Source organism: Oncorhynchus kisutch, linkage group LG10 (assembly GCF_002021735.2).
Source record: "Oncorhynchus kisutch isolate 150728-3 linkage group LG10, Okis_V2, whole genome shotgun sequence".
In the NCBI taxonomy this organism is placed as follows: Eukaryota; Metazoa; Chordata; class Actinopteri; order Salmoniformes; family Salmonidae; genus Oncorhynchus; species Oncorhynchus kisutch.
The window spans coordinates 36,346,509-36,418,597 of NC_034183.2; the positions used below are offsets into that span (position 1 = coordinate 36,346,509).

The following is a 72,089-nucleotide window of genomic DNA, read 5'->3' on the forward strand; positions in this document are numbered from 1 at the left end:
CTCACATACACTACATGCATTACTGACACTCTCACATACAGACAATAGATAAGTTGCACATAAACTAGCTGTGCTAGTGAATTGGCTATTATGCAAAGAACCATCCTATATATGAAGGTATTTGTCTAAAGAGACACTTTTTCAATGATACTCTTGTTTGACTGATGAATTGTATCCTGACCTTTGAAACATGCTCACACACGCACAGAGATCCAGACAATAACAGGTAGTTCCAGTTGAGCAGTGGAACAATGCTAAGCCGTAGGAGCAGTGTCACACATGCTTCCTGTCTTAGGGGTCAGGGATCAGAGGTTAAATGCTCCTCATTCTCTCTTCTTTCCTTAAAACCTCTCATATCCTGCCTGCCTTCACCTGGAGTGACTCAGTAGAGAGAGAGAGAGAGAGAGAGAGAGAGAGAGAGAGAGAGAGAGAGAGAGAGAGAATTAACAAAAAAACAGAGCAAACTAGAATGCTATTTGGCCCTACACAGAGAGTACACAGCGGCAGAATACCTGACCACTGTGACTGACCCAAAATTAAGGAAAGCTTTGACTATGTACAGACTCAGTGAGCATAGCCTTGCTATTGAGAAAGGCCGCCGTAGGCAGACATGGCTCTCAAGAGAAGACAGGCTATGTGCTCACTGCCCACAAAATGAGGTGGAAACTGAGCTGCACTTCCTAACCTCCTGCCCAATGTATGACCATATTAGAGAGACATATTTCCCTACATATATTACACAGATCCTCAAAGAAATCGAAAACAAATCCAATTTTGAAAAACTCCCATATCTACTGGGTGAAATTCCACAGTGTGCCATCACAGCAGCAAGATTTGTGACCTGTTGCCACGAGAAAAGGGCAACCAGTGAAGAACAAACACCATTGTAAATACAACCCATATTTATGCTTATTTATTTTATCTTGTGTCCTTTAACCATTTGTACATTGCTAAAACACTGTATATATATAATATGACATTTGTAATGTCTTTACTGTTTTGAAACTTCTGTATGTGTAACGTTTACTGTTAATTTTTGTTGTTTTTCACTTTATATATTCACTTTGTATGTTGTCTACCTCACTTGCTTTGGCAATGTTAACACATGTTTCCCATGCCAATAAAGCCCTTGAATTGAATTGAATTGAATTGAATTGAGAGAGAGAGAGAGAGAGAGAGAGAGAGAGAGAGAGAGAGAGAGAGAGAGAGAGAGAGAGAGAACTTTCTCTACCCAGTTCAACCAGTCTGTTTTACAACCATACATGTATATCTGACAAAAGGTCCTGCTCCTATTTATATCTCAGGCCTTAAGAGGGAGGACAGTGCTTCTCTCAGGTTTCTACTTTCTCTTCCCAGCCTATAAAACAGATTGCCCCGTCCTCAGGTGTGTGTGGAGGTCCATCCCATCCATCAGTCTGCAGAGATTCCTCTATAATCCTGCAGCATCACTCAGCTGTGTCTTAGTCATAATCCTCTAGGGCCTTCTCACAGATCAGAGGGTCCTGGAGTTAAAACACTACCCTAATCCTGTCCCAAACACCCTTGGGTAACCCGACACCCCATCAGGGGAAGCCCCGGTCCCCCTGGACTTTACCCCTGTGTCAGATTGCTGACAGAGGGACCCCCCCCAAACCTTACTCTGTTCTTAAACAATACACCTCACACCTGGAAAGAGAGATTATCCACTACTTTGATACATGCGGACTGTAAATTACTCTGTCCTTTTTTGTCTCTGCCTGCCTGCTTCCCTCCCTCCCTCAACACAGTTCATGTGACAGACTCTTCACTCAACACAGAAAGACCTGCAGCAAACTGACCAATAAAAGTGATAGCAAATCTAACTCACAGTATACGCTCAAACACTGAAACCATACAATGTTGCATGCCTACATTTGAGTTTAGATTCGCCAGGCTTCCCTGCCTCAGCCTGCTTGTCAGTTTCCCGCGCCCAAGCCAGGCAACAGGTTCACGCGCATCAGCAGGGGTGACCGGTTCGCTCCTGATCCCCAGGATTACCTGCCCTATTTAAGTCACTCCCTTTGGTTCCTTCCCCAGGCGTCATTGTTTCAGTTTCATGTCTGGGTGCTGTTAGTGTTTCTTGCTTTGTATTATGTTCCATTTTATTTTATTAAAACACTCGCTCCCTGAACTTGCTTCCCGACTCTCAACCCAATTGTTACAGTGTGAGTAACCTTACGTGCACAATGCAGAGAGAGGTGTGTGTTTGTGAGCCTGACAGCGCCAGTGTCTATGTTGACGCATCACAGTGCGGCTGACATAATTCCAAGTTCACGTGTCACTGTGGGGCAAAAATTGTGTTGTGATTGACAGCTCCTCTCTGTGGTTTGTCTCAGTGCCCCTCGGGCAGAGAGGTGAGGAGGGGTGGGCTCAGTGATACATTGAAATTCGTCTCTTCCGTCTCTGTTTGTTTGTTTTTCTTTATCTAATTTGTCTTCTATACCTGCAGGTCTTTCTCTCTGTGTGTCTTTATTTCCTCCCCTCTTTCTTGTAGCAATTTTTTATCGCTATCTGATTATTTCTCACTTCTCCTCCTTTCTGTATCTTTTTGTCTCTGTCTCATTTTTTTTTACCTCCACTTCTGTCTGTCTTGCTCGCCCCTCTCTGCTGGTGTCTCTATGTCTGTCGGAGTGATATGACGCAACAGTCAGGTTAGACAGGGAGACTGTGGTTAGTTGAGCATGGAGGAATTCCCTTCCAGGCGGGATTATATTTGTGGTTGAGTTGCATAGAAGCAACCCTCCTCAACCTCTCTACCCACCAACTGGGGAAGGTGAGGTTGGGAGTAAACATGAGGTAAAACAGGTGAAGCCCTTATACCTTCTATTCAGCCCCTGATCAGCCTCTGTAAGGTCATCAGCGTGTGTGTTTGTGTGTGTGTGTGTGTGTGTGTGTGTGTGTGTGTGTGTGTGTGTGTGTGTGTGTGTGTGTGTGTGTGTGTGTGTGTGTGTGTGTGTGTGTGTGTGTGTGTGTGTGTGTGCGAGCGTGCGAGCGAGCGAGCGAGCGTGCGAGAGAGAGAGAGAGAGAGAGAGAGAGAGAGAGAGAGAGAGAGAGAGAGAGAGAGAAAAAGGAAGAAAAAGACAACAGTAACATACAGTATAATTAGTGTTTAACTGTGGATGACATTCTTTCATGGAAACATAATTCGTCTCTATTTCTCATGCCCTTTCAAAAGGATGGGTTTGACGCCGGCCACGAAAGCCAAAGTGATAAACTGCATATCTATCTATATCTGTGTCTAAGAGCATCGCCTTCTGTGTCACTGGATTTGATCAACGACACAGTGACTAGTGAGATAATTGAAGTGCAGTTCCCCCAACCCTGGAGCTCCCTGCCTGTCCATGTTAGAACCTCACAATCCCATACACATATTCACGTCCACACTAAAGACACACCCCTTCACGCAGGCTCACCCAGATGATCTGTTGTCTTAGCATATCCTCTGTGTAGTTATTTTCCTTGGTTAGTCTGTCATCATGTTTAGTGGTCTCCATGGTTAGCCTGTTTAGTGGACTTTTGTGTAGTTACTTATTTGAATGTGTGGTTGTATTGCTTTTTATCCTGCTTATTTTCTTCTGCGTGTAAAGTGACTTTGGGTGTTGTGAAAAGCACGTAGATTAAAATGGATTATTAAATTATTAAACGACATTAAATAGCAAGAGGAGTTCCAAGTTCTAATGAAGAAGCCAAAAGCTTATTCCTCAGAATGTTGGGGGTTGAAACCTGTTTTGTGATTTCACTGATTTGATGCCGTCCTCAGGGTTGACACAGGTACAAACAGGAGATTATTCTTCTCTGTTGTCATTTGATTGACAGGTCTGGATTGGGCCCACAGCAGAGCCAGATACTAACGTTTTCCCAACATGAGTAATATGGAAGTGAAGGGTACAGTTCATCCAAGTCACGTACACACATTCCCTCCAACACAACACACCCACACATCATAGGACACACAGACTTAGAATAATTAGAATCATTCTACAGAAATAATGACCCAACCTATTTGAAAGAGGTCATGTAATAACACACCACAGTGGAGTGACCAATTAGGAACACAAAAGTTTATTATAAACTGGGTGGTTCGAACCCTGAATGCTGATTGGCTGACAGCCATGGTATATTAGACCGTATACCACTGGTATGACAAAACATGTATGTTAACCGCTCTAATTAGGTTGGTAACCAGTTTATAATAACAATAAATAATCTTGGGGGTTTGTGATATTTGGCCAATATACAACGGCTAAGGGCTGTATCCAGGCACTCCGCATTGCGTCGTGCTTTAGAACAGCCATTAGCCATGGTATGTTGGCCATATACCACACCCCCTCAGGCCTTATTGCTTAATTATAAAACACTACTACACATTATAAGTAACACCAGTGTTTCCCCTATAATAATTTAGCAGTGACGCACTGACACTGCTAAACCGTTGCTGCCAAGTCCCCAAGTATTCATTAATAATAATAATAATAATAATTTTAAACAAAAAATTCTCCCGGGACGCACTTTTCAGATCAGCGTGACAAGTTACCACAAGTCACATATCTTGCCCAGATTCTCATCAGATCGACCGAGAAACCTCTAGGGTAACTAGCTAGATAGCTTGTAATCCTGGAAGTGTAGCCAACCCTAGTAATAGATGTATGCGATAATTATTAGCTAAAATAGGCTGGTGATGTAACATAATTCACTTTTCATGCATAGTGGAGTAGACAACAAAAAAAGTGACCTCTGCACACTGACCCATTATAACCTACTGTAGACACAACAGCATGACAATGCAATGAGACAGGAGTGATAAAAGAGCAGGGTTTAGAATAGATCTGTGTCTCTCCTCGCTTTTGCATGGGCAGAGAGATAAAACTGCAAGGAAGGATAAACTACGCACAGATAGACAGATAGAGAGAGAGAGAGAGAGAGAGAGAGAGAGAGAGAGAGAGAGAGAGGGAGGGTGATAGAGAGAGAGAGAGAGAGAGAGAGAGAGAGAGAGAGAGAGAGAGAGAGGGAGGGAGAGAAAGAGAGAGAGAGAGAGCTAAAAAAATAAAAAATAAACACAGGTGTGTTTTGCACGATGTGAGAACATGACCATGGCATAACTGGAATAGTTGGGTTCACAAACATACCTGTGAGGCAGTTTGAAATAAAGCATACCTGTGGATGCAGACTGTTGATAAGAGTACAGATGTCTTAAGTTGGAATCCTCCCCTTTAACTAATGCGCGTCATTAAAAATAACTCCATCAACATGCCACACCTCAACAAACTTCTGTCTGAGCAGTGTGTGTGTGTGTGTGTGTGTGTGTGTGTGTGTGTGTGTGTGTGTGTGTGTGTGTGTGTGTGTGTGTGTGTGTGTGTGTGTGTGTGTGTGTGTGTGTGTGTGTGTGTGTGTGAGTCAGGAATATGACACGGAGGAGGGGGGGGGGGGGATCTACAAGTGTTAACGTCTTCCTGCTTCCTTGATGTCTGTCATTCCGGCGGTGAGTCGTGCGTAAGACGCTCATCAGAAACACACACGTCACTCCATCGTTTATTAAAGCTTCCTGATTTAGAAGAGAGGAGGACAGTGACACAAACACAATAGCTGTAGTGAGGGGAGTCAAATAAACAGTGGTGGTGTTTTGGTAACCTTTCTGAGCGCTAGCTGGTAAACCCCAACCACCCCATGTGGTTAATGCTGACTGACTGGCTGCAGTTCATATCTACTATGACAGAGTGATAAAGACACTTCTGACAGATCACCTACTGTAGCTCAGTCAACCAGCTGTATCTCTGCCTACAAAGATACTTTGCAGCACCTGGGTTAGGTGGGTTTAATGAGCGTGACCAGGGATAACTATGGGCCCTATAATTTAGGTGGTCTAATGTAAGGACTAATCTGTGTTAGTACAACTCAACCCTGATGAGCCAACCCATCGTTGGATGATGATTGTTTTTGGGGGGGGATATGTGGTCTCTTGGACCAGCGCACCATGTTACCAGAGAGACAGAACTCGTTTTCTTGCCAGAGCCTTATATTGAGAATATTGAGTGTACAAAAAAATAGGAACACCTGCTCTTTCCGTGACGTAGACTGACCGGGTGAAAGCTATGATCCCTTGTTGATGTCACTTATTAAATCCACTTCAATCCTTGTAGATGAAGGGGAGGAGCTTCGAGACGATTGAGACTGTGTATGTGTACCGTTCAGACAAGATATTTAAGTGCCTTTGAAGTTTCAAGTTCTAATGTCACATGCACAAGTACAGTGAAATGCCTTTCTTGCGAACTTAAAACCCAACAATGCAATAATCAATAACAACGTAATGCTAGAAGGAAACGCACGTGAGTGATAAGAAGACATTTTGAAGAACAGAATAAGTAGGTGAATAAGTAAGTAAGCATACTATATACAGGGTCAGCTCCAACACCGTAGTTACATGTGAAGGGATACTGGAGTGATGGAGGTAGATATATATAGGGGTGACTAGGCAACATAAATCAGGTAAACAGAGTAGCAGCAGCTTGTATTTGAGTGGATGTGCGTGTTTGTAGAGTCAGTATCGACACCTTGTAGACCCCACGTCCCTGCGAATTGAGGCTGTTCTGAGGGCAAAGGGGTGTGCAACAAAATATTTGGAAGGTGTTCTCATTGTTTTGGTTTTCATATGCCTCCACTCTGGCGGTCAGGACCTCATAAACCAGGTCCCAGAGTCCTCGTAGTCCTGTCTGTTCCTGCCTCTAAGAACCTTGTTGGATTTGTGTCCTCATTGGGTGAGGAAGAAGGATGAGTTGTGCTCTAATCGGGGGTGAGGGAGAAGGATGAGTTGTGCTCTAATCGGGGGTGAGGGAGAAGGATGAGTTGTGCTCTAATCGGGGGTGAGGGAGAAGGATGAGTTGTGCTCTAATCGGGTGTGAGGGAGAAGGATGAGTTGTGCTCTAATCGGGTGTGAGGGAGAAGGATGAGTTGTGCTCTAATCGGGGGTGAGGGAGAAGGATGAGTTGTGCTCTAATCGGGGGTGAGGGAGAAGGATGAGTTGTGCTCTAATCGGGGGTGAGGGAGAAGGATGAGTTGTGCTCTAATCGGGGGTGAGGGAGAAGGATGAGTTGTGCTCTAATCGGGGGTGAGGGAGAAGGATGAGTTGTGCTCTAATCGGGGGTGAGGGAGAAGGATGAGTTGTGCTCTAATCGGGGGTGAGGGAGAAGGATGAGTTGTGCTCTAATCGGGGGTGAGGGAGAAGGATGAGTTGTGCTCTAATCGGGGGTGAGGGAGAAGGATGAGTTGTGCTCTAATCGGGGGTGAGGGAGAAGGATGCGTTGTGCTCTAATCGGGGGTGAGGGAGAAGGATGAGTTGTGCTCTAATCGGGGGTGAGGGAGAAGGATGAGTTGTGCTCTAATCGGGGGTGAGGGAGAAGGATGAGTTGTGCTCTAATCGGGGGTGAGGGAGAAGGATGAGTTGTGCTCTAATCGGGGGTGAGGGAGAAGGATGAGTTGTGCTCTAATCGGGGGTGAGGGAGAAGGATGAGTTGTGCTCTAATCGGGGGTGAGGGAGAAGGATGAGTTGTGCTCTAATCGGGGGTGAGGGAGAAGGATGAGTTGTGCTCTAATCGGGGGTGAGGGAGAAGGATGCGTTGTGCTCTAATCGGGGGTGAGGGAGAAGGATGAGTTGTGCTCTAATCGGGGGTGAGGGAGAAGGATGAGTTGTGCTCTAATCGGGGGTGAGGGAGAAGGATGAGTTGTGCTCTAATCGGGGGTGAGGGAGAAGGATGAGTTGTGCTCTAATCGGGGGTGAGGGTCAGGACTCACTCTTTGTTTTTTGTTTGTTGTGGAACTGCTTCTTCATTGGTTTCAGCATCACAACTGGGACCCTGCAAAAGCCACCATAACCCAAGGCATGACCCCACCTCTCTCTGTCTACTACACCGAAACCCTTATGTACAGCCTTAATCCCTTAGCGCTCAGGGTCCGTGTTGAACCTGTCCTGCTATACTCTACATACCAACCGACCCCCCTTCCCAGAAAAATATACATTTTAGATTTCCAGCCCGAAATTGTTCCAAGAGAAACGGCGTCATATTAAGTTTCCAGCAGATTCGACAAGAAAAGCAGGTAAACCACTCAGCCTCAGTGTGAGCATGAGTGTGTGGGTTTGAATATGTGCACACACATTTATGGTGGGTAGTAATCATTCCTTGTGCTCCGGAGAACCCTGAGAAAAGAAAACCTCCACAGTGGGCCTGTTTGTTGCGTAATATCTGGTGCTTGACGAAGCTTGAATTATGGTCGTTATTTCAAAGTTTCCGAGTATTAGGATGGAATTCCGTTTCCTCTCCAGACATTTTACAGAGAGACCATTCAGCTGATCTGCACTCCAAATGGCACCCTATTCCGTGCTATAGTGAACTACTTTTGACCAGGGCCCACAGCGCTCTGGTCAAAACTATTGCACTATACATGGAATAGGATGCCATTTGGCTTGCAGCTAACACTCCTCTGGAGCAGGAAAGGACAGTCGGTCTGAATAACAACTACTCTTACCACAACTCCACCTCTGATTTAAAACTGTTTCATTTGATGGCCTATGGTTTTCATAACTTGTTAATGTGCTGCTCCAAAAGAAGAGTGATCTACAGTATATATATTTTTTTAAATGTAATTCGACTTTTGAAGACCTGAGTTTTATGTGCCGATTCATGTATTGAGTTACGCTAAGAACTCTCACTCTCAATGCATTACAAAGGTTTTGAGATGACAATCGCTGACATACATGGTTATTATGTAGACTTAGAATATAATAGAATAGTTTAGCGCACTTGACAGCTGGCTGGTCTTGACAGGTAGAGGTTTAGAGAGCCAGTCATTGTTGGAGCCTGAGTCTGGTTCAGGCAGTGCTGTGGTGAGAGTCCCAGGTAGCCGTGGGGAAGCCAGGGGGTTGAGTAGGACGTGAGGCCAGGTGGGGTGCGCCGCCTGTGGGTTGAGCCAGTGCAGCGGAGACCAGAGACCTCCACCTGAACCATGGAAGTCTGGAGTGAAAAGTGCTGAGGCTGCACTCTGTATGCCCCTTTAACAGGGTGCTATTTTATTTCCATCTTACCTAGCTGTTAAAAAGAGGATAGGTTATGGCAGCCTGTTAGTCAGTTTATTGTGTTAGCTCTATGGTTTAAAAAAAAACTACCTTTCAGCTAATAAAAGTGAAAGGAAAATGGAACACCCAGTCAGTTGCACAACATAATACATTAAACCGAAATGTGTCTTCCTCATTTAACCCATCCCATTAAAATATGACCCCATAAGGATGTCGTACCTGGCCTTAATAGGTCCAAATTAATTATTTTCATTATGGCAGGTCATTTATTCTCAAAAATCGGTTTATAGTCCATTGTGCCATTATTTACTTTGACGAAAACTGGTCCTTTGAAAAATACTCATGTTATTGGTGTTATTGGTTGCTATGCAGTACAAGGTAGAGGTTATGGATTCCTCACTATGACTCCTCAGATGATTTGTAATTGGATAAAGTGTAATAGGATAAAGTGTAATAGGATAAAGTGTAATAGGATAAAGTGTAATAGGATAAAGTGTAATAGGATAAAGTGTAATTGGATAAAGTGTAATTGGATAAAGTGTAATAGGATAAAGTGTAATAGGATAAAGTGTAATAGGATAAAGTGTAATAGGATAAAGTGTAATAGGATAAAGTGTAATAGGATAAAGTGTAATTGGATAAAGTGTAATAGGATAAAGTGTAATAGGATAAAGTGTAATTGGATAAAGTGTAATAGGATAAAGTGTAATTGGATAAAGTGTAATAGGATAAAGTGTAATAGGATAAAGTGTAATAGGATAAAGTGTAATAGGATAAAGTGTAATAGGATAAAGTGTAATAGGATAAAGTGTAATAGGATAAAGTGATAAGAAGGGAAGCGAGAGGTTTCCACATGGACCAATAATAAATAAATAAAACATGTATTTTTGTACTATTTTTATTATTGCGAACTCAGTCTGGGTCTCAACTTACAGTTAAGAGTTAGAATAATAGAGATGTACTCAAGGTGCAATTTCGGCGTTTGCATCAGCAGTTACTCAATTAGCCCATGTCAGTAAAAATACATCTGATTGGTAACTTAGTCTAGCGGTCAGCTAAACTTGTATAGTAAGCATGGTCGAATTACCAACCAGGGTGGGGCCTATTGATCATCAGTTATCATTTTAAAAACTGCAAACATTTGCCTCCACCCTATGGCAAAATGTGTCGAATTGATGGAAACTAGCTGTAAAACTGCACATTCTTCTCTCCACCCCGTGTTAAAATGTGTAGAATTGCACTAAATTAACTTTGAAACGAGCCACTGCAGCCCCTCATGATGAGTTCAGTGTTTTTGTTGCCCCTAACCCCATCAAAGTTGCCCATCCCTGATATAAGGAATAGGATGCCATTTTGGACACAGTCAGCCAGTTTGGAGACGTTGATAGATTGAGGTGAACGTCTGAACACCAGACAGACATAAAGAAACTATTTCTTATTTTATGAGTGGCGTGATTTATCCACAGAACAAGCTTTGTCGAGCAGCGCCCTGTTCCACTCCGCTTGGCCCTTAAATTTACAATGTTTGACACCAAACTGGCGATCAGCACTCGAGGCTATGGATGTCTGGCAGCAAACCACACTTCTTTCACACAAAGGAAGCATGAAATATTCGCAATATTTTAAAAGGTTTCCTTATATTAGGGAGGAATTGGATGTCCTTTCCAAGACTCGAGGGTCACCCTAGAGCCAATCACGTTCCTTCACCTGGAAGTTTGCTTTCTGGAAGAATCCTTGTTATGTGACCAGGGTTGCATCCCAAATGGCATCCTATTTCCTATATAGTGCACTACTTTTGACCAGAGCCCTATGGGTACAAAGGTAGTGTGCTATTATAGGGAATAGGGTACCATTTGGGATACGGTCCAGGCTTCTCAGAGTGGATGTAATTACAGGATGTCTGCAATTCAATATGCGATTTGAAGTTTTGTCATAATTCAGTCCAGTTCTGTTTGTTCGGCACTTTTAATTTACATAGACGTCAACTTCCCAAAAGTACTAAAAATCTAACACCATACCAAGGAGTCAGTTTCAGACCCAAGGAAAACTGTCCCCTCCTTTAGGGGAAAGCCACCATTTTCTAATCAGCCTATAGGCAGGATCTCAGTTTGAGCCCACCACTTCCCAGTGACACCCCCCTTAGCGCTCACATCCATAGCCATGAAGTGCTTTGAAAGGCTGTTCATGGCTCACATTAACATCATTATCCCAGAAACCCTAGACACGCTCAAACAGATCCACAGATGATGCAATCTCTATTGCACTCCACACTGCCCTTTCCCACCTGGACAAAAGGAACACCTACATGAGAATGCTATTCATTGACTACAGCTCAGTGTTCAACACCATATTGCCCTCAAAGCTCATCACTAAGCTAGGGATCCTGGGACTAAACACCTCCCTCTACAACTGGATCCTGGACAACACATTTTCCATGCTGATCCTCAACACCAGAGCCCCTCAGGGGTGTGTGCTCAGTCCCCTCCTGTACTCCCTTTTCACCCACGACTGCACAGCCAGGCACGACTCCAACACCATCATTAAGTTTGCAGATGACACAACAGTTGTAGGCCTGATCACTGACAATGACGAGACAGCCTATAGGGAGGAGGTCAGAGACCTGGCCAAGTGGTGCCAGAATAACAACCTGTCCCTCAACGTAATCAAGACAAAGGAGATGATTGTGGACTACAGGAAAAGGCGGACCGAGCACTCCCCCATTTTCATCAACAGGGCTGTAGTGGAGCATTTTGAGAGCTTCAAGTTCCTTGGTGTCCACATCACCTACAAACTAGAACCATCCAAACACACGAAGACAGTCGTGAAGAGGGCACGACAAAACCTCTTCCCCCTCAGGAACTAAAAAGATTTGGAATGGGTCCTCAGATCCTCAAAAGGTTCTACAGCTGCAACATCATCATTGCATCACTGCCTGGTACAGCAACTGCTCAGCCTCTGACTGCAAGGCACTACAGAGGGTAGTGCATAAGCTCAGTACATCACTGGGGCTAAGCTGCCTTTCATCCAGGACCTCTACACCAGGCGGTGTCAGAGGAAGGCCCTAAAAATTGCCAAAGACTCCAGCCACACCAGTCATGGACTGTTCTCTCTGCTACCGCATGGCAAGCAGTACCAGAGCTCCAAGTCTAGGAACAAAAGGCATCTTAATAGCTTTTACCCCCAAGCCATAAGACTCCTGAACAGCTAAACAAATGGCTACCCGGACTGTGCATTTTTTACTTATTTTTTTAATTTTACATTTTTTCTTTACTTATCTATTGTTTACCTAATACTTTTTTTTTAACTGCACTGTTGGTTAAGGGCTTGTAAGTAAGCATTTCATTGTAAGGTACCTGTTGTATTCGCCGCACGTGACAAATAAACTTTGATTTGATTTAATGTAGTCTCTCTCCTGTCCTAATGTATCTCTGTGCACTCCCATCCCGGTCGCCAAGGCAATGAGAAGCTGTGTGTGTCGGAGCGTCGCCGTGGTGATGACAGCTCCCCTCCGCAGCTCAGCTCTGTGTTCGTCATCGCTGGAGTCCCATTTCCATACAGCTGCTTATCTGATGCTGCCCAGTCAGCGCCACACTTCCTCCCAGCTAGTTTACACGATCACTCCCTACCTCCCTCTCTCCCTTTGTCCCTCACTTTCTCTCCCCCCCCCTTCTCACTATCCCTCTTCCTCATTCCTTACCCCTCTCCCTCCCTCTCCCTTCGCCTCTGCCTACCTACTTTCCTTTCTCTCTGTCCTTCTCCCTGTGTTTTTCTTTCCTCCCTCATCTGTGGTAACAGCTCATCCCTCTCTCTTTCCCTCCCTCTCATGAAGTATTTTACAGCCCAGATTAGCCACAGTAATGAAGGGCCTGTTAGTATGAAAGAGTTGTAAATATTTAGTGTGGTTTTACACCCCGCAAGGTGTGTTTTCTGTGTGTGTGGATGTGTTTAACTATTCTTGTGGGGATTCCAGAGGTCCCCACAAGAATAGCAAACAAACAATAATTTGACCAACTTGGGACATTTTGTTAGTCCTCACGAGGTCAAATGCTATTTCTAGGGGGTTTATGGTTAAGGTTAAAATCAGTGTTAGGGCTAGAATTACATAAAGAGTTAGGGTTAGGCGCTAGGGTTAGTTTTAGGGTTAAGTTTAGGTTTTTGGGTTAAGGTTAGCATTAAGGTTAGGGTAAGAGTACGGGTTAGGGTTAGGTTTAGGGTTAGGGGTTAGGGAAAATAGGATTTTGAATTGGACTGAATTGTGTATCCCCGCAAGGTTAGCTGTGCAAGACTGTGTGTGTGTGTTTCAGTGTGTGTGTTTCAGTGTGTGTGTGTGTGTGTGTGTTTCAGTGTGTGTGTGTGTTTCAGTGTGTGTGTGTGTGTGTGTGTGTGTGTGTGTGTGTGTGTGTGTGTGTGTGTGTGTGTGTGTGTGTGTGTGTGTGTGTGTGTGTGTGTGTGTGTGTGTGTGTGTGTGTGTGTGTGTGTTTCAGTGTGTGTGTTTCAGTGTGTGTGTTTCAGTGTGTGTGTGTGTGTGTGTGTTTCAGTGTGTGTGTGTGTGTGTGTGTGTGTTTCAGTGTGTGCGCGTGTGATTGCCAGTCTCTGTCAATTAACCTGGCATTAATCTGTTGTTTCTGTGCTAGAACTGTAATTAACATGGATTAAATAAGAACCACAGTGAGATTAAAAAAGGATTAGTGTTCAGAGTGAAAACACACACACCTGATATACCTGGCTGCCGTAGCTTCAGGTAATATTAAGTTGTCTGCCTGTCAGATGGTTTACTGTTGAGGTCAGATACTAATAGTTTGGTGTTTTGTTTTGGCTTTGCTAAGTGGCTTGTTTTGCGTTTAACTCTCATATTGTTGGTTTTTGTAGTAATGTCCCCTGTGGGCATCCATACTTATAGAGGTGTATTCTAAGAGTAGATCATCTTTAACGCCAGGATGGCCACAGTGCTCATGTGATAAAGCTTTGGTAGCACTTGTTACTGGAGTCACTCCTACGGATCGACATTCCCCTTTATATATGGTGAAAAGCATGAACTTGGGCACACCCACAGAAAAGTTAGTAGAGGAGTAGGGAGGGCAACTCAGTTGGGCTTCAACCCCTGACATCACAGAAACACACATAAGACATGGAAAATGTTTCAGGAAATTAGCTTTAAAACAGCTAAAGAAATCTCAGCCCCCATGCCAAATGTTTAGAATGAGAGGAAATTAGCTTTAAAACAGCAAAAGAAATCTCAGCCCCCATGCCAAATGTTTAGAATGAGAGGAAATTAGCTTTAAAACAGCAAAAGAAATCTCAGCCCCCATGCCAAATGTTTAGAATTGGAGGAAATTAGCTTTAGAACTGCAATATATATTTTGTTACTACTCCGATAAATGACAACATTCATCTCAATATTAGGATGGTGTTCATAATGTTTTGTACACTCAGAGTATATTTCATTGTTTCCATTTAATTTCATGTTTGTTATTTTTGGTTATGTTTTGGTTCAGTAAGCATCATCGATTACGGGAACGTGCATGTAAGTGCATGCTGATAAACTGTGAAAATAATATGTTTATTTATCAGACTTGTTCATAAAAAAGACATGTTCATAAAAATATTAATGGAACACAGGTAGCGTGTGCGAGCACAAACAACAGGGTTGGACTGTAAAGTTGGACGTTATCTCATTGTCTTTCAATGGCAGGAGGCCATTGGCTCTCAGGGCCACGCCATACAGGTCAACGGTCATAGAGACTTCCATCCGAGAGAGGGGGGGGGGGAGAGGGAAAGAGAGAGGGGGGGGGAGAGAGAGAGGGGGGGGGGAGAGAGAGAAAGAGAGAGAGAGAGGGGGGAGAGAGAGAGAGAGAGAGAGAGAGAGAGAGAGAGAGAGAGATAGGGTTTCCGACTTAGGGATACCACTCCTCGGTCGTTCACCACATGTGAGGTGAAGTGAATCTGGGTGACAGGGGCTCTTACCATATAGAGGATTTAAGAAGAAAACCAGGATGTGTTTGTGAGGATTTAGAGACGGAAAAAAGAGGGAGAGGGCTGAGAAATACAGTTGACCTTTAACCTCTAGAGGTGGCCGTAATATGACCCAATGTGTCTATTGTGGCAAGAGGGCAGGGAGGTAAGGGTATGGGTATGGAGAGAGGGGTGAGGAGGGAAAGGGATTATGGGGAGAGGGAAGGAGTGTGGGGTAGGTGATAGAAACTTCCTGTGGTCAGTGTCGATGCAAATCACACACACACGCACAAGCCCAGTCTATAGATAGCAGTTAGTTTATCCAGAGTCTCTCCGGTGAGGCATTCAGCCCTGGGTGTATGCGTGTGGGCATACACACACGCGCGCACACGGGTACACACACCGTTATGAGAAACAAACACACAGGTACCTCAACTAACCCAGCTACTACTGCCGCAGAGACGTACATTAAGCAAAAGCAGAAGTTATTTTCTAGCCAAATCATTTAACTCACTGACTGATTATTTAAATCACGGATCCTTTGTTCTGTAATCCCTCAACACTCAACTGGTTTAATCTCGATCCAACATACCACTGTTTATTTTCTTTAGGACCCTTTGATTGTCCATGACAATTCAATTTCAAGTATATATGAAAATGAGAGTGAGTTTATCGCTGCTGAACAAATATTCTACAGAAAAGGCCAACGTCATAGCGCTCAACGGCCCAGCGCCATGCAAAATAGAAACACGGGTGTAGCGTCACCGCTAACCTATTCATATTTGAATTGTTTTTAGAAGCACAGTGAGAGGGGGATATGCCAATAAAGCCCCTTAAATGTAAATTGAAATGGGAGGGGGAGGAGTAAAGAGAGAGAGAGAGTAGAGAAAGAGAGATTATAGGGTGAGGAAGCAGAGGGGAAAGGAGAGAAAAGACAACGAGTCAGATAATAGAGGTCATGGCATATTTGACTAATTTGCCTCAGTACCCCAGCATATCTCTTTTCTTCCTCAATGTATCTGACATGTTGAGAAGATAACTGTAGATGTATTAAGGCTCTCACTGCAACCTTATTAAAACTCTAATCTCAGATGTGGTTCTGACTACAGCCTTATTTAATCGTACAGGCACGATGCTGTTCGCAAAGCTGTTTCAATTTGTCAGTTTCCCGGCCTGTGTTTAAACCTATAGGCCTATCACAGCTTGTCACAGTCTATGTATGAGGGAGAGACTCCATTTGTTTTTATAGGCTCTGAGCAGGGAACTTGAAAGATAGAGAGGGGGTAGAGAGAGATCAGCGATGGAGAGAGGGAGGAAGGGAGGGAGGGAGGGAGGGAGGGAGGGAGGGGAGGGAGGGAGGGAGGGGGGGAGAGGGAGAGAGGGGGGGAGAGGGAGAGAGGGAGGGAGAGAGGGAGGGAGAGAGAGAGAGAGAGAGAGAGAGAGAGAGAGAGGGAGGGAGGGAGGGAGGGAGGGAGGGAGGGAGGGAGGGAGAGAGAGAGAGAGAGAGAGAGAGAGAGAGAGAGAGAGAGAGGGAGGGAGGGAGGGAGGGAGGGAGGGAGGGAGGGAGGGAGGGAGGGAGGGAGAGAGAGAGGGAGGGAGAGAGAGAGAGAGAGAGAGAGAGAGAGAGAGAGAGAGAGAGAGAGGGAGTGAGGGAGGGAGGGGGAGAGAGGCACTTGGCTTTACAATGATTTAATGGTTAATTGGTCAGACTCGTTAAAGCTGCCTGTAAGTGAAGCAGTAAAAGGCCTGGCTGTTGGCCAATCGCTGCTGGCTTGTGTAACAAGGCTTTGCAGGCACCAGCTCAGTTCTCGTCTCTCAGTTCACAGCCCAGGGCTGAAGGCCTCACCTGAGAGACTCTGGATAAACTAACGGCTAACTATAGACTGTGGTTGTTTGACTGGGCTTTTCTGACTATGTAATCCTGGGAGTTTAAGTAATAGTCACAGACAGTTCTGCTTCGTGTCCCTAGGTTTTTGTGTAAGAGAGGTTTGCGTGTGCTTGTGTGTTTGTGAGCGTGAGCGTGTCTGTACTGTGTGTCGTCTCTGTATCTAGTGTGTGTGTGTGTCCAGTGTGTATCCAGCGTGTGAGTGTGTCTGTCTGAGCATTGTAAGTGTGTATCCAGTGTGTGTCTGTCTGTGCAGTGTAAGTGTGTATTTACTATTGTGCGTTTCTAGTGTGTGTCTGGCAGTCTGGTATTTCCTGAAGGAGTTTCCTCCTACCGTCGGAGCGGAACCACCCTGGGCCCCTCAGCAGTCCAACACACAGCCTGACTGACCCGGTACTACTCCCTGAGAGGGAGAGAGAAGGGGGAGGCAGAGAGGAAGGGAGGGGAGGCGAGGGAAGAGGGAAGGAAGCAAAGAAAGAGGGGTGAGTGAGTGTGAGGGGGGAGAGAGAGAGAGAGAGAGGGGTACAGAGAAGGGGTGTATGATAAGGGGACAGGCCAGGGTGTTAAAGTATAGCGTATGAGGGAAGAGAATGAGTGTGAGAGAGGTTGTTCACAGAGGTAGAATTCTGTCAGCTATAGGCAGTTATCCAGAAATCTGTGTGCTTGTCAAAATGTGTGTATGCCTGAGTCTGTGTGTCTGTGTACACCTTCCCTGTGTGTGTTTGTTGACTGGTGTGCAGTATTCGGATGGGTAGACATGTCTTCAGCACCTTGCAGTAATTCCTTGGCAATGCTCTGCGAGATAGAGGGAGGGAGTTTGTGTGCGTCTGCCTAAGTGTGTGTCCTCAGCACCTTGCAGTAATTCCTTGGCAGCACTGCAGGGAGATAGAGAGGCAGAGGGAGAGCATCCAGGAGAGGAGCGTGGGCCAGAATTCCAACACTATCAGACAGCCTTAATCAGCCCTCAACCTGATGAGAGAAACCTGCTCCAAATCTCTCTCTCTCTCTCAAATTCAGATTCAGATTGCTTTGTTGGCATGAAACACAATTTGTAGATGTTGCCAAAGAAGTATAGTGGTACAGCATTTCAGTGTATATACAGTACAATGCAATGATAATGAAATACTGCTCATTTCGGGTAGTAATAATAATAGTAATACAAATAATAATGTATACAGGTACAACGCTACTGCAGTATTATTGTATAATCTTCGGTCGATACATTTAATTAAATACAAATATGATTATAAAAGAAGAAAAAGAAAGAAAATGTAAAATGTAAAAATAAACAACAGAATGTACAAGTACATGTCTCTTTCTGTCTTCTCCGTCTCACTCTTACTTTCTCTCTTTTTATTTCTCTTTATCTCTCTCTATCTCTCTCTCCCTTACTCTGTCCCTCCTTCTGTCTCTCTCTGTCTCTCTTTCTCTCTGTGTTTTACTCTGTCTCTCTCTTTATCACTCTCTTACTCTGTCCCTCTCTCTCGCTTTCTCTCTCTCTCTACCCCATCTCTTCTTCCAGGCTCCCTGTTGACAAGGAGCCAGACCAGAGGGTTGGAATGGGGTGTACTGTATGTCAGTCCTGTGTCTCTGCCCCCCAGTCACAGCTGGGACTGATTATCTAGGCAAGCTGTTGTCTGTCTGTTGAGCTCTGTGCCACTGGGCTGTCAGATTCTCAGAGCTACCCCATGAAAGGTGCAGAGGATTTGGGTACACTCCAAACTCCAGCCCCAGGCTACCACCTTGGCCGACTTCCCCCTTTGGGGTTGGGTTTCATATTCTAGACAAGTTTATAGTTAAAGAAAGATTTGCTGACTCATCAATATGTTAGAAGTTTGACAGGTGGCTTATAGCTGAAGATTTATACGGTTTTAGTGTTTTTTCACATAGAAATATATTCCTATGGTGTTCTAGAGCCTTAGTCTGACTTTCAGCCAGTCCTGTCTTCCTGACCTGTCATGTTCAGGATGCTGTGGGTCCACTTTTAATGGTGTCACACAAATTATGCTCCTCTCCTGTCTTTGTCCTCATGCTTTTTCTAGAGAGAGGGGTGGAGTGGAAAAAGAGAGTGAGAGTCAGACTCAGAGAAAGACAGGAAAAGGAGGAAGGAAGGAAGGACGGAAGGATAGGAAAGCAGGGAAGCGAGAGAGGTGTAGCATTGGCACTGTGTTAGTCAGATTTATAGTGCCATTTGTGTGTAGTGCTGTGCCAGTAATTGGTGCCTGTTTAAATGTAGACACACAACACACACAGTAACCCACCATGTTATATTATGTCTATCTTTGTAGTGTAAATCTCATTCTGTAGCAAACCGACACTTGCGAATGGGTGTGTTTGTGTTTGCGCACGCTCACGTGTCTGTGTGTGTTTTTGTACAGTATGTGAGAAGAGCAGGCCCTCTGTCTGTCTGTTGATGAGGCTCATGCTTCCTGCTGTGTAATCTGAGTGTCTGGAGGAATGTATTATACAGTAAACAGCTGTTACTTTACCATACACTATTAGATGACACACACGCACATACACTCTCTTCAACTCTGTTAGTGTGTTACTTATGACTGGGTGTTGGTCAGTCATCTTGTATTGTGATTTCCTCTAACGAGTCTGTGTAGCTTACTGGGTTTTCTCCCACCCACCCACCCACCCACCCACCCCCCCACCCTCTCTCTCTCTCTCTCTCTCTCTCTCTCTCTCTCTCTCTCTCTCTCTCTCTCTCTTTCTCTCTCTTTCTCTCTCTCTCTCTCTCTCTCTCTCTCTCTCTCTCTCTCTCTCTCTCTCTCTCTCTCTCTCTCTCTTTCTCTCTCTCTCTCTCACTCTCTCTCTCTCTCTCTCTCTCTGTGTGTGTGTGTGTGTGCGTGTGTGTGTGTGTGTGTGTGTGTGTGTGTGTGTGTGTGTGTGTGTGTGTGTGTGTGTGTGTGTGTGTGTGTGTGTGTTCAGAGTGTATGGGCAGGGGTTAATTGTGGTGTGACCTCTCTAATGTCTTTCCCTGGCTCGTTATCTTGATTGGGTAATTAATTCTGGGGCGCCTCTCCTAACTCCTGAACACACACACACCATCAAACCCTCTTGAACTTAGGAACCCCCACATTCCTCCAGCCCTAAGGCTGCCCCATCACACTGCTTTTCCTCTTATTCAATCCCTCACTGCCTGCCACACTCTCCCCTATCCTCCCTCTCTCTCTTGCTCCATTTATTTATTTTTCTCACTCAATCTTTCTCCCAACTTGTCTGTCATGCTAGCCTCCCCCTCACTCTTCCCCTCCCTCTTTCTCCTACCACAACGACTCCCTCGCTCTCCACTCACCCTCTCTTTCTCTCCATAGACATTTTTTTTTGTTCTGAGCATGCCCAGTAGGTTCTTCTCTCTGATTGGGCATTTCCTCTGCAGACCAGACAGTTCACTGTCTCCGCCACGCCATTTCTTATCACCACCCGAGAGACAATGACAGAAGTAGGTAGCGGAGTCCCCTCTGGGCCTTTTCTCTCTGTCTTTGTTCTCTCGCTTTCTCTTGCTCGCTACCTTTCTCTATCACGCACACACACCCTGGTTGTGGCTCTCCCTGTTTGGGCATGATGAGCGCTAGGCTGGCTGATGGGGCTGATAAGATAAGGAATGTTGCTGTGGTGGAGCGGGTCGAGAGCTTCATGTTCCTCGTATCCACACCATTGAGGAACTACCGTGGTCCGCACACACCAACAAAGTTGTGAAGAAGGCACGGCAACGCCTCTTCCCCCTCAGGAGGCTTAAAAGATTTGGCATGGGTCCTCAGACCCTAAAAACAACGGTATGCGTCATCGCTTGGCGTGACAAATGCTTGGCATCCGACCGCAAGGTGCTACTTCCAGATCACCCGTGATACAAGTTCGACGTCTGTCCATGTCTGAGGACGCCGGGAGATGATGTTGAAACCGGCCACTAGGGGCAACAGTGAGCGCTGTTACATGTTGTTTATTGAGGTTTTTGTTTAAAGCCTATATCAAGCCTTAACCTTATCTTAACCATTCGGAGTTCATGCCTAAGCTTAACCTTAAACACTTTGAAATGTAACGTTTTCAACAACTTCGAAATTTGACAGTTACCTCGTACCCCTGCACGTCGACTCAGTACTGGTACCCCATGTATATAGCCAAGTTATCGTTACTCATTGTGTATTTATTCCTCATGTTAATATTTTTCTATTATTTATGTTCTTCTCTCTGCAATGTTGGGAAGGGTTCGTGAGTAAGCATTTCACTGTTAGTCTACACCTGTTGTTTACGAAGCATGTGACAAAAATAAATGGATTTTGATTTGATTTGGAAGAGGAGAGGAATCACCTCTCAATCAAACATGATCTGCTCTCCGGAGCAGTTTGGAAAACTGGAAAACCCTTTTCCCTTTTCCCAGTGCAGTCCCCTTCTCTTATCCCACTCCCTGTCTCCTTTCCCCTCCTACCCCAACATCCTTTCCCCCTCCCGCACCCCTCCTTTCCCCACTCCTCCCATAGGCCCAGGACTACGGGTGGGTGGGGGGGGGGGGGCTAAGGCAGTAGAAGAGGAGGGGGGTGAGGGAGGAGGGGGGTGAGGCAGGAGGGAAGGGGAGACAGCTCAAGATGCAATGACCCAGGAGGAACGGGCATGCCCGCTCAAGCCAGCTGCTTCTCAAACACACACACACCTTCACATTCTACACCACATCACACCACACTACACTACACTACACTCTCTTACATACACCTCTTGTGCAGGGTTGATCCACATGGTGTGTGTAAAATCGATTGATTACAGAGCTCCTCAACTCTTCCACTGAAGAAAGAAGAAGATAGTGTGAGTTTGTGTGTGTGATAGTGTTTAAGTGAGAGCTACAAGGGGATTAAAAAGACTAAACGCTGCAGTAAATGCTGTGTGCTGTACCTGAGAGCCAAGAACACAGCAGCAAAGTAATTGACCACAGGCACATTTGAGCAGTCTGTTCCACAAGGCAACCGAAAATAAGGCACTGGCTGTCTTTTGCAACCCCTCCCAGGCATTCCTCTGACCAGTGCTTCAGAATGCCCATGGCCAAGAAGCACGTGTTCAAACATCCATTATTTCCTTGTGATGTTGGACTACTAAATACAAAGCAAATTGCATGAGTATATGTACTTATCTATCCAGTGCAGTTGGGAAAGCGGTCAGTTGTGAGTGAACATGTCAATGTCCTCTATGTTTTTAGTGGATGCAGTAGGATGGACTGACTGGTTTAAATGTGTACGATGTGAGTGTGTGTATGATCCTTTCAATGGAAGGTGATGCCAAAGAACAATGTCCATCCTGAATGGACAATGAAGTTTTATTCTACTGTATTCTATTCTTTACAGCAGAAGTCTTTGTTTTGATGACCTCACCTAACCATCAACTCAGCCCTGCTAGCAGGAAAAAACACTACCCCCAGTATCCCAATGGCCTGTACTCCATCAAAGTAAGTAAGCATTTCAAGGTAAGGTCTACAGTACACTTGTTGTATTCAGCGCATGTGACAAATCAAGTTTGATTTGATTTGTTGGTGTGTGTGCGTGCGTGCGTGTGTCTGCCCACGTGTGAAGACCTATACCTTCCTCTTTGTGACACACACACACACTCACACACACACACACAGAGATGGGTGTAAGGGCACTTGCCTCTCAGCTGCCCTATCCCTCATTCCTCTGTGACAACTTTGGCAAAGCAGGTCTGTGAATAGTGGTTGGTATGTAGCCTGTCTTGTATGTATTATTGTATTAGTGATAGCATGGGCCAAGACAGGGCATTTTCACACTACACACATACACAAATAAATTAACTTAGCTCAGAAAGCATGATGTATGCTTTAGAAATGAGGGGGGGGAATAGAACAATATATTCAGAAACTTTAGAGCATTAATGTCACTCTAAACTTAATGTAAATAATGCATCTGTTCTATTTGTTTCTGGGCACAAATGCAATGTTCATTAGCACTAGTGTTCTAAGAACACTATCTAAATACATTTGAACGATGGCGCCGGAGTGGAGGGCTGCCGTCATTTCGGCTCTGAACCAACCATGCTGGGTTTTTTTTTCGTGTTGTTTGTAACTTGTTTTGTACATAATGTTGCTACTATAGTCTCTTTTGACCGAAAAGAGCTTCTGGACATCAGAATTGCGATTGCTCACCTCAAACTGGACAAAGAGTTCTTCTTCAATAAGTCGGACGGGAGGGATATACTGCTACAGACACCCGATCAAGCCCAGATCCCGTGATTCGCTGGAGAAGAAACTGAGATTTTGTGGAAAAAGATCAGGGTGCCTTGCGAGGATCAGGCGACGAGTGGCTAATCTGCCCTTGCCTTCCATTCTGCTAGCTAACATTTAATCTCTGGAAAATAAATGGGACGATCTGAAAGCACGTATATCCTAGCAACGGGACATTAAAAACTGTAATACAGAGTTGTGGCTGAACGACGACATTAAGAACATGCAGCTGGCAGGTTATCCACTCCATCGGCAGGACAGAACAGCAGCTTCTGGTAAGACACGGGGCGGGGGCCTATGCTGGGGCACAATATTTAAGGAAGTCTTAAGGTTTTGCTCGCCTGAGGTAGAGTATCTCATAATAAGCTGTAGACCACACTGACTACCAAGAGAGTTTTCATCTGTATTTTTCGTAGCGGTCTGCATACCACCACAGACTGATGCTGATACTAAATCTGTGGTCAATGAAATGTATACAGCCATGAGCAAACAGGAAAACGCTCATCCAGAGGTGGTGCTATGGGTGGACGGGGACTTAAATGCAGGGAAACTTAAATCAGTTTTACCTCATTTATATCAGCATGTTAAATGTGCAACCAGAGGGGGAAAAATTCTAGACCACCTTTACTCCACACATGGAGACGCATACAAAGCTCTCCCTCGCCCTCCATTTGGCCAATCTGACCATAATTCTATCCTCCTGATTCTTGCTTACAAGCTCAAATTTAAACAGGAAGCATCAGTGACTCAGTCTAAGATCAAATCGTACTACACCGGCTCTGACGCTTGTTCGGATGTGGCAGGCCTTGCAAACTATTACAGACTACAAAGGGAAGCACAGCCGATAGCTGCCCAGTGACTCGAGCCTACCAGACCAGCTAAATAACTTATATGCTCGCTTTGAGGCAAGTAACACTGAAACATGCGTGAGAGTATCAGCTGTGATCACGCTCTCCGAGGCCGATGTGAGTAAGACCTTCAAACAGGTCAACATTCACAAGGCCGGAGGGTCAGATGGATTACCAGGACGTGTATTCCAAGCATGCGCTGACCAACTGGCAATTGTCTTCACTAACATTTTCAACTTCTCCCTGTTTGAGTCTGTAATACCAACATGTTTCAAGCAGACCACCGTAGTCCATGTGCCCAAGAACACTAAGGTTACCTGCCTACATGACTACAGACCCGTAGCACTCACATCAGAAGCCCTGAAACGCTTTGAAAGGCTGGTTATGGCTCACATCATAACCATTATCCCAGAAACTCTATACCCACTCCAATTCGCATACCGCACCAACAGATCCACAGATGACGCGATCTCTATTGCACTCCACACTGCCCTATCACACTTAGACAAAAGGAACAACTGTGTGAGAATGCTCTTCATTGACTACAGCTCAGCGTTCAGCACCGTAGTGCCCTCAAAGCTCATCACTAAGCTAAGGACCCTGGGACTAAACACCTCCCTCTGCAACTGGATCCTAGACTTCCTGATTACCTACCCTTACCCGGTGGTAAGGGTAGGTTCTTCACTGTAAGGTCTACCTACACCTGGTCTACCTACCTACACCTGTTGTATTCAGCGCTTGTGACAAATACAATTTGATTTGATTTGATTGTAAATGCTATCAGAATCCAATCAGAGCACCGTAAAAATACCATTAGAAGAACCGTATCAGAATTCAATCTGAACATAGAGGTCCAAGTGTCAAAAGCAGACCCAGGCTATGGTTCCTCAATGCAGGAGCTTTACCGAAATGAAACATCAACTAAGAAAAGAGCTAAATGAATCTTTCTCCCTCTCTCTCATCGTTTATTTCTCTCTCTTCCTCTCTTTTACTCCCTCCTTTTGATCTTTCAAGTTTGCTGTAGTGTGGTTGAGAAGAATGTTGTTTAAATTGGGGAAATCATGTCTTCTTTGATGTCACAATGAAAATACGAAATGCCCTGAGGCTGATAGACATATTACGCATGCACTCGCGTGCGCGCGCGCGCACACACACACACACACACACACACACACACATACAGTTTTTTATAACTACCCTTGTGGGGAAGCGCAATTCAGTCTCATTCAAAATCCTATTTTCCCTATCCCTAACCCTTCACATAACCTTAACCCTAACCCTAACTTTAACCTGACAACCTAGCCTTAACCTTAATCCTGAACCTAACCCTAAAACTAACCCTTGCTCCTAAACCAAACACAAATTTGAACCTTTACCCGAAACCCCCTACAAATAGCATTTGACCTTGTGGAGACTAACAAAATGTTCCTCGTTGGTCCAATTTTTGTTTGTTTACTATTCCTGTGGGGACTTCTGAGGACTTTGTCCACACACACACACACACACACACACACACACACACACACACACACACACACACACACACACACACACACACACACACACACACACACACACACACACACACACACACACACACACATACACACACACACACACACACACCTAGGCAAGACAACATAGTATCAGACAAACATGCATGTTGTAATAGAAACGTAATAGAAACATACCAAATCTTTATTCACACACAATGTTCTCGTGCGGGGGAGAGGAAGGAAAGCCGGCTGATGTCTTTCATAGAGACATAAGGGACTGCAACCTAATCTGTTTTACGGAAATGTGGCCTTCTTCCTCGATTTTGTCTCCATCTATCCAAACCACCGGGTTCTCTGTCCATCGTGTGGACAGGAAGAATGAACTATCTGGGGACAATAAAAGCAGAGGGGTATGTTTCATGAGTAATAGCTCATGGTGTGATGGTCGCAACATACAGGAAATCAAGTCCTTTTGTTTTCCTGATCTGGAATACCTCACCATCAAATGCAGACCCCGTTATCTACGAAATAATTTAAGGCTGTTATTGTTACAGCCGTGTACATTCCCCTTCATGCTGATGTAACTGGTGTGAAATGGCTAGCTAGTTAGCGGTGCGCGCTAATAGCGTTTCAAAAAAGTGGAGATGGAGTCCTCCATCTATTAGGTTTCAGGTAAGAACCAAATGCAGACTGTGTTGAAGTAACAATGTTTATTACAGCAACAGGGGCAGGACGGCAGGCAGGCTCGGGGTCAGGGGCAGGCAGAGTGGTCAGGAAGGCGGGCTCAGAGTCAGAACAGACAAGGGTCAAACCAGGAGGGTGAGAAAAAGAGAGCCTGGGAAAACCAGGAGCTGTTAGAAACCGCTGGTTGACTTGACAAACAAGACGAACTAGAAACCGACATACATAGAACACAAGTATAGGTACTCAGGGCATAATGGGGAAGATGGGCTACACCTGTAGGGGGGAGACAAGCACAAGGTCAGGTGAAAATTATCAGGGTGTGACACCATTGGGGTCTTGAGAGGCAGTTGGGCAGATTTGGTTAGATTTCATTTTATAACATGAGATAGAAATGAATTTGTCTATGATCTTCAGAGTTTTTGGGAGGAATTGAGATACATTGTCTCGATAAAGTAAGATATCAACAGTGTTTATGTTGAAATGAAATGATGAAATGATGTGGTCAGTAGAATTGAGAGATAGTGGTGTAGTTTTTTTCGATAGTCGAAATGCCTGGGCGAGGTGCTCAAAAGACAATAAAAATAGCATAGGTGAAATGGGGTCACCTTGCCCGCTACTTCTAATTATTCTGAACGGAACAGAGCAGTTACTGCCTGTTATTACTATGGCTGAGGGATTGGCAAATAGTGTTTTAATTATATTAATGAAATTGGAGCCAAGACCCATAATTTCCAAAACCGACCCAATATTTGACAATTCTAGTCTATCAAAAGCTTTTTCTGCGTCGAGAGATACAACTGCCAAATAAGTTTTAGTGTCTGATGAAGAATGTACACTACATAGCCAAATGTATGTGAACATCCCTTCAAATTAGTGCATTTGACTATTTCAGCCACACCCATTGCTGACAGGTATAAAAAATCAAGCACACAGCCATGCAATCTCCATAGACAAACATTGACAGTAGAATGGCCTGAATTGAAGAGATCAGTGACTTTCAGCGTGACACCGTCAAAGGCTAACTTTCAAATCAAATCACATCACATTTTATTGGTCACATACACATGGTTAGCAGATGTTATTGCGAGAGAAGGGAAATGTATGTGCTTAAAGTTACGACAGTGCAGCAATATCTAATACACAAATCAAAGTAAAGGAATGGAAAAATAATATATACATACAGTTGATTTGGCAAGTCAGTTGGTACATCTACTTTGTGCATGGCACAAGTCATTTTTCCAACAATTGTTTACAGACAGATTATTTCACTTATAATTCACTGTATCACAATTCCAGTGGGTCAGAAGTTTACATACACTAAGTTGACTGTGCCTTTAAACAGCTTGGAAAATTCCAGAAAATTATGCCATGGCTTTAGAAGCTTCTGATAGGCTAATAGACATAATTTGAGTCAATCGGAGGTGTACCTGTGGATGTATTTCAAAGCCTACCTTCAAACTCAGTGCCTCTCTGCTTGACATCATGGGAAAATCCAAAGAAATCAGCCAAGACCTCAGAAAAAATGGTAAACCTCCACAAGTCTGGTTCATTCTTGGGAGCAATTTCCAAACTCCTGAAGGTACCACGTTCATCTGTACAAACAATAGTACGCAAGTATAAACACCATGGGACCACACAGCCGTTATACCGCTCAGGAAGGAGACGCATTCTACTATTATTCTGAAATGTCACATTCTTAAAATAAAGTGGTGATCCTACCTGACCTAAGACAGGGTATATTTACTCTGATTAATTGTCAGGTATTGTGATAACTGAGTTCAAATATATTTGGCTAATGTGTATGTTAACTTCCGACTTCAACTGTAAATATATCGGTGAGCAATGGCAGAGCGGCACAGGCAAGATGCAATAGATGGTATAAAACACAGTATATACATACGAAATGAGTAATGCAAGATATGTAAGCATGATTAAAGTGACTAGTGAACCGAGTGGCCAATGATTTTAAGTCTGTATGTAGGTAGCAGCCTCTCTGTATTACTGATGGCTGTTTAACAGTCTGATGGCCTTGAGATAGAAAATATTTTTCAGTCTCTCGGTCCCAGCTTTGATGCACTTGTACTGACCTCGCCTTCTGGATGGTAGCGGGGTGAACAGGCAATGGCTCGGGACTTGATGATATTTTTGGCCTTCCTGTGACATCGGGTGACGTAGATGTCCTGGAGGGCAGGTACAGTAGTTTGCTCCAGGTGATGCCTTGAGCAGACCGCACCACCCTCTGGAAAGCCTTGCGGTTGTAGTCGGTGCAGTTGCCGAACCAGGCAGTGAAGCAGCCCGACAGGCCGACAGGATGTTGAAGAGGCGCTTTCTTCATCACATTGTTTGTGTGGGTGGACTATTTCAGTTTGTCCGTGATGTGTACGCCAAAGAACTTTCCACCTTCTCTACTTCGGTCCATTCAGTGTGGATAGGGGGGTGCTGTTTCCTGAAGTAAACAATCATCTCCTTTTTTTTGTTGACTTTGAGTGAGAGGTTGATCCTGGACTAGCCTCTCAAAGCACTTCATGATTACAGTAGTGAGTGCTATTGGGTGATAATCATTTAGTTAGCTTTTCCTTCTTGGTTACAGGAACAACGGTGGCCATCTTGAAGCATGTGGGGACAGCAGACTGGGATAGGAAGAGATTGAATATGTCCGTAAACACACCAGCCAGGCTGGTCTGCACATGATCTGAGGACACTGCTAGGGATGCCGTCTGGGCCGGAAGACTTGCGAGGGTTAACACGTTGAAATGTGTTACTCACGTCGGCCATGGAGAAGGAGAGCTCACAGTCCTTGGTAGAAGGCCGCGTCGGTGGCGGTGTATTATCCTCAAAGCAGGCAAAGAAGGGTTTAGTTTGATGGAAGCAAGGTGTCGGTGTCTGTGACTTGGCTGGTTTTCCTTTTGCAGATCCTTGATTGTCTGTAGACCCTGCCACATACGTCTTGGGTCTGAGCCATTGAATAGCGACTCCACTCTGTATCTTTACTGTCATTTCATTTGTTTGAGTGCCTTGCAGAGGGAGTAATTACACTGTTTGTATACGGCAATATTCCCAGTCAACTTTCCATGGTTAAATGCGATGGTTAGCTCTTTCAGTTTTGTGAGAATGCTGCCATCTACACACGGTTTCTGGTTAGTGTAGGTTTTCCTAGTCACAGTGGGTACAACGTCTCCTATGCACTTCCTTGTAAACTCACTCACAGAATCAGCGCAAACATTACGTCAACATTATTCTCTGAGGCTACCCGGAACATTTTCCAGTCCGCGTGATCAAAACAATCTTGAAGAGTGGAATCCGATTGGTCAGATCAGCGTTGGATTGTCCTTTGCACGCGTACATCCTGTTTGACTTTCTGCCTATAGGAAGGGAGGAGAAAAATTGAGTCGTGGTCAGATTTGCTGAAAGGGGTGCGGGGGAGGACCTTGTATTCTTCGCGGAGTTAGAGTAGCAGTGATCCAGTGTTTTACCAGCACGAGTGCTACAGTCAATATGCTTATAAAATGTAGGTAGCCTTGTTCTCAAGTTTGCTTTTTTTAAATCCCCAGTTGCAATAAATGCAGCCTCAGGTTATATGGTTTCCAGTTTGCATAAAGTCCAGTGAAGTTCCTTGAGGGCCGTCGTGGTATCGGCTTGAGGGGCGATATACACGGCTGTGACAATAACAGAGGAGAATTCCCTTGGGAGATAATACGGTCGGCATTTGATTGTGAGCAATTCTAGGTCATGTGAAAAGAAGGATTTGAGTTCCTGTATGTTACAATTACATCATGAGTCGTTAATAATGAAACATACACCCACGCCCTTCTTCTTCTCATAGATGTTTATTCCTGTCTCTACAATGAACAAATAATCTAGGTGGCTGTACCAACTCCGACAGCATATCCCGAGAGAGCCATGTTTCCGTGAAACAGAGTATGTTACAATCCCTGATGTCTCTCTGGAAATGAACCCTTGCCCTAATTTCATCTACCTTGTTAACTAGAGCCTGAACGTCAGCAAGCAATATACTCGGAAGCGGTGGGTGGTGTGCGCGCCTCTGAAGTCTGACCAGAAGACCGCTCTGTCTACCTCTTCTCTGGCGGCGTTGTTTTGGGTCAGCCTTTGGAATCAGTTCAAACTCCATGAATGGTTCGGACAAAGGATCTGCTTCGGGAAAGTTATATTCCTTGTCGTAGTGCTGGTAAGTTGGCGTTAGTCTGATATCTAATAGTTCTTCCTGGCTGTATGTAATAACACTTTAGATTTTCTGGGCTAACAATGTAAGAAATGACACATAAAAAAACGAAGTACTGCAAGGTTTCCTAAGGACTAGAAGCTAGGCAGCCCTCTCTGTCGGCGCCATCTTGAGTCAGTTCGTCTAATTTCTGACCTGCTAGAGCTGCCCTGGTCAACTGTAAGTGTTGTTATTGTGAAGTGGAAATGTTTCGGAGCAACAATGGCTCAACCCCGAAGTGGTAGGCCACACAAGCTCACATCAGAGAACAGAACCGCAGCGTGCTGAACTGCGTAACCTATAAAAATCATCTGTCAACAAATATTACCAAGTTCCAAACTGCCTCTGGCAGCAACGTCAGCACAATAACTGTTTGTCGGGAGCTCCATGAAATGGGTTTCTATGGCCGAGCAGCCACACAAGCCTAAAATCACCATGCACAATGCCAAGGATCGGCTAGAGTTGTGTAAAGCTCACCGCCATTGGCCTCTGACATAGTGGAAACACGTTCTCTGGACTGATGAATATCGTTTCTTCATCTGGCAGTCTGATGGACTAATCTGGGTATGGCGAATGCCAGGAGAGCGCTACCTGCCCCAATGCATAGTGCCAACTGTAAAGTTTAGTGCAGGAGAAATAAGTGTCTGGGCTGTTTTTCGGTCTAGGCCCCTTAGTTTCAGTGAATGGAAACCTTAACGCTACAGCATACAATGACGTTCTAGATGATTCTGTGCTTCCAACTTTGTGGCAACAGTTTGGGGAAGGCCTTTTCCTATTTCAACATGACAGTTCCCCCGTGCACAAAGCGAGGTCCGTACAGAAATGGTTTGTCGAACTTGACTGGTCTGCACAGAGCCCTGATCTCAACCCCATCAAACACCTTCGGATGAAATGGAATGCCGACTGCAACCAGGCGTAATCGCCCACTATCCGTGCCCAACCACATTAATGCTCTTGTGACTGAATGGAAGCAAGTCCCCGCAGCAACCTTCCAACATCTCCACTCTTCCTAGCAGCAAAAGGGGGACCAACTCCATATTAATGATTTTGGAATGAGATGTTTGACGAGCAGGTGTCCACATACTTTTTTAGTGTAAAATATGTAATAGATGACGGAGGTTATGTGAGGATAATCGTTTTTTAACAAACCCGCTTTGGTCCAGATCTACCAATTTGGGTAAGTAAGTTTCAAGATTGGGCGACAATTTTTTAAACTAGTTTAATATCTGTGATTATCAAAGTGAGAGGGTGACAAGCAAAATGAAGTATTTATGGACATATTCAATCTCTCCCTATCCCATTCTGCTGTCCCCACATGCTTCAAGATGGCCGCCATTGTCCCTGTACCCAAGAAGGCAAAGGGAACTGAACTAAATGACTATCGCCACTTAGCACTCACTTCTGTCATCATGAAGTGCTTTGAGAGGCTAGTCAAGGATCATATCACCTTTATAAAAGCAAAATTAGTGCTGTGTTTACATCCCCTCCAAATGAACCTTTGTAAATGGCTCTGTTAATAATTTCAAGTAGTAGTGGTTCCAATAGACATAACCAGGTGATTTGCCTCTATTAATGTTATCTAATGCCCTTTTAAGTTCATGGAGAGAGATATGGGCTCCCAGCAAGCTGGCTTCCTCAGTTGAGAAGAGGAGTTCTTATATCTTTTTGAAATGACTCAAACTGGCTTGGTGTGGATTTGCAATCAGAGATGTACAATTCTTTATAGAAACAGGAGACTCTTTGGTTGATTCATTTTGGTTCTGATAGTAATTCACCTGATTCAATAGTTGCAATATCCGCTAATTGATCATTACTGAGAAGCTTGTTAGCCATTAGACAAGGAGTAGCGGCGCATGAGTAAAATCACTGGGGAAGCCAAGCCAGATTAAAAAAGCCATATTACAATCTATGTGTCACACCCTGACCATAGTTTGCTTTGTATGTTTCTATGTTTTGTTTGGTCAGGGTGTGATCTGAGTGGGCATTCTATGTTGTGTGTCTAGTTTGTCTATTTCTATGTTTGGCCTGATGTGGTTCTCAATCAGAGGCAGGTGTTAGTCATTGTCTCTGATTGGGAACCATATTTAGGTAGCCTGTTTTGTGTTGGGTTTTGTGGGTGGTTGTTTCCTGTCTTTGTGTTTGTTGCACCAGATAGGGTTGTTTTTCCACGTTTATTGTTTTGTATCAATGTTCATGTTTAGTTTTCTTATTAAAAGACATCAACTTCAACCACGTTGCATTTTGGTCCGCCTCTCCTTCCCAGGAAGAATCCCGTTACACTATGTGTTGTGATAATTGTGTCGTTTGCTCTATAACCTGTTAGTTCATATGCATTTTGACCATGATATATAGGCCTAAGTCCGAGTCAATAAGAAGACAGTGGCCGAATAAATTCAACCACACCTTTGTTTTATCACAAAACCGGAGAGCAACATCTGTCATGTGAAGTCCACAAAACATGTTGCATGTAACAAACAGTTACATAACCTACAGCATACTCAAGCAAGTTCAAGTTTCTGACATTTTCGGACTACTAAACAACTATTGATTTAGAACCGCAGTTACCGCAAGTCGCAAAGAAAACAGGGGCTGCCTCCACTCTTCCAGCACCAGTCTTCCAACACCATTTCAACTTCAACATTTCAACATCATCAAATCACCTATGCTTAGTCTAATACACTGATAACTAAAATATACTAAAAATTATTTAGTCCAATCAATGTAAGCTAAATATGATGTGGCTTTCCATGGTTTGATTTCTGTGTGTGTGTGTGTGTGTGTGTGTGTGTGTGTGTGTGTGTGTGTGTGTGTGTGTGTGTGTGTGTGTGTGTGTGTGTGTGTGTGTGTGTGTGTGTGTGTGTGTGTGTGTGTGTGTGTGTGTGTGTGTGTGTGCGCGTGTGTGTGTGTGTGTGTGTGTGTGTGTGTGTGTGTATTAACGTTAGCCTTCTACATCTAGCTACATATTGAACTTCCATCCTGTCAGGACACGGGCACAATGTATGAGATGTATTATTACTTTTTCTGAATCCTTTCTATACAACACATACAACATATCACACCAACCAAACGACAACAAATAAAACACCACCTGTAAACACATGACAAGGTTGTTCTCTCTCCTATCCTCTCCTCCTCCTGTTGTGACTCACATTTCCATACTTTCCTTTTCTTTGTATATGACAATTTCATCCTAACAACTAATGTAAACACAAATGTTGTATATATGGTAGGGCTGCAATGAAATTTCAGGAACAATAAATAAATAGGTCATTCATATTATGAAATGGTAAAGTTAGAGTCATGATTACAATGTCAGCAGTTTCTGATTATGTACATTATTATAAATGTACATATTATTGATTGGTATATCGATTTTGTATCAACAATTTTGTGTCAATACCCATGATTAGTATTAATGACATATTATAAAGAAAATCTTCCACCGTTTTCGTTCACTCCCAGACAACTTCAAACTTGGTCATTTTTTTAAATATTCCTTTAGCTTTCCATTTACATTGGGCAATCATTTATTTAATTTGACAGTATTCATTGACAGTTTGAGCCATTCTGCAAGAGTGACTGCTCCTCTTTCTAATGCCTTAAAATTACCCTTTTAGCAATGAGAGTTGGTGACCGGGGCATGGAAGCAGTTGGTGTATTTTCTGGGAGGTTCATTCCCAGAAACATAGAGGCTGCATTGAAATAGAGAGAGTATTATTTTCCAATATGTTTCCAATTTAGGATACTTGACCAACATATGAACAAGCCCAGCATCATCTGATATACATCTCCAACATTTGTTATTGGTTATACATTTTGATTGTACATTTTAGAGGGAGTCCAGTAAGTTATATTAATTATACTGAACAAAAATATAAACGCAACATGTAAAATGTTGGAACCATGTTTCATGAGCTGATATAAAATATCCTAGAAATGTTCCATATGCACAAAAAGCTTATTTCTCTAAAATGTTGTGCAAAAAGGTGTTTACATCCCTGTTAGTGAGCATTTATCCATTGCCAAGATATTCCATCTACCTGACAGGTGTGGCATATCAAGAAGCTGATTAAACAGCATGAGAATTAAACAGGTGCACCTTGTGCTGGGGACAATAAAAGGCCACTCTAAAATGTGCAGTTTTGTCACACAACACAATGCCACAGATGTCTCAAGTGTTGAGGGAACATGCAATTGGCATGCTGACTTCAGGAATCTCCACCAAAGCTGTTGCCAGAGAATTGAATGTTAATTTCTCTACTGTAAGTTGCCGCCAATGTCCAAAACCTCAACATCCGACTTCTTAACCTGCAGGATCATCTGAGACCAAACTTTCTGTTTTGTGGGTAAAAACTCATTCTGATTGGCTGGGCCTGGCTACACAATGGGTGGGCCTGGTTCCCAAGTGGGTGGGCCTATGTCCTCCCAGGCCCACCGATGGCTGGGCCTCTGCCCAGTCATGTGAAATCCATATATTAAGGCCTAATTTATTTATTTCAATTCCCTGATTTCCTTATATCGAACTATAACTCAGTAAAGTCGTTATAAATTGTTGCATGTTGCGTTTATATTTTTGCTCAGTATCTATTATTCTGAACCGTTTGTGTGTTAGACTCTCTGCACATTTTCAAGCAGTTTTTCCACAACTTTTTCAATTCAATTTCTTGTATATTCATCTTCAAATCTTTACCCCATTTCTCTCTTCAGGGAAGGTGTAGTCCCCTTGTTTTTTTCATTTAAGAATGCATACATTCTAGATGCCAGGTGATTTTTGGAATCATTTTTTGGGCCAGTTGAAATCAATGGATGAGTAACTTTCCTAAGTCGGTTTGCTAATAATATTTTAAGTGTCTTAAAATCAACAGTAAAGCGATTGGTCTATAGTTGGAGCATTGAGACAGGTCTTTCCCCCTTTAGGAATGAGTGTGATAATTGCCTCAGCAGTAGTTCCATTCACAATACCATGATCCCAAAATATGTTACAGTTACAAACTTCTTATAAAATGTTGAGGTATATCCATCACTTCCCAGTGCCTTTAATTGTGGTAGCTCTAAAATGCCATCATGGATTTCCTGTTTTGAGATTGGTTCATCAAATTGGGACTCATCGTGCAACTTTAGTAACTTCATGGAATCAAAATAAAACTCAAGGTCTTTCTTGGTACCAGAAGTTTTGGGTTTATACAAATGTTGGTAGAAATGAAAGAATGTTCATTTGTTCATTTCAACTGTTTCAGTTAATAAGAAAGTACCATAAGCGCCTGCTCGGCCATGGAAAAGCAGTTCATGACGTTCCCGACGTACAGTTCTAGTGCTGAAGTCGCTTACAGAGGCAGTTTGGAACTCAGTATTCAGTGTTGTACCCTAGGACAGATGATCTTTACACGTTACGTGCTTCAGCACTCATCGGGCCCGTTCTGTGAGCTAATGTGGCCTTCCACTTTGGATGAGCCATTGTCGCTACTAGATGTTTCCATTTCACAATAGCAGCACTTACAGTTGACTGGGGCAGCTCTAGCAGGGCAGAAATTTGATGAACTGACTTGTTGGAAATGTGGCATCCTATGACAGTGCCATGTTGAATGCCACTGAGCTCATCAATAAGGCCATTCCACTGCCAATGTTTGTCTATGGAGATTGCATGGCTGTGTGCTCGATATTATACAACTGTCAGCAATGAGTGTTGCTGAAATAGCTGAATCTACTAATTTGAGGATGTGTCCACATACTTTTGTATATATAGTGTATTTCTCCATCCCAATCTATTTAAATTGTATCCATGTATTGTTGCATTAACTGAATTTCATGCAACAATCTATGTCACATTTGGTTTCTTTAGGTAATTAATTATTTGTGCCATAGACTTCACATTCCATGAAACTATGCTATATTTAGAACATTTATTGTCAACTGACCATAAATAAAGATGAGTAAACAAATTGCCTGTAGTACCATAGAATGAAGTAAAATATACAAAACATGACAATACATTTGTAATATGTAATGCTGACTAAATGTAATTTAAGTAGAGCTTGTGCTAATAATAATTGAAAACAAAAAAAGGAGGAAATAGAGACAACATTTTCACAACATACCAAACACACAATATCCACATATATCCATTGTTCCCTCTCTACACTCCTCTCCCCTGCCCAATGATCCAATTCCTGAGTAAACAAAACCACTTCTACATCTCCCAAATATATTTCTATATGAAAATGTATCTTATAGTCTTATTTTAAGTTTTAAACCAGATTAGTTCATCCCCTTTTTATTTGTACTGTATCGTTGATTCTACAAGGCTGTCCCCCAAAAGGGATTTTAAATGGACATTCTGGGAAAAAAGAGATAATAAACAGAGGAAATTACAATAAGACATGTAGGACTATCATTCTTCTCTTGTATGATCCTGTTTTTCAATGTCAGTTTAATTGTGTGGACAAATTCTACAACAACAACAAAAAAGGGGATTTACGCGTTATTCCTCATAAATAACACAAAGAACTTTACTTTGAGCAGATGAACTTTCAAGATGGGAAAAATATGTACAATAGCAATGAAATTTGACTCCTCTGGACACATGAACATTGTCCACAATGTATGGATTTATGGTTGGATCAGAATCACCTTTATAATCATTGGACAGTACAGAGAATTAAGTAAAACCACATGTCCAAATCCCTATCTCCATCAATGGCAAATTTAGGAAAAGGATGATTTTAGCTAGCTAGCCAGCCACCCTCGGACAACAACACAATTAGATGCAACAAGTCAAGTTGTTTCTTTCAATGATGTTCGGTTCTCGATGTGATATGATTGGAGTGAAGTCAAATCCAAACTGGCTTCCTTTGACACTTCTTTTGTGCACCAGGACCATTCACAGTTGTGCTTAATCAGTTTAGCTCAACGCTGATTGGCTATTATATTATACTTTTTTTAATCAATGGAAGCCAAATGCTTGCTGGTTTCAGTTGCATTCAATTCTATGAAGGCAACAATGTCATTCTTTTTTTGACCAGACCGCATCAGATAAACGGCCAACACAAAGGGACAGAGGGGCGCTTTTTTGCTCGCGCTGATGTTTTTTTCCTGTGAGATACATTCAGCCTCGTGCAAATTGAAGGAAAATTCTGAAACACAGAGAGATGAAAGATCCATTATCTTGTGTTTATAATTTTTTTTATTGGTCACTTATTTGGAGAAGCCTGGCTTCCCTTGGCATTCATGAAAACACACCACTGTAGATGACTGGGTCGATTACCATGGAAGTAATGGTTGACTGTAACTCGATGCATGGCAAAACTACTCTCTGTCTTATCAATAGATTTAGTTCTGTCTTGACTTCCATTCTGATATTTCAGATGTTTTATTTTATTATTATTTACAGTGCCTTGCGAAAGTATTTGGCCCCCTTGAACTTTGCGACCTTTTGCCACATTTCAGGCTACAAACATTAAGATATAAAACTGTATTTTTTTGTGAAGAATCAACAACAAGTGGGACACAATCATGAAGTGGAACGACATTTATTGGATATTTCAAACTTTTTTAACAAATCAAAAACTGAAAAATTGGGCGTGCAAAATTATTCAGCCCCTTTACTTTCAGTGCAGCAAACTCTCTCCAGAAGTTCAGTGAGGATCTCTGAATGATCAAATGTTGACCTAAATGACTAATGATGATAAATACAATCCACCTGTGTGTAATCAAGTCTCCGTATAAATGCTCCTGCACTGTGATAGTCTCAGAGGTCCGTTAAAAGCGCAGAGAGCATCATGAAGAACAAGGAACACACCAGGCAGGTCCGAGATACTGTTGTGAAGAAGTTTAAAGCCGGATTTGGATACAAAAAGATTTCCGAAGCTTTAAACATCCCAAAGAGCACTGTGCAAGCGATAATATTGAAATGGAAGGAGTATCAGACCACTGCAAATCTACCAAGACCTGGCCGTCCCTCTAAACTTTCAGCTCATACAAGGAGAAGACTGATCAAAGAGGCAGCCAAGAGGCCCATGATCACTCTGGATGAACTGCAGAGATCTACAGCTGAGGTGGGAGACTCTGTCCATAGGACAACAATCAGTCGTATATTGCACAAATCTGGCCTTTATGGAAGAGTGGCAAGAAAGCCATTTCTTAAAGATATCCATAAAAAGTGTCGTTTAAAGTTTGCCACAAGCCACCTGGGAGACACACCAAACATGTGGAAGAAGGTGCTCTGGTCAGGAATGGGAAAACATTTCAGTCTCTCGATGTGCAAAACTGATAGAGACATACCCCAAGCGACTTACAGCTCTAATCGCAGCAAAAGGTGGCGCTACAAAGTATTAACTTAAGGGGGCTGAATAATTTTGCACGCCCAATTTTTCAGTTTTTGATTTGTTAAAAAAGTTTGAAATATCCAATAAATGTCGTTCCACTTCATGATTGTGTCCCACTTGTTGTTGATTCTTCACAAAAAAATACAGTTTTATATCTTAATGTTTGTAGCCTGAAATGTGGCAAAAGGTCGCAAAGTTCAAGGGGGCCAAATACTTTCGCAAGGCACTGTATTAACCTTCATTTAACTAGACAAGTCAGTTAAGAACAAATTCTTATTTACAATGACAGCCTACCCCGGCCAATGCTGGGCCAATTGTGCACTGCCATATGGGACTCCCAATCACGGCTGGTTGTGATACAGCCTGGAATCGAACCAGGGTCTGTAGTGATGCCTCTAGCACTGAGATGCAGTGCCTTAGACTGCTGCACCACTCAGGAGTCCGATAAAATGTGTGTATTTTGTTGTATTGCTAGATATTGCAGCACTATTGGAGCTAGAAACATAAGCATTTCGCAGTACCTGCGATAACATCTGCAAATCTGTGTACACAACCAATAAACTTGGATTTGATTTGATATTGTGTCTGACTTCTCAGCATGTAGACTACCTGAATTTCTCCCTCACCCTCCCTTTATTCTCTCTCAATTTCTTCTCTCTCTCTCTGTGTGTGTTTCTTTCCCCCTTTCCTCATCTCTTTCTCCATCTCTCAGAGCATTCTGCTGACTAGGAATTATGATCTGTTTCCCATCCCCATGATTAGTAGAATGCAGGACCAGAGCAGAGATCCTCCTCTCTGTGTGACCCCTCTCAGTAACAGACTATGACCCTCTGGAACAGTAGTCCAGGTCTAAATAGTGTGTGTCCATGCGTGCATTTATTTTTTATTTAACTAGGAAAGTCAGTTAAGAACAAACTCATATTTACAATGACGGCCAAACCCGGATGACGCTGGGCCAATTGCGCACCACGCTATGGGACTCCAAATCACAGCCAGATGTACTGCAGCCTGGATTTGAACCAGGTACTGCAGTGATGCCTCTTGCACTGAGATGCAGTGTCTTAGACCACTGCGCCACTCAGGATTTCTATTTCATTTCTAAACTTTTTTAAATCTCATACACGGCACACATAAACACACACACATCACACACACACATGGTTGTCTGGCTGCACCATCAATCTGGCCCTCGCTTCCTGCGCTGGTTATCTTGACAGTAAGTACTTCACATTTACAAATCTCTTTGGAGCTGAGGGGCAGGCAGAATAGTTAGCAGCGGCGTTGGGGCACTTAGTGTTATCTGTTGCTAGCCTCCACGCCGCTCCTCAAGGGTGTTTAGAGTGTGTGGAGTGTGTCCTCAACCACGTAAATATTTATCACACAGCTTTCCCAAGAATTTTAATGAGCACTGATGGAGAACAATCATCACGGAAGGAGGGCAGGGCGGGGGAGGGAGTATGAGAGAGAGAGAGAGAGACTGGTCTCTTTCTTTGCTAATCAAGATGTCACACTCATAGGTTTACTCAATCGACAGGGAGGGAGGGATGGTTGAATGGAAGTGAACAGTGAAAGATGAGTAACTTATCGGTAGAGTGGAAAGGAATGAAGAGCTGTCACTTATCCACACCTGCATACCTGAACTCTCTTTCATTTGCTTTCTCTCTCCCTCTTTCTCTCACTCTCTTTCTCACAGCGTCAAACCCTTGCTTACACCTGGGCCAAAATGCTAATTAACTGTTTCACAACTGAACTTTCTCACACAACCAACTACTATACATCCTCAAACAAACACACAAAACACTTCCTTTCAACTTATGGTCTGGTCATCTGAGTCTAACCTTGGGAGCTGAGACCGTGGGTTCCAGATATTCTCTCTCTCTCACACACACACACACATGCACACACACACACACACACACACACACACACATAAATACACACACACACACAAATATACACACACAAACTCACTCCAGACTCTCAGAGTCCAAACTCTCACAGAGTTCTCTACTGCTCTGTCTCTCTGTTGGATGTCTCTGTATCCATCCTCATGTCCACAGTCATACAAATACCAGAGCTACTGTTACAGACCTCTCCAAGCCAGATCAAAGCCTCAGAGCCTGTCCCCTGTGTATGTGTCCTCTCTGAGGATGTTTGATGTTCCTCTACAACGGGTCTGTAACCCAGACCTCTTTTGCCAGCTCTCAGAGAGACTGGGTCTGGGTGTGTATGTGAGAAATACAACTTCCCAGTGTATGTAGCCCATGAACACATGTGTACTTCACCTCGGGACTATAGTGAGTGTGTAGCCACTGCTGTGAATCAGCCAGGGATTTATTAACAGGCCTTTCAGTGACACTGGAATGCCTTAGCTTTACATGCTAACTCAGAGTGCTTTAATCAACTGTGGCCTATATCGACCGCGATCACGTTCAGAGAGTGGTTTACACCTTTAATAGTAGAGAAGATGATGGTGAGGAGGGCGAAGAGGAGGAGGAGTGGGATTCAGGTGTCGACGACGATGATGGTGACCATGGTGATGACAATGATATTGATGATGGTTCGGCAACTGTTTGTGGCATTGAGGTTATTTCGCACATAGTGCAATTGTTTTCTTTGAATGCTTCATTTAGTTATTGTTAAACAAAAAATAGGAGGATCCCTCTGCTGCAGGAGACATAAGAAAGCCTGATTAAACTTCTCAAAAACCAAACCTAAACAAGCATAAATCCTGGGAAAATGTTATTTCGATCAATTAAACTAAATCTGATCTCTTTGGCAATACAGATCAGCGCTGTCGTTACTGACGACCAAATTAAACATTCAATGAAAAGAACACCCTCTCTACAATCAAACGTGGGGAGGTTTGATTATGTTGTGGGGTTGCTTTGCTGCCTATGGTACTGGGGGCCTTGATCAGGTGTTTTGGAGTCCAATGTTGAACCCAGTGTCCAAAGACTAGGTCTCCATTGAAGGTGGTGTGTCTTCCAGCTGAGCAATGACCCAAAACACACATCAAAAACAACAAGGAATGGTTCAAAAAAAAGACTGTTCTGGAGTGATGCGGCGAAGAGTCCAGATCTGAATAACATGCCAAATCTATGGCGAGAGATGAAAACAGAAGTTGGTGGAGGGCACACCTCAAACAGAAGAATTTGAGCAGTTTGCTACTGTGCCAAACGTCCAGTAGAAAGGGACAGCAAGCTCAAGGGTGCCAATCATTTTGTCCATGCCATTTGTCTTCATTTTCTAAATGAATATTGTAGACTTAAGTTGACATTTATTTAAGTTTACAAAAATCGAATGGGTTCTGCAAGGTTAGAAATCCAATAACAAGTATTACTTTATTTTATTTACTTTTTTAAGAAATCGGGAATTACTTTAAAAAAGTGCAAGGGTGCCAATATATTTGCCCTGAACTGTACCTTTATCACATTCATTTGAAAGTTCCTACAAACATACTATTTACTCAAATCCCACTATGTCTTCAGAGAGCAGTCTAAACATAGCACATAACCTAGAACGCATTTCTGTTATTATCACTGTTGCATATTTCCAGACATGTGCACTATTTTAAACAGGATATACCACAAACCTGGGTTCTGTTCCAAATCGGATCCATATGAAGATTATATTGTTCCCCATCTGTTAGTAGTTCTTGTTATTATTCGGTACATGTATGCTCTGTCTGTTAGGGGTAAGCTGGCTCGGCCGCACAGAACGCTCTTGTTTTAAATCTCTGAGAAGGTAGAGTTTTTCTGCAGGCGTGTAAGTGTGTTTATAATTGTGTAATAGACATATGACCCCTCATCTGTGATTTCCGCTTGTTAGAAAATGTCTAGAGATGCTGAGCAATGCAGGAGCACTGAATCCAAAGTGTGTGTTCTCAATGTGGACTTCAGTGTTTGATTTGAAAGCTCAATATCAGTATAAAGATACTGTATCAAAGGTCTAACAAAAATATGGACTTCTCTTCTCACTGACCAATCATAGAGATGCAGGAACAGAAGTGTACAGAATCTCAGGCAGATGTGTCAGAATCTCAGGCAGATGTGGATTATCATGGTTGTCATGCTGAGGTAGGGCATGATGATGCAGTATTAATACTAGCCCTCAGCAACGCCACCTCTGGCCACATCATGACACTGCATGGGATATTATAGTGAGCATAGAACTCCTAGAAAATGATTAAGTATTTTAATTCCTAATTCTATGATAGTGAGTCAGTCCCTGGAGTGGCTGGGATTCCATATAAGGAGGGTTTTCCCCTATATATCCCCTCCTTCCCTTCACAATGTTTATATTCATCATTATTTTGCCCAGATCTCAACATGGCTGTAGGATATTTTGAATAATGCCATTTCACTTTAATATGTCTCATCTGAGAATGTAGTATCTCACCTATTATTTTAATTCATAAAGGTTTGTTCTAGACATATGTTTGTTTGTGCTTTATAACAGATAGCAGGCTGGTTATAAAATGTTTTAGGAGGTTTCAAGTGCTTTTTAAAGTTTGAAATCAATTGGGGTGGACTCACCTTGAAACCCTTCGTTATTCGTGATAAATACAGCTGATATTAATTTCACGTTCAAAATGTTCTCCTTTTAAAATAGAACATAATTAATGTTATTATAGAGTCACTCCATTAAAAACTTCTATAATTCATATAATTATGTAACGTTATATAATTATGATACTTAAATGATAAATTATGTTCATTGCTGTAATAATAAGTCTATAAATGTGGCTGTTTATAGCACTGGAACCCAACTGAATGTGATTAATGTAGTGTAACTCTCTAGGACTGCAAACGGACTTTGTGAACTGACTACTAAAAGAGGACAATAGCTTTTATCAGATGTCTGATGTGAAGACTAATATCACTGAAAAAGGTTATACAAATAAAAAATAAAATAACTGACTAAAGATTTTATGAATCAACTGCAACAAAGTTTGTGTGTGCACGTGTGATACGAGTGTGTGTATTTGCATGTGTGTTTGAGACTGTTAGACATGATGATTGAGGGCTGTGGAGCAGCTCAGAGATGTGGGTCCCTGGTCTATAAAAGGCTGAAGTATGCGTGTCCCTGAGTAGGACCAGGCTAGTCTAAGGCTGATGTAGCGTTCCTCTGTAATAAGATCACCCAGAAACAGACATTTTCAAGCGTTTTATTGTCAGAAAAAAAAGACCGCTCTGCCTTTATAAGTTCACTTCTCTAGTTAGCCATGGACATGAGCATATTGGGACTGACACATACTCTCTTTCTATAAATATGTAACCACATAATCAACTGTAAATCTAAATCTTAACAATAAGTGTGAGAATTTAACTGGGTTGTTCAAGAAACTTGTGTACGATTCAAAGATACACATTGATTTTTAGGATAACAACTAATTAAGCAAGATGGCACCAACAGACAGGGTATCCTGGCTTCCAGTCCTTAACAAACTGTGCAGTATTTTGTTTTTTATGTATTATTTCTTACATTGCTAGCCCAAAAAATGTTAAGTGTCATTACATTCAGCCGGGAAGAACTATTGGATATCAGAGCGATGTCAACTTACCAGCACTACGACCAAGAAAACAACTTTCCCGAAGCGGATCCTTTGTTCGAACCACCCAGGGTATTCAAACTGATTCCAGAGGCTGACACAAAACAACTTTGCAGCAGAAGACTTAGACAGAGCGGCCTTCTGGTCAGACTTCGAAGGCACGCACAACACCCACCACTTCCGAGTATATTACTCGCTAATGTCCAGTCTCTAGTTAACAAGGTAGACGGAAATAGAGCAAGAGTTGCTTTCCAGAGAGACATCTGGGATTGTAACATACTCTGTTTCACAGAAACATGGCTCTCAGGGGACATGCTGTCGGAGTTGGTACAGCCACCGGGATTCTTTGTGTGTCGCGCCAACAGGAATAAACATCTCTCAGGGAAGAAGAAGAATGATTAATGACTCATGGTGAAATTGTAACAACATACAGGAACTCAAGTCCTTCTTTTCACCTGACCTAGAAATGCTCACAATCAAATGACAATCTTATTATCTCCCAAGAGAATTCTCGCCGGTTATTGTCACAGCCGTGTATATCCCCCCTCAAGCCGATACCACGACAGCCCTCAAGAAACTCCACTGGACTCTATGCAAACTGGAAACCATATACCCTGAGGCTGCATTTATTGCAGCTGGGGATTTTTAACAAAGCAAATTTGAGAACAAGGCTACCTAAATTCTATCAGCATATTGATAGTAGTACCCGGGCTGGCAAAACACTGGATGACTGCTACTCTAACTTCAGTGATGCATACAATGCCCTCCCCTGCCCTCCGTCCGGCAAATCAGACCACGACTCCATTTTGCTTCTCCCCTCCTATAGGCAGAAACTGAAACAGGATGTACCCCTGACAAGGACTATTCAACGCTGGTAACACCAATTGGAATCCATGCTTCAAGATTGTTTTGATCACGCGGACTGGGACATGTTTCGGTTAACCTCAGAGAATAATATAGATTTATTTGCTGATTTGGCAAGTGAGTTTATAAGGAAGTGCATAGGAGACGTTGTACCCACTGTGACTATTAAAACCTACCCTAACCAGAAACCATGGATAGATGGTGGCATTCGCTCAAAACTGAAAGCACGATCCAGCACATTTAACCATGGAAAGATTACCAGGAATATGGCCGAATACAAACAGTGTAGTTATTCCCTCGGCAAGGCAATCAAACAAGCGAAATTTCAGTATAAGGACAAAGTGGAGTTGCAATTGAATGGCTCAGACACAAGACGTATGAGGCAGGGTCTACAGACAATCACCGACTACAAAAATAAAATCAGCCACGTCACGGACACCGACGTCTTTGCTTCCAGACAAACTAAACACATTCTTTAACCTGCTTTGAGGATAAAAAAGTACCACCGATGCGGCCCGCTACCAAGGACTGTGGGCTCTCTTTCTCCATGCTCGACGTGAGTAAGACATTTAAACGTGTTAACCCTCGCAAGGCTGCCGGCCCAGATGGCATCCCAAACCGTGTCCTCAGAGCATACGCAGACCAGCTGGCTGGTGTGTTTACAGACATATTTAATCTCTCCTTATCCCAGTCTGCTGTCCCCATGTGCTTCAAGATGGTCACCATTGTTCCTATACACAAGAAAGCAAAGATAACTGAATTGAATGACTATCGCCCGGTAGCACTGACTTCTGTCATCATGCTTTGAGAGACTAGTCAAGGATCATATCCCCTCCATCTTACCTGTCACACTAGTCCCACTGCAATCTGCATATCGCCCCAATAGGTCCACATACAATGCAATCGCCATTAAACTGCACACTGCCCTATCCCATCTGGACAAGAGGAATACCTATGTAAGAATGCTGTTCATTAACTACAGCTCAGCATTCAACACCACAATACCCTCCAAACTCATTATTAAGCTTGAGGCCCTGGGTCTCAACCCTGCTCTGTGCAATTGGTTCCTGGACTTCCTAACAGGCAAGGAAACAACATCTCAACTTCACTGATCCTCAACACTGGGGCCCTACAAGGGTGCGTGCTCAGCCCCCAACTGTACTCCCTGTTCACCCATGACTGGGTGGCCATGCACACATTAGTAGGCTTGATCACCAACAATGATGAGACAGCCTACAGGGAGGAGGTGAGGGCACTCGAAGTTTGTTGTCAGGAAAACAACCTCTCACTCAACGTCAACAAAACAAAGGAGAGAGCAGAGGGAGCACCCCCCTATCCACATAGACGGGACAGCAGTGGAGGAGGTGGACATTTTTAAGTTCCTCAGCATACACATCACGGACAAACTGAAATAGTCCACCCACACAGACAGTGTGGTGAAGAAGGCCCAAAAGTGCCTCTTCAACCTCAGGAGGCTGAAGAAATTTGGCTTGTCACCTAAAACCCTCACAAACTTATACAGATGCACAATTTAGAGCATCCTGTCAGTCTATATTACTGCCTAGTACGGCAACTGCACCGTCCACAACCGCAGGGCTCTCCAGAGGGTGGTGCGGTCAGCACAACGCATCACCTGGGGTAAACTACTGTACCTGCCCTCCATGACACCTTCAGCACCCGATGTCACAGGAAGGCCAAAAGATCATCAAGAACAACAACCACCCAAGCCACTGTTGCTACCATCCAGAAGGCGAGGTCAGTACAGGTGCATCAAAGCTGGGACCAAGAGACTGAAAAATAGTTTAAATCTCAAGGCCATCAGACTGCTAAACAACCATCAATAACACAGAGAGGCTGCTGCCTACATACAGACTTGAAATCATTGGCCACTCTAACAAAGGGATCACTTGTCACTTTATTAATGCCACTTTAATAATTATGTTTACATATCTTGCATTACTCATCCCATATGTATATACTGTATTTTATACCACTTATTTCATCTTGCATAGTCCTCTTGGTCATTGCTCATCCATGTATTTATATGTACATATTCTTATCCCATCCCGTTACTTGTGTGTATTAGGTAGTTGTTGTGGAATTGTTAGATTACTTGTTGATATTGCTGCACTGTTGGCACTAGATGCACAAGTATTTCACTACACTCGCAATAACATCTGCTAACCATGTGTATGTGACCAATCAAATTTGATTTGATTTGATTTAAATGTTTAGACTGTTAAAATGAGGAGGGAGAGTGAGATAAGAAAAGAATGAGTGAGAAAAGAAAGTCAGGAGACAAACAGAAAGGGTAAGGGATACAGAGAGAGAGAAGGGTGTCTTTTCCAGGTTGTATCTTTGGTGGTCTCAGGCAGGGTCTCAGTGGATTGTGAACCTAGTGCAAAACACAACAGGGAAACAGAGGAGGGAGCAAGTAGGGGATGAGGGAGGGAGGGGGTTACACCACTGAAGTCCCACAATTCATCATGCTCTGGCACCGATAGGGGCCGTCTGGATGAGAGGGAGGGGGGAGAATCGGGGGAGTCTGGGATTGATGGCCAGTGAGACTTTGTGACCTCCCTTTCCCTGAGAGAGGGGATACTGCCGTGTGTGTGTGTATGCGTGTGCGTGTGTTGTGAGAGAGAGTGAGACACAGGATCTGAATTTGTTAGACACAGGATCTGATTATCTGTGTACATCCTACAGACATCCTAGTGAGTTGAGTTTGATATTGAGAGATAGTGGAGGAGCGTAAGTCTTTACAATAGGAAGTCTCTACTGAACTCTGTTCTAAACACCATTCTCTGGCCATGAAACATGACTGAGATATTTTTGTTTCTCTCTCTCCTTCTTCCTTTCTCTGTCTCTCCAGGAATGGTGACAGCAATGACAAAGTTAGTCTGGAAAGCAAAGATCACTTTTGAGGTGGGTGTTGCACTTTAAACAGTGTGTGTCTGTTTGTGTTGTTTTGGAACCGACTAGACAGCCTACTTTTAACACTGTTTCTGTAACCTAAGTTAATGTGTTCATTTATGTGAGAAATCAGCATTTGAGGAAGGAGTTGGATGCACATTTTTTTTTTTTTTTTTACCTTTATTTAACTAGGCAAGTCAGTTAAGAACAAATTTGTACCTTGTCATCTTGGGGATTTGAACTTGCAACCTTCCGATTACTAGTCCAACGCTCTAACCACTAGGCTACCCTGACACCCCTATGGGGTGAAAGAGACATGGGCTGAAAGAGACAGAAACCTTACCTCAGGTCTAGGGACAGTGGGACCCTGACGATCTTAATTGACAGCACTTGATTTGCTTATCTAGCTTTGGCTCAGCACCTAGATCCGGTTGCTGCCACCTGAGGGATGGAGTGTGGAAGTTTATCCTGAATAGTGTGTTTGTCTACAGTGCCTTCTGAAAGTTTTCACACCACTTGACAGCTTCAAAATGTTGTTGTGTTACAGCCTGAATTTAAAATGAATTGTCACTGGTCCACACACAATACCCCATAATGTCAAACTGGAATTATGTTTTTTAAACATTTTTAATTTTATTTTTAACAATCGAAATGGCTGAAATGGCTGAAAGGCTGAAATGTCTTGAGTCAATTATTCAACAACTTTGTTATGGCAAGCCTAAATATGTTCAGGAGTAAACATTTGCTTAACAAGTCATATAATATGTTGCATGGACTCACTCTGTGTTCAATAATAGTGTTTAACATTATAATTTTTCATTACATTACAACCTCACCTCTTTGCCACATATATACTTATCTGTAAGAAGGGCACCTGTTGGTAGACATTGAATATCCCTTTAAGCAAGGTGAAGTTATTATTTACACTTTGTATGGTGTCTCAATACCCCCAGTCACTACAAATATACAGGTGTCCTTCCTAACTCAGTTGCCAGAGAGGAAGGAAATCACTCAAGGATTTCACTATGAGGCCAATGATGACATTAAAACAGTTACAGAGTTTAATGTCTGTGAAAGGAGAAAACTGATGATGGCTCAACAACATTATAGTTACTCCACAATACTAACCTAATTGACAGAGTGAAAAGAAGGAAGCCGGAACAGAATCCAAATATTCAAAAAAATGCATTCTGTTTGCAATTTTGGCACTAAAGTAATCCTGCAAGAAATGTGGCAAAGTAATTTACTTTTTGTCCTCAATACAAAGTTTTATGTTTGGGGCAAATCCAATACAACACATTACGGAGTACCACTCTCCATATTTTCAAGCATAGTGATGGCTGCATCATGTTAAGGGTGTGCTTGTAGGAATTAAGGACTCTGGAGTGTTTCAAAGTAAAAAAGAAACAGAATGGAGCTAAGCACAGGCAAAATCCTAGAGGGAATTCTGGTTCAGTCTGCTTTCCATCAGACACTGGGAGATTAATTCACCTTTAAAACACAAGCCCTAATTTAAATTGGAGAGGTTTACCAAGAAGATAGTGAATATTCCGAGTTACAGTTTTGACTTAAATCTATTTGAAAATCTTTGGTAATACCTGAAAATGGTTGTCTAGCAATGATCAACAACCAATTTGACAGAGCTTGAATTTGATTTTTAAGAATAATGGGCAAATGTTGCACAAATCCAGGTGGAAAACTCTTAGAGACTTACCTGGAAAGACTCACAGCTGTAATTTCTGCCAAAGGTGCTTCTGCAAAGTTTTGACTCAGGGGTGTGAATACTTATGTAAATTAGATTGTTCTGTATTTAATTTTCAATAATACTTGGTGAGAGAGAAAAAAATATCAGCGAAATGCTGTAACACAACAAAATGTGGAATGAGTCAAGGGGTATGAACTGTACACTGTATGTCCTAACACTAACAATAACCTAACACTAACCTTCCCCCCATATTGTGTGTGTGTGTGTGTGTGTGTGTGTGTGTGTGTGTGTGTGTGTGTGTGTGTGTGTGTGTGTGTGTGTGTGTGTGTGTGTGTGTGTGTGTGTGTGTGTGTGTGTGTGTGTGTGTGTGTGTGTGTGCGTGCGTGCGTGCGTGCGTGCGTGCGTGCGTGCGTGCGTGCGTGCGTGCGTGCGTGCGTGCGTGTGTGTGTGTGTGTGTGTGTGTGTGTGTGTGTGTGTGTGTGTGTGGTGGGACTGGAGATGCACAGCATGCTGGTCTTCTTTGATGACATTCTTCCCAGCCAGCCTCTTGTGTAGTCAGTCCACTTTTTTAAACACAACTTAAACTGGGGAAATTAAGCAGCTTTTAAGTAGCAAAACTAATGCTTTATACCTGGTTATGAGCCTAATAGAGGAATAAGAAGTAGCTAAACTCTGATTAAACCAACCAATTTGGACAAATCTCCCACTTACCAACACAGTAAATGACATCAACATGACTAAATAAAGAGAATGCAGTTATCTGAACAGATTTGATGCAGATTCCATTATTTCCCTTATTTTTGTCTTAGGGCTTTTGTATTTCAACCTTTTTTCCCAGAATCTATAAACTGTTTGGTTGTCAGTGTTTGTAAATTCATATTTAGGCTACTATGTAGGTTAAGAGTACATAATATCTGTTTCTAAACTAAACCACTATTGTACTCTTTAGGAGCTGGTGAAAGAGAAAGTTGATGCTGACATCCAACTCATGAAGAATACTACAAACACATAAAACCACGTCCTGTAAATCAATGCAAACCTAGGGAATCAGCTGAGCACTCCAGACCACACAGTGCTCTACAGTCGCTACTACACGTTAGAAGGAATATTACAACTCCTCTGGAAATAATTGTTTCGTCACTTTTCTGTCCCAAATTAAGTCTATCCGTCTGTCATTTGTAAAATGACCCAAAAATATTTTATAGATTTCATTCAACGTTTGTGCAATCATTTGAAATATGTATTTAAGAATATAAATACAATAAAACCTGTTATTTGATATATTAGTTGGCCCTATACTTTGTGAATATTTTCTTGACTGTTGATACCCAAACGCTTCTGCACTTTCACCTTAAAATTGTAATTATCCTAAGTGTTTATGATTTGGATGATATTTCGCTCTTCAACGTTATTCTACAAATATGTGGATAGACCAGAGGACAGGTGTACAAATGTGTGCCTGATAAATAGGGGAGAGATGTTATGTCTTTGGTTAAATCTTGTAAGGGTATTTTTGAGGTAAAACCTCAAGCTTGAGGCGAGTCAGAATATTGGAGTAATGTTGTCTGAGAGAGTCTCGCGCCCAGGTTGCTCAGAGGTCGATCGAGTCCCAGCCCCTGTCATTTCCCTTCCCCTGTCATTTCCCTTCTCGCACTCGGCGTTCCTTGGTTTGCCCCGTGAGCACACTGCCCCTATTAATTCCTCAGGAAATGCGCTTCCTCGAGGCCTGGCCCTGGATCCCACTCCTGCAGAATGTGTCTCAATCTAGACGTTCTGTGTGCCCGGTCCAAGCACAGCGCTCCCGAGAGGCTGCTTCTACTCTACATAATGACCTCTGTCGTTTTGTCGTTGACTCCTGCTGGAATATGTGGAAAATCAACCGCTTGATCAATCCCGCTAAAGTCGATGTCCGCGCCCCTGCGGAAATCTAATTAGCATAATAAATAAAAATCCCAATAAAATCTATCAGTTTAAGACAGAGATATATTTTTTTATTGCATTGGGTGAGTCTCAATCTACTGCATCCGCCTATGTTGCACTTCTGCATTTGCGGTGAAAGGTGACAGAGCTGGAGCAGTGTTTGTCAGACCATGAGACATTCCAAAAATCGGTCTTCTTACAAAAGCGTCTGTAGCTTCCGAATGGTTTGACCTTCAAGCTATTATGAAGAGGTTGAAAGATGAGACTCTCACGAGCATGTGCATGTCAGTTGTTTTGCTCTAGGAAACCCACAGGCCTCACAAGACCGAGGTCCCATACCCGTTTAAAAAAATGAAAGTATATATGGAGACTGTTTAATGCCAAAAATATGGGGTTAGATACACACATACACATATATATGTATATGTATATGCATGTATGTATATGTTTCCTGACATTTCTTATATCCCTTAGATATAGGAGAGACACTTCAGAACAAACTTCACTTTGATATGTTTTTGGGACTATCTGTTGTTCCATCTAATGAATATGTTATTCAATGCGTTTGTTTGGGTTAATAGCAGTAAGACCCAAAATAACTTTTCATAAATAAAATATGTTATATATTTTTTGGATACTTCAAGGGGTCTTAATATCAAGTAGATAAATTATCCTTGTTATTACCTTCTTAAAACGATTCCATATAACGTCGGGAACCCTTTGACATTTTTTCTTAAATTGAAAATGTAAGTTTCAAAGTAAGTTTGCAAAGAGGGAACGAACTGATTTGTATAGATTTGCCTGCCTCTCTCTTTTTTTTTCTTAAAGACATCACCTCGAACATTTAAACTCACAGTTTGACCATTGGAGACAGCGCTGCATCTGTGTGGACCTGTAATTGGTAACAGATGGAGCTTTGAGGTTGGCCCTGGAGCCCAGCAGAACCGGCTGCGAGCGAAAACACACCAGTTTCCACTGTGCCGAGTCTCCTCCTCGCGCCCTACCGGCCCCACACAGGTGCACGGGCCCAGCCGCGCGCCACCACTAACTGCAGCAGCACTGTGCCGGTCGAGGCTCGTCTTTCAGAACGCACGGGAACTGAAGGCAGGCGACCCTGTTCCAGGCTGGACTTACTAGAAAAGAACGCGAGAGGAGTGTGTGCCATCACCATATTTTTCAGAAGAACTTGGCTATGAAAAACTCAAATAATAATTTCGACAGTAAAAGTAAAATTAAATACTCTAACAATCTCCTGAAATGGTGGTCTTTAAAAAACGTTTTTATCGCTCTCTGTTCATTGCCCTTAGGCTATTCCTAATGTGTGAAATGGAGGGTATAGCGTTGTATTGCTAATATATTTGCCTCAATTTGAATATAAGGTCTCATTAAAATGTTTGGTTTCATTAATATGATCCAAATGTAATATATACAGGCCCGAGACAAATCATTGCCTTACCAGTTTGGAATGCATTCTCAATGTGTTTTTGTTTTTCGTGTCATAGGTCACCGTTTAAAATCAGCTATCACCTGTTCTTCATAAAGCAACAGAGAATTAATGAAAATACACCACGTCTATAGCCTAGTAGGCAATAGGCTATAGGCTATATACTCTTTAAATAAATCAAAAGTGAGAGTGAAAAGAGAGCGTGAATATAGAAAAACTCGAGCGGAAATGGCGTCCTTAAGTCATCTGAACCCTATTAGTGCTTAGCATTTCTGACATTCTCCACTGCCTCGATAAATAAACAAGTAAAGGGGAAATTGTTTGGTAAGTGGAACTCTGTAATTGGATTTATCTCTAATAAAACATAGCAGATTGAGATTACCATCAGAAAGGGCCCCAAATACTGATGCGGTATGAACATTAATCTAAAATGTTGTTTGTTTGTCTTTTTCCTGTAAGATTATTTGTGTGCTATTTCTAAAGGCTGACTGTCACCAACTGATGAGCGAATAGAGAAGCATGAGATCGTCTCGATTACCTGAGAACCCGTACAAAAGCCTTTAATTGTTCATTCTCTTGTCACTTGGATAGCCTATATGTCTAGTTTATAGCAATAATATCGAGTAGCCTAAATTCATAGTTTACTGTTCGCTGTTTACATAGTGATAATTACTGTTTCATGTTCTCCTTTTCTTGCCAACATATTGACTCATAATCATAATCCTTGAATTGGTGTTTGGCATATCGGTTTACGACAGTTGATAGGTATAAGCCTTGCTCAATTACACTATTGTTATAGAACCTATCGTGTCTTAGAACCACTAAACGTCCCCACGAAGCAGTGGCAATCTTCACCGTCACTTCTGATTTTTCCGATTGGTTTGGAAAATGGCGCGCCTTCAAGCGTTTTCATCTCCCCAGCTCCTTGGCTCCCCCGGATTTTGCACCGAGGCCTGCCCGCATAGGACCGGCCTGGGCCATGAGACAGACGTGACACTCCTGTGGTTAGATTTATCCCCACCACGACCTTAAACAGTGCTTAGTAAATTATGTCTTAATGTATCAGACGTGTTAGACAGAGCGGAGATTGAATGACCGTAGATTATTTTTTTGGACATATTCATGCATTGACGTATTATTGAGTGCCGTAGCCTACAGCTTTATCTTGAAGGCGGCCAGAAGTGTTGGGTTTGTAGGCCTTAACAACTTAATTGAAAGGCGAGGGGAGGGTCTCAGCAAAGCGTTACACATCCTCTGTGTGTGTGTGTGTGCGTGTGCGTGCGTGTGCGTGTGCGTGTGTGTGTGTGTGTGTGTGTGTGTGTGTGTGTGTGTGTGTGTGTGTGTGTGTGTGTGTGTGTGTGTGATATTGCTGTTGCCTGGCAAATTGATTTGATAAACTCTTGCCCCTGACGCTCATACGGCCCATGTCAGTCTGTGTGCGCATTGAGCGAATGGTCATGACATTCCAACAGACATTCTCACGTTCACTCATTACGTTTTTAATTACGTGTTTAGCTCATTGTGGAATGTGCAACACCTAACAAATAGTCAAATACAGTTTAATAGTCATGGGGAAATTGTGTTGTTGTGGTCATACTTAGGCTACTTTAATCAAGGCTATTGTTAGAATATTGCCTGCGAGGTCAGCAATCTTTTCCTATACTAGGCTGTTTGTTTTAACCTAATTCTTTCATAACTATAATGCATAATGCATAGCTTGAAAGTTCAATTCCTTTATTTCATATCTGTCCAAATTCCTTTATTTCTTGACAAAATTATTTTTCTAGTATAAAATCAAGAGTTAAAACAAGTCCGGTTATCGTTATTGCAGCAGAACTCCTCGCCTTGATTAAATATTATCTGTGTCCATAAAATGAGTATTTAGCAACCCATATTTAATTAACGTGTAATAACTTAATCTTAACCTCAATATTAATAACGTGTTCATTTGCATAACGCCTTATTTTATCTGAAAAACTGATCACATGCATTATTTTTGTCATAAAGGCAAGCACTCCCCTCACTATCTGTCAACCTAAATAAAGTTCAAATCAATAGTAGGCCTACAGAATGTATTATTTTACAACACTTGAACCTTCTTTAAAGATATGCCTGTCTCCACAAAATAATTATGTGGAGACAGGCATATCTTTAAAGAAGGTTCAAGTGTTGTAAAATAAGACATTATTTTTGTGTAAACGCCTAGGCTATAGTGTAGCCTATTAGCTAGTGCTGTGCATGTATGTAGTTGTGCGTGTGGAGGAGGGTGGCCAAGTAACATAATCGATTAGTCATCTCTGTCTTGTCAACAGTAATAATCCATGATGTATTCTGAGGTTTGTGTAAACAGCGCGGGAGAGTGTTTTAGGCCAGAAGTGGTAGGCCTATAGGCACTAGGCAGCTTCAGAAAGCAACCGGTGCTCATATAGTGGCAGCACGTCGCTTCGCCTTTTTATGAAGCATTGTTGACATCCTCCCCATTGACCTCTACCTCTCGCTCTGCCTTTTCCGTCCCATGAAAAATGATTCCGCGCGCTGATTGAATTTTATTCCTTCCTGACCTGGCCGGTTCGTGACAGCGCCATCCATCTTCGTGCGCCGACTTGAAGTTCGTTTATTACTTCGGAAAGAATCTGCTGAATTTTATTAGCGCGATTATGGCTAGGCATCTATGAGAGAGGATCAACATTTGAACTATATGCCTATTGAAATATTGCTCGGCCACTATTATATTTCAATCTAATTATATGTGTATTGTTGTGATACAGCCTATGCCAATGCATAGATCTGCATGTATAGTTGTTTCTTTTGTGTTGTCGTGATAAAAACGGTACAGCCTCTAACCAGTAGATTACAAGGAAGTTGTTTTTATTAGGCTACTGATACACCAATAGTTTATGCGCCATAATAAAATGTGGATAAAACCATCCAGGTTAATAAGCAACATTAGCAATGTTTATTACTACAGACTAACAGACTGGAACAGGTCGACGGACTGGAAAGATTTTGGTTTGGGCTGTCAAGCAGCCTAGATTGAGTGGAGCATTTGTGCTGCGGTGTAGTGTTGCCTGTTCTCTTGCTCCATTCTCGATCCAATAGTTTCACAAATGCAAGCAATCACAACAATGACACATTTTCACTGACAACCAGAGAGAAGTCAATCTCCGACCCAGTCCTGCCTCCCCTACTTGCCCTACAGACACACCTGCATTACATTTGGGCTTCAGCAAAGCGCTGGTGTCAGAGAGTAAAACTATCTCCTCTCCTCCACTGTTCTTTAATCCACAGAGCCCGGGGCCGACTGGCTGCTGGTTCTGGCTCAGCGCGGAGGTATGTGATATAATGCATATAGGCTAAGTTCATTATTCTCATATGTTTGACTGAGCCCCAGGCTGTGTCCCAAATGGTACCCTATTCCCATATATAGTGCTCTACGTTTGACGCCCTGGCACTAGGGAATAGGGTGTCATTTGGGAGGGCCCCCAGTCAGTTACTCCGTGTAATAGTCAGACCCAGGGCCACATGCTTAGAGGCCGCGGATTATGGAGGGAGGGAGAATATTGTCTTTGACACAGTAAGCAAGCAGATGTTTTCTGACATCCCTGTACACTCAATTAACGAGCAAATTGCCCAAGCTGTAGTGACTACCAATTGTTACTCTATTGGAACGATGAAGTAGCTTGACTGGTGGTCTGCTGCACAAACATGTTCGTTTTTTGTTTGTTTAAGGAAACCACTACAATTTTGTTGTGAATTTGTATTCACTGCAAATTTGTTGTATCTGCAATTCAAACAGTCAAGCTACAGTAATATCTTAGCAGTGATTATTTTAAAACATCTTAAATGGTACAAATTGGTGTGTATTTAATTAAAGGAAATAATAATAATAATAACGATATAGTAAAGCAAAAGAAGATAACACATTTTCACCAGATCTTGTCCTATAGCATTATCAATACATTTTCTTGAAACCGACATACATATTTTTTTAACAATATCTAGATGAACAATTATACTTTTAATTCCTAATTTAAATGAATTCAAAGTATCTCTCTCTCTCTCTCTCTCTCTCTCTCTCTCTCTGTGTTGTTGGCAATGTTTTATGTCATCTTTAACAAGTTGCTGCAGCAACCAAACATCTGGCAAAGATAATATTTCAGGTATGCGTGGTATAACTAAGCGTCCGTAAACACACGTGGCCACTCCAAACAACAGCCGGATACCCTGGCACCGGGGAGCTAGTAGCCTAAACAGCGACCTAGCCCTCCATCAATAGCCGTGTTACAACGTTTGGCTCCTGGCTCGCCATGCACCAAGGACCCGTTAAACTAAAGGAGGCCTGGAGGTCAAGATGATGACAGAGTATCTCATCTCAGGGGGGAAAAAAGCCAAGCCAAGCTTACATATGTTGTCACCAAATTGACTCCACATCCCTCCTCAATATAGCCATATGATTTTAGAATATAAATTACTACGGTATCTTAATTGCACAAACACAACATTTGTTTGTGTAGTTATGTATCTCTCTCTCTCATCTCTATCCCTCCCCTCTGTCTCTCTATCACAGATTGTGTGCTGTAGTTCTGTGGAACAGTTCATTTCTGCTGACTACACAAATATAGGCCAAGGCAGAGGAGTAGGCCCAGTAGCCTACATCTTACTTGAGCTTTTTATAACAAAGCAAAAATGCCCAAATATTGCAAACCCTGCATTCAAGATAGTCCTAAATGTAGAAACAAAACTAGCATTTTGCTCATCATTATTTTGATTGGATGTTTTGGACACACCAATCGTATTTCCCCCTCTAGCACACATCCCCATAGCCTAAGGAGAGGTATGTTGAAACATTTGTTATGTTACCATAACAATAGCCTATCCTTTCACAGGAATAAGTAACAATTACACGGAGATATATCACAAACCCTGGGTACTTGCATAATACACTACAAGCCCAGGAACAAACATATAGCCTATATTACATCCTTTCGGATTACAGTACATGTAATACATCAAAACAATCGGATTAGTGGCTGTAGCCTTGTGTGTGTGTAGTATTGCTTTACGTTGTAATAATACTGGGACTCATAAGATTGTCACATCGTTGAAACTGTTTGTGTTTTACAGGGATTTCTCAAGAAAATAAACCAATGCAACTCACTACAGACTGCAACGTTTGCTAGCAGAACAAAACTGCGTGCTGATGTACCCCAATAGGCCTCATTATTGTAGCAGGGCCATAAGGCCATCACAGTACATCAAGGCAAGAAACAGAACGCCTTAATTACTCTAAATAGCCGCCGTAAATGTAGTCACACTGTGTGAGGTGTTTTGTACCTTCGTTTCTGTTTTATATAATTAATTCGAAATACAGAAGACAAACGTTCCCTTCAGTTTGTTTATATTTAGGCATACCTCAGTCTTTTAAAATGACACATGATTTGAACCATAGGCCTATATACAAATGACGTCTATGTACGAACAGAAAATGCAACATGACACCTAATTTTGCAATAATAGGCCAAACTTTTATTTTACATTGCGTCCCTTATTCTAAAGCCAGGACAATATAGGCCTCTATGGCGAGCTAATAAACACGTCAGATTTAAATCAAATAGATTGGCAATTTATTAGACAAACAATGCAATGCCTTCAGAATACTTCTAACAAATAAGACAAAACATTTAATAGAATAGGTCGGTATACAAGTTCCCCTCCTTTTTTTATAAAATAACAATTCCTAGGACAATTTTAGGCAGCTGAATTTGGAAACTTAGTCCAGAACATCCAACTAGAATCCCTTACTTTCTAATAATAAATTACTATATGCAATTTACAATCAATAACACGTTTATAAAATGGTGGATGTTAAAACAACAATCTTTAAAAACAAAGTTCCCGAAGTGAGAGAGAAAAAAACTTACGTGTTTTTTGGTGATGTAATACACCCCTCTGTCTGACATACACACCAGAACAAATCTCATCTCTCTCAATATGTTTAGTCCATTCTGTGAGGAATAATGGACCGGTATGAGGAAGGTTTAAGTACAAAAAGATGAAAATATATATATTAAAGTTATTCGTTTAAAAAAAAACATGGTTTTGTTGTTTTTAGAACTTGCTGCAGTCATAAACGAAAGCTCCGGAAGTACGGTAGATGGATTGACCGGAGGGGAAAGCCATTTGACAGCTATTATTCCCGTTAACCGGGGAGCTATTCAAACCGATCCGTTGAGACTCGAACATCTCTCGCACCGAGTGGAAGTTCTGTTGCTGTGCCGGGTAGCTCGTGCCCAGATGTCCCAGGTCCCCGTACCAGGACGCGAGCCGGCCCTGGTGCGCATGGTGACCACCATCCTGTCCCACGCTCAGGTTGCCATGCCCGAGCGGGGATGTGGTCGTCGTGGTGATGGAGTAATCGGACAGTGTCTCGTCCACCGTGGTAGAGGGCGCGAGGTGGCCGCCTCGGTCTCCGGCGTACAAGCTCATGGCTTGCATGTTGCAATGGTATGTAGCGTTAGAGTTCGTGGAGATGGAGTTCTGGTTGCAGTTTGGTGAGTTGTAAGCAGACGTCTGGTTGGGGGAATAGTTGAGCGATAGAGAGGGGGTTATACCTGTCCTAGAGGATGCGATAAGAGGGGACGTGAGCTCCGTGGTGCCCTGGGGCGACCCCCGAAGTGAGGTCATGATGTTGTCCACGCTGAAGCCCTGCGCCGAAGCCTGGATGTGGTGGTGATGCTCGGGGCCCTCCATTGAGAGAGACCGGGCGGAGGGCACACTGTGAGGGCTGCCGGTGGACATACTACTGCTGCTGCCAGGACTCTCTGTTTTGGGCACAGGTAAACCTGGGGACTCGGCCTGTGGAGGAGTAGAAGTCCCGTTCTCCGTCTTTATATCCTGGATGCGCACGGGCTGGGAGCCTTGCACGGGCTGCTCGTTCTCCAGGTCAGGGGCTCCTCTCCTTGACGAGTCCTTGCCTTGCCTGTCATCCTTGTCCTTCTGAACATTACTCTTCTTGAACCGTCTGCGACGCCTCAGGAAGCTGCCGTTCTCGAACATGTTATAGGAGTCCGGATCCAGAGTCCAGTAGCTGCCTTTACCCGGCTTCTTATCGTCCCGGGCCACTTTGACGAAGCACTCGTTGAGGGACAGGTTGTGCCGGATGCTGTTCTGCCAGCCCTGCTTGTTATCTCGGTAGAACGGAAACCTCTCCATGATAAATTGATAAATCCCATTCAGTGTCACCTTCTTGTCTGGTGAGTTCTGTATCGCCATGGTGATGAGGGCGATGTAGCTGTACGGAGGTTTGACCATGTCCTTGGGCTGGTGCTGCGGGGTGTACGGTCCGTACGCACGCGCCATGCTGGCCTGGTACTGGTCTTGGGCCGGGTGAGAGTACATACTCATGGGAGCAGACATACCGGTGTATCCTCCACCGGTCGCGGCCCGGTAGTAGCTCTGGTCACTGCTAATGTAAGGCACGACGCCAAGGGAGTTAGGACTGGAGACGGAGTAGCGCGCCTGCATTCTCTCCTCGCCTTCCCGTAAAGTTTGAAAGAATTAAGAACTCTCCCAAAAGTTTCAGCCGGACGGGGATGGGTAGCTCCGGTTTCCTTCGCAGTCTCCTTTGCTTTATTTTCTGTTTGTTGCGAAGGGAGTTTGTGGAAATATGTTTAGCCTACGCCACGGCTTGCCAGGGTGACTGGAGTGAAGGCTGCGCACAGTCTACTGAGGCGAACATTGAGAAAACTACAGCTCAAGCATCCGTCACGACAGAGAAACTTGTTTTACTCTGTTCACATTTTGGCCTGTGGCTGCTCCTCCCCGAATGCGTTCCAACATCCAATCCGATGGGAGCTCGATTCGAACGTGCACGAGGAAAAGCAAAGTTGCAGCAGTCAGAGATCCTTCCAAACTGTGTTAGACACACACGCACACACACACACACACACACACACACACACACACACACACACACACACACACACACACACACACACACACACACACACACACACACACACACACACACACACACACACACTGAAATTAAACAAGGAGAGGTGTGGGGAACTCCCAGCTCACGTAAGATGATTTGAGGGACAACGCTATAGTATTGCTCAATTTGCCAACGGTTTGTGCAATATTGAACCATTAACATAGGCCTATTTAAAGTATATGGCTTAATATTCATATGATCTGTTTTTCATACATATTCACATACCGTATATCTTTGTTACAATGTGTAACCTAGTGTGTAAAATGAAAGCGTGTAGGGCAAAATGTACAATTACACGAAGTCTTCAATCATTTCACCTCATTTGAAATGAATTACTTGTTTATACATTTAAAAACGTTTTCTATATATTTTTTTGTATTACCTTGCTATAAGTCTATATTGAATATAAAACCAGAAAGTTAATTTTAATTTTGTTGTCTCTTTATGGATGACAGTATAATTTTACTATAATTTTTCCTGCCAATCTCATGGGTTACAAATTAAATTAATCTATAAAACATTATATAATCAATAACAGCAATGCTAATTCAACTACACAACTAACTTGAATTTATGTTATTTAAAGCACAAAATCAAAATCAAATGTTGGCTAAAAGACCAGGGGCATTTTAGGCGGTCTAGGCCCTGCATCTCAGTTCTAGCTGCACCACTACAGAACCGTGTTCGATCCCGGGCTGTATCACAACCGGCCGTGATCGGGAGTCCCACAGGGCAGCGCACAATTGGACCAGCGTATTCCGGGTTTGACCGGGGTATTTTTAGTAGTTAAATAGAGGTTAAATAAAATCACATGTAATCACTGCCCTGTAATCTTTTCTGATGGGCACAGCACAACAAAATGAGAGGTGTCAGAGATTCCACATGATGTAAATGACTAACCTGGAGGAGGGATAGATGCCTATTTTATTACCTTATTACTGTCACTGCTTCAAACGCTTTTAACAGGCTTTGATGATCATTCTTAAACTCGGCCTGTATTCTTCCTATAGCCTATAATGAAGAATGCATAGGGTCTTACCACAGGCCTACCATATATTAGCCTACCGATATCAAAAGGCACACTAGATTTAATCGACAGCAACATGCTGATATGATATCAGTGCTCTCCTCTGCTGTTTGGCTCCGTGATGCTGAGTTCATCAACATACGCCACGATCTAAATATTTCAATACAAGCACGGATTTGGTGTCAAAAGGTGCTAACAACGACATCACTGTATTAGGTATTAGACTACCTATTGCCTATATGAGTATTACAATATTTTGTTAACAAATAATAATTGTTGTAGGCGTACGTGAATTTTGATATAACTATCTCAGCCAAATTAACTTTTGTTCTAATGTAGGCCTGGGTTACTATTACTCAGTGTAGGCCATGTTTGGGGGATATTATTGCAACTGCATTTTAGACGGCTCAATATTTTTTATTAGTAGGCCTATTAGTATCATTAGCCAAATAAAATAAACAAAACTATATTTAATAGACCATCTACATAACTGTCACATCTGTGTCATTCTAGTGTTGGATCTTGATGGTGGGAAGTAGAGGCGAGATACGCCCGGTGAAATTTCTCTAAACGTCTGTGAGTGTAAGGTTTAATGTTCATTTCTAATTGTTCATTTCACTTTTGTTTACTATCCGTTTCACTTGCTTTGGCATTGTAAACATGTTTCCCATGTCAATAAATTGAATTGAGTTGAGAGAGCGAGAGAGAGAGAGAGAGAGAGAGAGAGAGAGAGAGAGAGAGAGAGAGAGAGAGAGAGAGAGAGAGAGAGAGAGAGAGAGACATCCTAGGTTTGGGGCTTACAGACTCGGGAGTGTTTACCTAATTCACTGACTTTACTTTACTTTTAATGGGACTGCCCGCCTAGTTAATAAACACACTGCCACAGTGTTCCCGAGAAAAATACCGTGATATTAGGTCTAATATTATAACTGTTGATTAAAATAAATTACTTGCTGAATTATATAAACTTGGTAAATTAATGTTCATTTCTCAATTAATTAATATTTGGTTCGATATGTCATAAATAATAGGCCTCGGCAAGAAATAGATAGCCTTACAGTACATTATTGTTTCCTATAACATACAAAGCTAGGGTCAAATTACATCTGAGCAGCAACGCAATCATTCAAATAAATGAATAGTTCTGTATTCATTTAGAATAACAATTACATTCGAAGGTTAACATGTTGTTATTAATAGCAATGTTTGGGGGGCTATGCATTATTTGCATGGCCTTTATTTGAATTAGTTTAGTATTCAAAAACTGCATGGCGCATTTAATATTAGATTCAATAAAAAATAAAGTTATGGCTGCAAAACATTGTATTTTCTGTGTAGAATCAAGGTGACTTATTTTGAATTCACTTAAACAATTTGGCAAGATATTATCAATAATTTCCTTTACTTACAATTCAGACGATTGTGTATTGGTGTAAATTGTAATATTTCGATGGCATCGACAGTATTTTCTCCGTTATATTAGTTTGGGGATCCACATATCAAAAATAGAATGTGGTCGAGAAAGCATACACCACATCCATATTTTTATGTAAAAGTAAGCTAATGTGCTAAATGTGTTAATGTTTTATGATAAGAAAGATTTAAATTCAGATTAGCCACTGGCGTAGAACTGATCGTTTTTCAAATCTTGAAGTCTATGGACAGTTTTTTGGAACTTAAAAATCAATGGAACTTTCCACTCACTGACTGCTCTGGTCTCGGCATTATAATTGTAGTGATATATCACATTTTACGAGCCTGTTCCCTTCTCACATTTTAGGACTAATCGGGGGAGGTGTTCCCAGAACGAAACAGTAAAAGCTCAAATAAATAGACGTGGTATGCTGGTCTAGAATAGCCAAAGAGGGCAAACAGTGTAAGAGAGAAATATGAAGAAAAAAAATACCAACGCGACGCAGTCTAGGCTTTTGACCTCGTCGGGATTCTTTCATAAATACTGAGGGAGTCATAAGACCATAGACAGAGCAATACGACTTGGAGGAAACTGTTCAACACAAGCCGCTAGCTCAGCCACCTGCTACAGGGACCAGTGGTTCGTGGGTATGCAGCGCCCCCTACAGACATTGAATGCCATTGGCTTGCATGTCAGTGATGATCGATCAAGGCCAGGGGTGCTGTAGTTTACATGGTTAACATTACGTTTTCGATGTGAACTTAATATTACATGTATAGGTAAGGCCATTTCTCTTATTTGAGATAAACAAGATTTAGCTACTGTCGTGTCTAGGCTTAACACATGTACGCTACCCTTCTATAAATTCAAATCATGAAGAGGGTGAACGGTTTGACAAAAAGAGACGGGTTTTCATAATAAAAAAGTTATGGATGATGACAGGCGCGAAAATCAATATAAACTTTGGAGGGGACAATTACATGAAATTTTCTCAAGAGCAATTCCTGAGGGGGACACCAAAAGTAGTGCTGTGTCACATAGCGTACGTTGTAATATGTTAAATGTATATTGAAGAACCATAATTACTACTACTGGATAATTGATAGGTACAGTAGTTAACTGAAGGGTTGTCCCAACTTGTTCAAATGTTTAAATCATTATAATACTACTAATAATAATAGTTATAACACTGTTCCTTATCAGTCCAGTGTGTACCTGGTTAAATAAAGGTGAAATAAAATAAAGTTCCCTGGCGACAATTTAGCTTTTGCAACAAGACCGTTAAATATATTTTAGACAATGGTAGAAGAGGGTGTAGTTATGTTCAGTTTATCGCTAACCTTATCACAGGGACTTTGAAGCACTACAGCGGCATGCTGCTCTTGGAATAAACTGACGATAGCAAAATATTCCATCTTTGACGACGCCACATAAATGGAATAGGTACTAGCTATCTTGATAGTCACAATGTCTGCTTTAGTTTGCGCGCTAGCTCTGCAAATTCAGCTAGTGTGTGAACCCTACCAACATAAAAAATATTTAAAAAACATTGATATGGCGCGATTGACTGGATTAACCTCACGTCAATTACGTGCATTGAGAGCCTTTCGGATAGATACGAACCCTCTATACCTTGCCAGCTAAAGAACTGGCAGTGGATCAAACCATTTTGAGGCAAAGGGCGGGTGGGTCGCAATCTTTTGAAACTTAAAAACGCGCTATTAAGTATCTATAATCAGCACAAGTGCTTTCATTGCGTATTATTAACATTATTGAAATTACATAGTTATGTTTACAGTGATATATTGGGGGGGGGGGGGGGGGGGACAAATCATATTTTTCCCAGGATGGGGGGTCGTGTCCCCTCGTCCCCCCTGGGATTTCCGCCTATGGATGATGATGATGACAGATTTACGGGGTAATAGGAACGAGGATTGCCAGAAGCTCGATGCTTTTCTACTCTCAGATTTTAATGGTAAGGAAAAGAAAGCATAAAAAACAACGATTCGAGGCTAAATTCATCAGCCGTGTCGGGATTCGACACAGGGTCGAGTATGTTCGATCTTGGTAGAAAATGCATCCCGAATTTGCTACACTTGTTAATTCCTGGTGGCACATCCTCCAGGAACTAACACATCCTTGACTAATTGCTAGAGTGGGTAGAGGCGCAGCTACCCGCTAACACATCCTCGGAAAATTACTTTCTTGACATAATAAACATATTGCATGTTACAAACAGTTACATGACCTACAGCATGTAAGACCTACAGCATGTAAGACCTACTGCATGTAAGACCTACAGCATGTAAGACCTACAGCATGTAACTGTTTGTAACATGCAATATTTTTAGTGGACTTCACAGGACAGATGTTGCTATTCGGTTTTGTGATGAAACAAAGGTGTGGTGGAATTTATTCTGCCACTGTGTTTTCTTGTCCCGGCCTTAGGTTTATATGTCACAGGTTAAAGAGCAAACAACGCAATTATCACAACACATAGGTTGTACTATGGCGTTTTTCTAATGGCTTGGCTTCCCCGGGGATTTTACCCAGGCACCACTACTACTACATTCACCTCGGTCACACAACTACATGAAGCCCCCCTCTTCAAGAGAGACCCAGTTAAGTACAGTATCTCGTAAGGTCTGGATGCTGTTTTGGCTCTGGCTTCTGGGGAGAGGGACACCTGCCAGTAGCCACTGCAGAGATCTAGTGAGGATAACCAGGAGGACCCCCTAACCAGGTCCAGCGACTCATCGATACGTGGTATGGGATATGAGTCCTTCCTGGTTACCTCATTCAGCTCGGTCACACAACTACATGAAGCCCTCCTCTTCAAGAGAGACCCAGTTAAGTACATTATCTCATAAGGTCTGGATGACTGGCCTACTGCAACCTGTGAGTCGTCACTGCCCCCATGTGTTTTAATTCTTGTATTGCATTCTATAAAACCTTCACAGGTCACCCTGTAAAACTCTCTCAGCACTTTGGCACCCTGTAACGTTACACACGCACGCACGCACGCGCGCGCACACACACACTCACACAAAGTGTCCAGTCTCCACCCACCCAAGAGTGCTCTGGAGCACAGCCTCCCGCAATGCTTTTGGGACCACCACCTGCCACCTCTCCTCTCCCGTAGCTGACTCCTTCCATGCCCACTGTAGCATGCCATCAGCCAGCCGCAGTCTCTCAAACTTTGACCACAACCCTTTGGTCGCAAGTGAGAGCGCTGCAACCTCTTCCCACGGTGGCCTCAGCTGCACCTCTACCCACTGTAGGTCTGTGTCCCGTCCCTGCTGCTGCCCCCATTCGGGCACATCAACAGTCTGCAGCTCACAGCAGACAGGCCCGCTCGCCCGACACACTGTGGCACAGACCCCCTCATGTGCACACAGCTCTCTCAGGTCCCTTTCTCCGCTCACAGTGGGGGCACCCATCTGCAGTACAGGGCCGACGGGACATGGTGTCGGCGTTGGAGTGGCGTGCCGCTGCCCTGTGCACCACTGTGAAGTCGTACGGCTGAAGCTCCTCCAACCAGCGTGCAACCTGCCCCTCTGGCTCTGAAAGATATGAGCCACTGGAGAGCAGAGTGGTCAGTCCTTACAGTAAAGCGCAGGCCACCCAGGTAGTACTTGAAGTGTTTGATGGAAGCCACAACAGCAAGGAGCTCCCGCCCGGTGACACAGTAACAGCACTCATGTTTGCCAAATGTTTTACTGAAGTAGAACACCACTCTCTCCCCCTCTGGCCCCACCTGGGCCAGCACCCCACCCATGCCCACATTGCTTTTGTCTGTGTCCAGGAGAAAAAGCAAGGTGAGGTCAGGGGGGAGCACGGGGGCCTCGATCAATGCACGTTTGAGAGTGTTGGCCTCCTCGCACTCCACTGTCCAAGTGAAGGCCTTGTTCTTCGGTAGCAGGCAGTTCAGGGGAGCAGTAATACTTGAGAAGCCCCGTACAAACCTCCTGTAGTATTAGGCTAGGCCCAGGAAGCTCTTCAGCTGATGCTGTTTGGTGGGTGGGCCAGTCTCAGACAGCCCCCACCTTGTCCTCCATGGTGCTGATCCCCTCCTTCCCCACTCAGTGGCCCAAGAAGGACACCTCTCTCCTCATGAAGTGGCACTTCTCGGGGTGGAGCTTTAGGCCTGCGGCAGCCACCCTCTCCAGCACATTCCATAGTGCCCCCAGGGCTGACTGGAAGGAGCTGCCATGGGGCAGGATGTCGTCGAGGTATACTAGACCCTGCTGTCGGGGGATGCCATCCAGCACCCTGTCCATCAAACGCTCAAAAGTAGCTGGAGCATTGCACAGGCCAAAGCACAGGACCTTGAACTGCCAGTGTCCTATGTTAGTGGAGAATGCTGTTTTGGCTCTGGCTTCTGGGGAGAGGGACACCTGCCAGTAGCCACTGCAGAGATCTAGTGAGGATAACCAGGAGGATCCCCTAACCAGGTCCAGCGACTCATCGATACGTGGTATGGGATATGAGTCCTTCCTGGTTACCTCATTCAGCTCGGTCACACAACTACATGAAGCCCTCCTCTTCAAGAGAGACCCAGTTAAGTACAGTATCTCATAAGGTCTGGATGACTGGCCTACTGCAACTTGTGAGTCGTCACTGCCCCCATGTGTTTTAATTCTTGTATTGCATTCTATAAAACCTTCACAGGTCACCCTGTAAAACTCTCTCAGCACTTTGGCACCCTGTAATGTTACACACGCACGCGCATGCACACACACACACACACACACACACACACACACACACACACACACACACACACACACACACACACACACACACACACACACACACACACACACACACACACACACACACACACAGACACAGGACCCCCTAACCAGGTCCAGTGACTCATCGATACGTGGTATGGGGTATGAGTCCTTCCTAGTTACCTCATTCAGCCACCTGTAGTCCGCACAGAAACTTAGCTTGCCCCCCTTCCTAGGAACCATGTTGACTGGCACCGCACAGGGGATGTCTGAAGGCATTAATGAAGTCTGCCCGCTGCATCTCTAACACAGCCTTGTCTGCCGCCTCCTGGCGTGCCAGCGGTATATGGCTGGGACGCATCTTGATGGGCCGAGCATCACCTGTATCGATCTCATGCTGCACCAGATGAGCCCTCCCTGGAAGCTCAGAGTGCCCCTATTTAGGTCTAACTTGGCAGCCTGTGCTCCTAAGAAAGTCCAACCCCAGGATACAAGGGTCCTGCACAGCCACCACCCACACAGGAGGACGCACAGACCTGCCCCCTAATGTCAGAGTCATTATTCCCTTCCCTTTCATGGGTGCCAGCTCACCTGTGACTGTGCGGAGCTGCACAGTTGTGGGCTCAAACTGAGTTCAACCTGGCACGATATCCGGCCTCACCAGGGTTACTGTGGACCCAGTGTCCACCAGGCCAGAGCAGGGCACCCACTCCACAGTGACAGGGACATGACAAAAGTCCCCAACACAGGTCCGGCCCATCACAACAACAGGCTCCATCCGCTCGCCTTCGTCTTCTTCTGGGGGATGTGGAGTCTTGCTCCCCTGTCCATGTTGGTGGGTTCCTTCTGAAGATGGTGGTGGTTGGGAAATAGAGCCAGGGGTCCGCACTGCCCCATCTATGCGGACCTCGAGCCGTTTCCCTGAGATCTGGGGGATATGGGGCAATCCCGGCGCAGATGGCCTGGCTGGCCACACCCCTAGCAGACACTGGGACCAGGGCGTGTGTTTCGTGCCACCTGTAACGACACAGCAAGAATGAGTTCAGCCATGTCAGTCACCCAGGCTGGCTTTTCTGACTCTGGGCTGCTCTGACCCCTAGCCTGCATAGTGGGTTTGTCTCCCTGCACCCCCACCGAAGCCCTAGCTGAAACCCCAGCCCACACAAGCTCCCTCTCCAAAGCCATCTCCAAGACTATCTGCAATGACTCAGGATGAGCCAGCTGGGTCTTATGCACAGCTCTGTAGGAGAGAGCACCTGTATGAACTGGTCCCGTGCTAGCTCGCTCTGCACGGAGGGGGGCATGTGAGCATATGCCCGCCGAGAGAGGCTCTCAATGTCATTAGCTAGCACCCGTAGTGGCTCTCCAGGCTTCCTGCGTATATTACTCAGTTCAGAGCGCAGCAGCCAGGACTGTACACACTGTCCAAGCGCTTCCTCAGTGCTTCCACTAAATCGCCATAATCACGTCTAATCAATATCAAACAGGACAGAGCATCATCCGTGAGGCATAAAGCCAACTGCAGTGCCCTTTCTTCATCCGACCACCCCCTAAAATCAGCTAACAGTTCAAACTGAGCATGAAAAGCTTCCCAATCCGCCTTACTGGAGTACTTCGGGGTCTTAACAGATACGACGCAATCGGGAACTGGGTGCCACCATGTTTGTTTACATCCTGAGCCCCAGATTCCTTGTCTCGTAGCGTCGAAGTCACCCCTTCGGTAAGCCCAACAGAATCCGTGCGAAGCACAGTTGACGAAGCACCCATGCCCGCTTCAGCTTTCATCATTCTAGCGGTCTCCCTCAAGCCGCCTCAGCGCTCCAATGCCCTGGCAATCTCCACAGCCAGAACCTCCGACGTCCATGCACATGCACCTCCATAATCGTCCCCTACCCCCACCATCACTTTCGGACTTCCTCTAAGCATTTTAAACCCTCGTTCTCGCATACGTTAGCTAGCCCCGGTTGTCAGCTAACTAGTTGGCTAACTTTTATCTTCGTTTTTACTTCTGACACCAATGTAATGACCTAGCTAGATCATAAAGGAACAATTGTACAGACAGAGGTTTGAGTTTATGAATTTACAGTTATCTTGACATTATCTTGTGAAGACAAGACGTAAGAGAGAGAACAATGGCTAAACATGGTCTTACCAGGCATCCCAGGCATTCCCGTGATTGGCAAATAGCAGGTTGAGTGGCATGCCGGACCCCATGGACACTGGGTACTGGTAAGTACAACACAACCAACTAATAGAATAACACATAACACACATTAGTCTGTGCGGGTAGCTACATTACCATAGCTAAGAGCTGTTCTTATGCACGATGCAAAGCATAGTGCCTGGATACAGCCCTTTGCAGTGGTATATTGGCTATGTACCACAAACCCAGAGGTGCCTTATTGTTATTATAAACTAGTTACCAACGTAAATAGAGCAGTAAAAAGAAATGCCTTGTCCTATTTGTGGTATTTATTTTTTACTGCTCTAATTACGTTGGTAACCAGTGTTTAATAACAATAAGGCTTATATGGGGTTTATAATATGGGGGTTTGTGATATATGGTCAATATACCACTGCTAAGGGCTGTATCCAGGCTTTGAGCTGATATACGCTGCCATGTTCATCCTTGGGACTATAAGGTTCTATCTGACATTTTGGTAAAAAATAAGTTATTCACATAGTTACTCTTTAGGTGGTCCTTTACGTGTCAACCATAATGGATTATAGTTTTGAGATCTAAGGGTGGGGGGAACCAGTGTATTCTTCAAACATGTCAGGGAACTCCTGTCTTATACTGGAGAGTATATACAGTGGGGAGAACAAGTATTTGATACACTGCCGATTTTGCAGGTTTTCCTACTTACAAAGCACGTAGATGTCTGTAATTTTTATCATAGGTACACTTCAACTGTGAGAGACGGAATCTAAAACAAAAATCCAGAAAATCACATTGTAGGATTTTTTATGAATTTATTTGCAAATTATGGTGGAAAATAAGTATTTGGTCACCTACAAACAAGCAAGATTTCTGGCTCTCACAGACCTGTAACTTCTTCTTTAAGAGGCTCCTCTGTCCTCCACATTAATGGCACCTGTTTGAACTTGTTATCAGTATAAAATACACCTGTCCACAACCTCAAACAGTCACACTCCAAACTCCACTATGGCCAAGACCAAAGAGCTGTCAAAGGACACCAGAAACAAAATTGTAGACCTGCACCAGGCTGGAAAGACTGAATCTGCAATAGGTAAGCAGCTTGGTTTGAAGAAATCAACTGTGGGAGCAATTATTAGGTAATGGAAGACATACACGACCACTGATAATCTCCTTCGATCTGGGGCTCCACGCAAGATCTCACCACGTGGGGTCAAAATGATCACAACAACGGTGAGCAAAAATCCCACAACCACACGGGGGGACCTAGTGAATGACCTGCAGAGAGCTGGGACCAAAGTAACAAAGCCTACCATCAGTAACACACTACGCCGCCAGGGACTCAAATCCTGCAGTGCCAGACGTGTCCCCCTGCTTAAGCCAGTACATGTCCAGGCCCATCTGAAGTTTGCTAGAGAGCATTTGGATGATCCAGAAGAAGATTGGGAGAATGTCATATGGATGATGATCAGATGAAACCAAAATATAACTTTTTGGTAAAACCTCAACTCGTCGTGTTTGGAGGACAAAGAATGTTGAGTTGCATCCAAAGAACACCATACCTACTGTGAAGCATGGGGGTGGAAACATCATGCTTTGGGGCTGTTTTTCTGCAAAGGGACCAGGACGACTGATCCGTGTAAAG

General features: G+C 43.3%; 1 protein-coding gene and 1 long non-coding RNA gene across 2 annotated transcripts; one reads left to right on the forward strand and one right to left on the reverse strand.

Moving 5' to 3' along the window:
• Positions 1-20,291: 20,291 nt before the first annotated feature.
• Positions 20,292-51,015, forward strand: LOC109897651 (uncharacterized). The gene is made up of 4 exons (XR_002256252.2): positions 20,292-20,367; positions 22,256-22,356; positions 48,004-48,056; positions 50,699-51,015. It is a non-coding gene; the product is annotated as an uncharacterized LOC109897651 (long non-coding RNA).
• Positions 51,016-58,720: 7,705 nt separating this feature from the next.
• LOC109898092 (forkhead box C1-A) lies at positions 58,721-60,933 on the reverse strand. The gene has a single exon (XM_020492883.2). It carries the CDS (start codon positions 60,635-60,637, stop codon positions 59,222-59,224), a length of 1,416 nt encoding a protein of 471 aa, XP_020348472.1. The 5' UTR covers positions 60,638-60,933; the 3' UTR covers positions 58,721-59,221.
• Between the last annotated feature and the right edge of the window lie 11,156 nt (positions 60,934-72,089).

Bases quoted from the DNA above. Each gene is read 5' to 3' on its own strand.
- LOC109898092 (XM_020492883.2), bottom strand. From the start codon at position 60,637: ATGCAGGCGCGCTACTCCGTCTCCAGTCCTAACTCCCTTGGCGTCGTG.